Consider the following 65,312-nt stretch of genomic DNA (forward strand, 5'->3'; position numbering starts at 1 on the left):
AAGTAAACCAGGCATATCCTTGACAATGTGTCTCTCAGGCTGCGGAGAGGCTGTGGCGTGCACACAGGAGCACCCCACTTCTGGGGAGCAGAGCTCAGGGGTGTGTCCAGCCTGTGAGGAAGCTGCCGGAGTCCCGTGGAAATGCGTCCTGTCACACTGAGGCAGAGCATGGCCCTGGCTCCCGTCCACAGCACAGAGCCTGGAAAATAATGCCTTAAACAGCCACAGTGACGTGTGAGCAGGTGCGTGTGCACGTGTGTGTGCACGTGTGTGCTGCATGTGCATGCATGCATGTGTGTGTGCAGCGTACATGCATGCCCATACATGCCTGTGTTGGGAAAGCACAGGACTCAGGCTCCTGGCTCTTGGGATGCTCAGGATGGAACTTCAGAAGGCTGTAAGCTTATTCCTCACCCACTTGAGAGAGACAAATACTGCTGTGCAAGCAGGGATATTCAAACGACTGCTAGCCGCAGGAGAGCGCAGGCCAAGGACACGGCAAGGCCTGGCCACCAGGTGGAAGGCATGCCAAGCCGCCTGATTTATGAGAATGTATAACTGTGATTTGGGAACAGCTTGCTCCTTTGCACTAAGTAAAATGAAAAGGCAGCGCAGGAGCGTGGTGTCTGTGAGCACCTCATGTATACAAATGACTGTCATGAATCTCCCAGCGACGGCTGTGCTCTATGCCTTATCTTTGGGGAGCTCTGCAAAAACACTGTGGTTGGAGAGACCGTGGGGAGGGAGGGGAGGGAGGCCTGGGGTTACCACACTGATGGGCAGGAGGACAGAGGCAGCCTGGCCTGGGAGGGCAGGGGACCTCTGCCCCATCCCGTGCTTTGCAGACTCCAACAGCTCCGACAGAGCGGAGCCTGCTGCCCATCCACGTGGCAGGCTGAGAGCCCCGGGAACTCTGGGAAGATCTTCTGCGATGCCTGGGGGGGCTCTCAGAAGAAACACCGCCTGACCTTCTGGACAGATTGGCTTTCGTGTTAGCAAGCTTGAATTTGTTAGCAAATAGCAGAGACCCAGCCCAAGCCAGCTTAATGAGAGAGGAAATATATTGATTTTTGCAAGTAGGAGTTGCATGAGGCACTGGAGGCTTTAGCAGAGCCAGATCTAGTCATTACAACCCTGGTATGTGATTGATCCTCATTATTCACAGCAGTGCCCTTCCCTGGTTCTGTGAGCAGTGCATTAGTGGATATAGACCATGGCTCCCGGAGTACACGGGTTCCTTCAGGCCTCTGGTGCAGCATTCCCATCCGCCATCATACATAACCACGGTCTACGTGTGCATCTCAAAGGCGCCTGCTTGGATGTGTATGGACACTGAGCTCATAGCACCAAGCCTGGCTGGGGATAGGGTGAGGGCTGCTGGGTGGGCATGGGAGTCTCTGTCTGGCAGCGAGGGCACAGCAGTGCTCTCCGGTCCTGGCTTGGCCAGTTCAGAGGTGGGAATGGTGTGTTGGTGGCTGAAACACTGGCTGAGAGGTAGCCTGCCCGGAGGTGGGGAGGCCCACTCTGTCCTTGAGGTAGAGCGGCCCAGCCTGCTCGCTCTGGCTTACAGAGGATCTGAAGAGGCCCCTGTACTGCCTGGCAGTGTCAGATGACGCACCTGACACAAGGACCTCGGGGGACAGATGTGAGGAGCCCAGCAGGCCTCACAGATTCCTGAGGGCTGAATGGTGACACCTGACCGTCAAACACAAGATGGGTGCAGTTACCACGAGGGACGGCAGAGGCAAAGGAGAGCCCAAGGGGGCTGACTCACCCAGACCCACCCTGACCGCTGGGGTGGTGGCCTTGGAAACAGATCGGATGGGAAGCCTGCTGCCTCAGACTTGAGCTGCAGAAGCAGAAATGTTTCAAGTCCACGATGTGACGCCTGGGTGAGGCCGTGGCCTCCAGGGAGGGCACCGTGCGGGCGCAGCGGGTGACCAGGGCGACTGCGAGGCGGGCAGGATGTCAGCACGCAGGCTTCTCTAACCCGACGCCAGTGTGGCCTTCCTGTGGCCTCCAGCCAGAGCAGGGCAGGGTGGGAGTCCGGACACCAAAGGGGCTTCAGTGCCCAGTGCATCCCAAACCTAGTTCGTGGTCAGCTCCCTGTTCCCAGTGCGTAACGTGGATAGGCAGCAACAGGCAAACTTGTGTCATCTAGACTCTAGTGTATGGAGTGAAGGCCGTTAGAGCAGGAAAGGCCAGGTGGAGGCCACTAGAGCTGCCTCTGTCTGGAAAAGTAGCAAATCAAAAGCACTGGGGCACCCTAGAGGGGTGAGAAATTAGGGCCACCATCAGGACTTGAAGGATGCAGGGGTGCAGGACCCCACACCATTCCCACGCCGCTCTCTGGCCGGCCCGCGCAGGGGACAGACGGGTCCTGGGGAATGGGGCTGGGGAATGGGGCTGGGGAATGGGTCCTGGAGAATGGAGCTGGTTACCAAACGCTTAAGTAGATGGTGACTCCAGGCGTAGCTCTGCCGCCGTGCCTTTGCTGCTTGAGCCCAGCCAGCCCCTGGTGCATCAGCCTCAGCTACCAACCTGGACAATGGCTTTATCTGTGTCTGTGTCTATGGGGCCTCCAGGGGCGGTGTGCGGCCCGCTGGTAGACGGCCCAGTGGACGGAGCTTTGCCTCCAGCCTTTCCAGATGTCCCTGAAGGACGGTGGTGAGGGCCACTTGGAGGGAGAAATGGCCAGACATGTGACCGTGTGTGATTCATGGGCCATAACCAATGGCTCGGCTGATAGAGGTCTGGAAGGCTCATGGTTAGACAATTAGAGACAAAGACACTGGGGACCATACATGTAGATGGATTTCTCCAGATGAATGAACGAGGATGTGCACCAAAAGGGGACCTCCATAGGGGAGGACATTAAAAATCAAGTGGCTCACGCCTTTTTGATGAGTAGATCGAGGTTCAAGTCCAGCCCATAAAAAATATTAGTGAGGGGCTGGGAAGGTGGCTCAGTGGTGGAGCGCTTGCCTTGCACGCATGAGGCCCGAGGTTGGATTCCTCAGCACCACATAAGCAGAAAAAGCCGTAAGTGGGTCTGAGGCTCAAGTGGTAGAGTGCTCGCCTTGAGCTGAAGAGCTGAGGGACAGCGGCTAGGCCCAGAGTTCAGGCCCCACGACCGGACCCCCCCTCCAAGAAAAAAAGAAACCACAAAAAATATTAGTGAGACCTAAATTCAACCAATTGAAAAGCCAGGCAAAGTGTCACACGCCTGCCATCTGAAGAATAAATAGGAGCATCACGGTCCAGGGTGGTCTGAGCATGAACTCAAGAACCTATCTGAAAAGTATTGAAAGCAAGAAGGGACTGGCAAAGTGGCTCAAGTGGCAGAGTGACTGTCCAGCAAACGGTCACCTAATGGCTGCTCTTCCTCTGACCATCACATCAAGTTCCAGTTCCAGAGTTCCAGAGAGGAAAAAGGAAAGAGCACAAGGGAAATTGGCTAGACCAGTGAACAAGCCTCATTTAGGGAGGATCTTCCTTATAAACTCTATTCTGTAGACTTCTGTCCACACCCCACTGGCCAAAACTCAACAAGTGACCATCCTTAGATAACCAATCCTGATTTGTATTTAGGTCTGGATTAGGTATTGGAGGTCCAGAGATTCTCAGAGAAGATGCAGAGTAGACAAGTGTCTGTGTCATGGCCCCCAGCCCAGGTCTGGGGGCTGACCTAACTCCAGGGGCATCAACAACACAACCGACATCAAGACTGAACCTATGTGAGACCTATGTGAGTCCCTCCAGGGCTGGTCCTTCTAGCAATGAACTTATGCTATATCCTCCATCTCTTTGAGGCCCTGTGGAAGAGCAGAGACCATGTGGTCAACTAGGCTACTTAAAAAGGAGGCCCAAGTTGAATGGTTCTAAAATGCACCCACAAATTATTTATGCCCGTAAGGAGTGCACATCTACAGTATGCCTTTAGACTGGGGCAGTGGTAGCTCTGTGTAGCCCCAGGGCCAGGCCACAGAAGGACCCCAGTTCCCTCCTGGCTGGCCTACTCAGAATGTCTGTCTGCCATGTTGTGAGGAAGCTCAAGCCTCGTCAGTGGCGTGACTTCCCAGCCCTAGCAGACACCAGCAGTGTCTGCCAGACTGGGGAGTGTGGACCAACTGCTGTTCCCACCCTGCCACCCCTGAGCTGCCAGGTCCAGAGTCAGGGAGCAGGCCCAAGACTTCCCAAGTCCTGCCCTGCTGTTGTTGAGTAACTGGTAGTGAGTCCTGTTCACTGTGGTTCAGTTGTGGATTAAGGATTCACCCCCACAGCAGGATTTCTGCTGAGGGATGAGAGTCCAGCACCACAGGTCAGCAGGGGACAGGAAGAGTCAATCTTGAAATGGTAACCAGAAGAACACCCTAGGATGACTCACTGGCAGCAGAAGCTGTGCACAGTGGCTCACAGAAGCTGAACCAGCTGCCAGCCTCCTGGGGTGGGGGTTCTGGCCAGTCTCCTGTGTCTGGGCGATGTTAGGCAAGTTATCAACCCTCTCCAGGCATCAGCCCCACACAGCCGTTAACATTCCAGCCTGCAGGACTTCAGAAGGGTCAGCTGCCTTAGGGAGGCCCTGACTGTCTAAGCTCTCCAAAGATGGACTGGGCTGGCACCATGGGGTGGTGGATGGTGGAGTAGGGGATGGGCACTGTGTGAACAGGTGTGTTCTCATGAGTCATGACAAGCAGTCAGTCCTACAGACGCCATGTCCCCGTGCTCAGCTGGCCCTCAGCTTCTCCTCCACAGTCCTACAGGCATCTCTGGTCCCTGTACTCCCATCGCCTCGGAATCAAACAAATACAGATCTGTTACACCCGGGGACCCGCTCTCCTCCCGCAGAGCTGTGCCATTTCCTGAACCCCACCGTGTTGCATTTTCAATGAAATTTAGCCGAATATTGATGCATACTTAGCATTATACTTCCTGCTAGGCTTTAGACTGCATAACAACGTATTTACATGAGCAAAATAATGTCTTCTTCTGCAAAATCACTTCCACAGCACTTTCAATAAACATGTAATGAAAAGTATTTGATATCTTTTCTCAAATGACAGTGGCTAATAAATTTGATTCTGGAGCCAAATTGTCTGGGCTTTAGTCCCAGATCTAGGCCTTGCCATCAGAGTGACCTTGAGTAAAGATTTATCCTCCTCAGAGCCTCAGTTTGCTCTTGTGGGGAATTAGGTAAAAACAGTTTGTGCCTCAGTGCAGTTGCAGTTAGAATAAGTCAATCGATAGCCACCCAGGCCTAGAATAGCACCAGCGCTGTATGCGTATTGGGCTCTGTCCTGTCACTCAAGGCTGTCCTTGAACACGTGGAAAACGACGAGCAATCCAGAATTCTATCAACAGAACAATACATTTCAAGTAGCATCCTGCAAAAGAAATTTATGAAAACCAGATTGGTGTCCACCAACTCCTTGTGCTGTGAGACTCTCTGGGCTCTGTCTCGGGTCACAGCATTTCTCCAGCAAACTGTGCTGAGCACCAGCTCAGTCCCAGTGGCTGGGTCCTTCCTGGCTGTGTCCTCTGCATTTCTTAAGACAATGTCCTGAGAAAGAAAAGAAAGGTTCCTCCAGGAAAGGACAAATGGGCCTTTCAGTGACTGTTAATCCGCCAAGAGGCAGAAAGTCTCCAGACTGGATAAGCTAGTGTGCCCTTGTTGGGAAGTATGTATGAAGAGAGCACTGGACTGGCAGCCAAGACAATGCAAGTCCCTACATCTGACACACACACACACACACATACATACACACACGTAGTTAACACTCATGCCCTAGACCTACAGCCAGAACCCCACCAAGTCCCTACATCTGACACACACACACACACACACACGTAGTTAACACTCATGCCCTAGACCTACAGCCAGAACCCCACCAAGTCCCTACATCTGACACACACACACACACACACACGTAGTTAATACTCATGCCCTAGACCTACAGCCAGGACCCCGCCAAGTCCCTATATCTGACACACACACACACACACACACACACACACACGTAGTTAACACTCATGCCCTAGACCTACAGCCAGGACCCCGCCAAGTCCCTACATCTGACACACACACACACACACACACGTAGTTAACACTCATGCCCTAGACCTACAGCCAGGACCCCGCCAAGTCCCTATATCTGACACACACACACACACACACCCTAGGCCTCCAGCCAGGATACCACCAAGTCCCTACATACACATGCAGTGAGCATCCATACACAGATACATATGCATGTCCTGATGAAAAGACACAAATAGACACACGGACACACACAGGGAAATACACAAACAAGAACAAAGATACATGAACGGGCATGAACATCCATAAATACAGGTAAACAGACACACCACATACACAACGCTCGTACACACAAACAGACTCATGCACGTTCGTGTACAGCCACACGCTTGCACGCCTGCCTGCCCACACACCTCTGCACACAGCACACACACAGCGACACAAGCATAATCTCAGACACACACACACATGAACAGAGGCCACACACAGACATAAGCATGAACACGTTCGTGTGCAGAGACACGCGCGGCCGAGTGGCGCTCCGGGCCTCCAGGTTTGCGCGGGTCACCGCTAGGTCCAGGCCCGGCTTGCGTGAGCGCTGACCCCGTCCTCCAGGTTTGCGCGGGTCACCGCTAGGTCCAGGCCCGGCTTGCGTGAGCGCTGACCCCGTCCTTGCTCACTCGGTGGCAGAGCCCGGCGCCGCGCATTCATGGGGACCAGGCCGGGCGCGGTGTGACCCCCGCCTGGCGCGGGTTCGGCTCCGCTGGGCCGGGCGGCTGGTCCTCGTCCGCGCGGGGTCCCGGCTCTGACCCTGAGCGGCCTCCCCGACGCCCGCGTGCCCGGGCTCCCGGGTGGGGTCGGCCTCGGGGGCGCGGGGCGCGGGGCATCAGGACCTTCGGGTGTGTGGGCACGGGGCGCGGTGGGTGCGCGGTGGGGGTGCGGGCGGGGCGGGGCGCGGGCGGGGCGGGGCGGGGCGCGGTGGGGGCGCGGGCGGGGCGGGGCGCGGGCGGGGCGGGGTGCGGTGGGGGCGCGGGCGGGGCGGGGCGCGGTGGGGGCGCGGTGGGGGCGCGGGCGGGGCGCGGTGGGGGCGCGGTGGGGGCGCGGGCGGGGCGGGGCGCGGTGGGGGCGCGGTGGGGGCGCGGGCGGGGCGCGGTGGGGGCGCGGTGGGGGCGCGGGCGGGGCGCGGTGGGGGCGCGGGCGGGGCGGGGCGGGGCGCGGTGGGGGCGCGGGCGGGGCGGGGCGCGGGCGGGGCGGGGGTGCGGTGGGGGCGCGGGCGGGGCGGGGCGCGGTGGGGGCGCGGGCGGGGCGCGGTGGGGGCGCGGGCGGGGCGCGGTGGGGGGCGCGGTGGGGGCGCGGGCGGGGCGCGGTGGGGGCGCGGTGGGGGCGCGGGCGGGGCGTGGTGGGGGCGCGGTGGGGGCGCGGTGGGGGCGCGGGCGGGGCGGGGCGCGGTGGGGGCGCGGTGGGGGCGCGGGCGGGGCGCGGTGGGGGCGCGGGCGGGGCGCGGTGGGGGCGCGGTGGGGGCGCGGGCGGGGCGCGGTGGGGGCGCGGGCGGGGCGGGGCGGGGCGCAGTGGGGGCGCGGGCGGGGCGGGGCGCGGGCGGGGCGGGGTGCGGTGGGGGCGCGGGCGGGGCGGGGCGCGGTGGGGGCGCGGTGGGGGCGCGGTGGGGGCGCGGTGGGGGCGCGGTGGGGGCGCGGGCGGGGCGCGGTGGGGGCGCGGTGGGGGCGCGGGCGGGGCGCGGTGGGGGCGCGGTGGGGGCGCGGGCGGGGCGCGGTGGGGGCGCGGTGGGGGCGCGGGCGGGGCGTGGTGGGGGCGCGGGCGGGGCGTGGTGGGGGCGCGGGCGGGCCCGGGCGGGGCGCGGTGGGTGGGCGGGGCGCGGTGGGGGCGCGGTGGGTGGGCGGGGCGCGGTGGGGGCGCGGACGGGGCGCGGGCGGGGCGCGGTGGGGGCGCGGTGGGGGCGCGGGCGGGGCGGGGCGCGGGCGGGGCGCGGTGGGGGCGCGGTGGGGGCGCGGGCGGGGCGCGGTGGGGGCGCGGTGGGGGCGCGGGCGGGCGCGGGCGGGGCGCGGTGGGTGGGCGGGGCGCGGTGGGGGGCGCGGTGGGGGCGCGGGCGGGCGCGGGCGGGGCGCGGTGGGGGCGCGGTGGGGGCGCGGGCGGGGCGCGGTGGGGGCGCGGGCGGGCGCGGGCGGGGCGCGGGCGGGGCGCGGTGGGGGCGCGGGCGGGCGCGGGCGGGGCGCGGGCGGGGCTCGGGCGGGGCGCGGTGGGTGGGCGGGGCGCGGGCATGGCGCGGGCGGCGCGGTGGGTGCCTGGGCATGGCGCGGGCGGGGCGCGGGCGGGGCGCGGGCGGGGCGCGGGCGGGGCGCGGGCGGGGCGCGGGCGGGGCGCGGTGGGGGTGCGGGCCGGCGCCGTGTGCATGCAGATGAGCGGGTCCGCGTCACCGCGCACCGGCGCCGTGGCCGCGGGGCGGGCGGGGCGGGCGCGCAGGAGCCGGGCCCCCGCGCCGCCTCCCGGCCCAGGCGGCTCCCGCGCCGGGCGGACCCCAGGACCATGCCCGCGGCGCCCCGGGCCCGCAGCCCCCGGCGGGCCGCGCGCGGAGAGCGGGCGGCGGCGGCGGCCGTGCGCGCCCGGTGCTGAAGGGACAGCGCCCCGCACGCGCCCCGCCCCGTCCGCCGCGCCCCGCCCGCGCCGCCGCCGCCGGCCCATGCTCCCCGCAGCCGCCCGCGCGCGCAGGCTCCCGCGGCCCGGCCCCGGGCATGCCCCGAGGGTGAGCCGCGCCCATGGCGCTGGCCCGGAGGGTCCGGACGCTGCTGACGGTGAACGTCCTGGTGTTCGTGGGCATCGTCCTCTTCTCCGCGTACTGCCGCCTGCAGGACCGCGCCGAGGCGCTGGCGCCGGGCGTGCGCGGCGGGCCGGGCCGGGCGGGCGCGCGCGCCGACCGCGAGGCCATCCTGCAGCGCCTGGACCAGCTGGAGGAGGTGGTGTACGGCCGGCTCAACGGTGAGCGCGCGGGCCGGGAGGGGCCGGGAGGGGGTGGGGAGGGGGTGGGGAGGGGGTGAGCGCGCGGGCCGGGGAGGGGCCGGGAGGGGCCGGGAGGGGCCGGGAGGGGCCGGGAGGGGGTGAGCGCGCGGGCCGGGGAGGGGCCGGGGAGGGGCCGGGAGGGGGTGGGGAGGGGGTGGGGAGGGAGTGGGGAGGGGGTGAGCGCGCGGGCCGGGAGGGGCCGGGAGGGGGTGGGGAGGGGGTGGGGAGGGGATCGGGAGGGGGCCGGGAGGGGGGGCCGGGAGAGGGTGGGGAGGGGATCGGGAGGGGGCGGGGAGGGGGTGGGGAGGGGATCGGGAGGGGGCGGGGAGGGGGGTGGGGAGGGGATCGGGAGGGGGCGGGGAGGGGGCCGGGGAGTGGGTGGGGAGGGGGCGGGGAGGGGGCGGGGAGTTGGCCGCTCGGGACCAGCTGGAGGAGGTGGTGTACGGCCTGCTCAAAGGCGCGGGAGGGGGAGGGGGCTGCCCCAGGCCACCCGGAGGAGGTGGTCTACAACCAGCTCAACGGTGAGGAAGGCGGATGCAGTGTCTGCCACCCCCAACCCAAGCCCCTTACCGGGGAAGCGGACAGACAGAGGGACGGGCTGCAAGGCCTCCCCTGGCCCAGGGCTTGACCTGGATGACCATCCATCCATCCATGCGGCACTTGGGAATGCCTCCTCCCGGCGACCATTCCAAACTCACTTCCCAGAGAACTTGGGGGAACTTCCGGAGGGGTCCTGTGTGAGGGGTCCTCCGGGCCCCCTTGCCCTCCCCGCCCCCCCAGTGCCCTCCACCCCCCGCAGGGCACTCGGGGTCTCCAGAGCCAGTCACTGGGGATGCACAGGGCTTGCACACAAGTTCCTTGAGGGAGAAGCAGAGGCCCTGGGCGGCTGTGTGACCAGCCCAGGGTCCAGTTGTGTGACCAGCCTAGGGTCCGGTGGGGCTGGCAAGACCCCGCTGCCCACATGACCTGAGGCTTGGAGTTGGCCCCTGTGGACTGTGCTTGGTGGAGTGCCAGGGCAGGGGACAGTGTCTGTGGTGGCAGGTCACGGCAGGTCGCGGCAGCTGGGAGCCAGCGCTCTTCAGAGGACGTGTGTGTGAGAGGCAGAGGCTGGGGCTCCAGGGCCGGCCCTGTGTGGGGAGCCCGGAAGGGGAAGGTGGGCACATGCCTCCATCCCCGGTGGTTTTCCCGTGGGGCTTGGTGGCCCTAGCAACCCCTTCCTGGAGTGCCAGGCACAGCTTTGGAGAACGTGGCTCTAGATCCGCACACCACGGCCTGGGAGGGGGGAAGGGGGGTGAACTCAGCCTGGGGAGCCCTGGTATCATGTGCGGGTACTGCCCACTCTGCAGTGTGCTTGCCCTTGGAGAGCAGGGCCCCCCGGACTTCCCGATACCCCAAGGGGCTCCGGACAAGCCCCGTGGCGGCTCTGGTCTTTGCTCTGGTTGAGGCCAGGAGAGGAGAGAAGTTTATCTCCAGCAGCTGCTTGGCACTCGGCAGTGTGACTCACCTCCTGGGCGGCGCGTGGCCCGGTGGTAGCACACGGCGTTACTGAAGTGGTTTGCCAGGGTGTCATGGTCTGTTTTATGGGGAGGACCAGAGGATTATATAAAAACATTGGCAGCACACAGGGGTTGTGCAACATCAAGTCGGCGAGCAGCCCTGAGCCCCCCAAGGGTGGAGCAGCCGATTTCTGGTGTGGGAAAAGCTGTTTCTGGATCAATGTCTGTCCGAGGACGCTGGCCGGGAGAGGACCGCGCTGGGAGTCGGCGAGCTGCCCTGGCCCTTCTGTCTCCCTGGTCCCCTTTGTCCTCTCTTGGCTTTTCCTCCCATCCTCCCTCTCTTCTCCTCTTCCTGTCTTTCCTTTTGAGTGTTCGCCCTCCCAACCACACCCCTTCCTCCCCCTGCATCCCCCTTCCTTCTCCCTGCCCCTTCCTGTTTCCCTCTTTCTCCGTTCTCAGTGCTCAGTGACCCATGTCCCTCACACAGTACTGGAGCCCAGTTGACGTCCAGTCTTTGTCTCAGAAAATAACAAGGGAAACCTGGCGTTCGCCCTGACCCCAGGCAGGCCTCGCAAGAGGGCAGTGCAGTGGAGGGCGGCCCCCACCCCAGTCTGAGGCAGGGTGTCTCTGGCAAGGGCATTGGAGGAAGCTGGGGAAACTTCCGGGAGGAGGCAGCCTTCTCTTCCTCACAGCGTGTCCTAGTTTAGATCCTAGAGGTGTGGCATCGCCTCTGGGAGGTTCCTCCGGATACCAACCCGACTGACTGAGTTTAGAAACAAGAGGAAGAAATCTGAACCAAAATTGATTTATTGCTTCCATTTTCTTGGCTTTGATGGCTCTACCGGAATTCTCTTCTGGCTGAAGGAGTTAGGTGACAAGGAAGTGTGGGGTGAGGAGCCAGGCTCCTTGGTATTGGAGGGGGCCGGCACCCTCCCCACTTCCTCCCACAGCTGCCCAGTGATCCTGCCAACCTGCCCTCCCCACGGGGGTGGGGGGGTGTAGCTTCAAACCCACAGGCTCCGGGGGGAAACGTGCGGTGAGGAAGCCCAGCCCCGCTCACGTCCATGTGTGCGTGAGAGAGTGCTTCTAACATCAGTGCTCAAGCAGAGGAAAATGTCTATGGACAAGGACGGTCTCTGAGCACCTTAACTTGCACGCATAATGCAGCTCCCACAGCTCTGTGTGTGCAAGTCTACGAGCAGCGAGTCTGAGAGCTCCCAGGCTTGATGAGGGAGGGAAGCCAATGCTCCATAGGGTGTTTGGCTACTCACGTCCGCTGCTTTCCGGGTTCACACCTCGGCCTCCACACAGGCATCTGCAGAGTGACAGAACTGCTCTGCTGTGGGAGGTGTTGTGCACGCCTCACCCCGAGTTCAGAGGGGGCCAGAGATGGCCAAAGCTCTGGGTGGTCTCCTGGTTTGGAGCGAGCTGGGAGTTGAGGATGAAGGATGACCTGCCCAGAGTTATCTGGAGAGGTGGTACTGGCAGGTGCCAAAAGTGGTTCTTGTTTCGGAAGCGCCTACGTCACCGTTAGTGAGAGAGCAGAGTCACTGGAGGCCAAGCACAGACGCCGCCCAGAGCGGGCGAGCGAGGCTGGCTGCACTGCATCTGCGCCCTCTGCAGATGCCAAAACCACCGCCCACCTGCCCTCTACCATGTTCCCTCCACTGCCCCAGCCTCCAGGAACTTGTCCGCACTCTAGCTGTCCACCACCCCAAACAGATCCACCCGACAGACCCCTCTGAGGTGAGGCTTCTGTCTCTTCTTCATGGGTCTTGGGCCCAAAGCCCAGGGCATGTAGCATGCAGGAGACTATCCCAAGTGACTGTATTCATTGTATTTTATTAGCTTATATTAGTTACATGGGGGAGAGTTTATTGTTACAGCTCCACACGTGTTTGTGTTCTATTCCAATTAACCTCACCCCCTCTATCACACTCCCTGCCAACAGATTTGGATTTTAAGCGGCAGCTTATGCTGTCACCATACCCATGAATAGCAGGTGCCTACACAGTCAACGCAAGCCAGGCACCACACAGTGGCTCACACTTGTAATCCCAGCTATCAGGAGCGGAGATCTGAAAATTGTGATTCAAAGCCCGCTCTGGCAGGAAAATCTTTTTCTCTAATTAACCACCAAAAAGCCAGGAGTGAAACTGTAGCTCAAGTGGTAGAATGCTAGCCTTGAGCAAAAGAGCTCGAGGAGAGAGCCCAGGTCCCGAGTTCAAGCTCTGGGACTGGTGCACACATACATGCACAGACGTGAGGGTGCATCTCCTGCAGGACATGCAGCTAGGAGAGGTCTGCTCTGTGTGTGTGGGAAGGAAGAGGAAGAGGGACCCAGGGACACAGAGCACGAGACCCAGGCCCCGCCGTGCCATGCGCTCGCACGATAACCCCGTCACTTAACTCTGTGCAGGTTTCCTTTGAAGACGTGTGCTTGGCAATCAGGTCTCCAGATGTCTGGGGAGCGGTGCGCTGTGCTGTGCGGTCGTGGGGCCTGTGGGAGCGTGGGTCCTCACTGGGGCTGGCATCCGGTGTTCAGGCAACACAGCAAGCCCCTGGCTGCACGAGTCCTGCCCGCTGCCCACTGCGAAGGCTGAGCCTTTGCAAGCCTGCCCAGGGTCCTCCCAAGGCCAGCTGTGAGTGCCAGGTGGGGCCGGGCAGATGCTGGCAGGTCAGCAGGTCACGGCGTGAGGCCCAGGTGGCCGGTGAGAGGCAGCAAGTCAGCCGGCTGCTGCGCAGTTTCTTGTGAACTCGTCCACGCTGCCCACCTGAGCGTCCATGTTGAAAAACACGGACTCATGTAGCTCTTCTACACACTCTGTGCTCCCCACACTCCACCTCAAGAAAGGCACACAGAGCCCCGGCTTCTGTCCTGGCTTTCCAGAGAAGGGCCGCAGGGCTGCCAGGGAAGATCATCTTTGTCCGGGGCCACAGGAGCAGAGGACCCCAGCATGGGGACCTCCAGCAGCACACGTCTGTTCTCTTGCTGTTTGGATTCAGAAGTCTGGCCTGGTCTCTGCCGTCCGGAGCAGGTGTGGGCAGGGCTGGTTCCCTGAAGCAGGGGTCCTGTCCCGAGAAGGCCCTTCCCAAGACGGGTGAGGAGGAGGCGGAGTGTGGTGAGCGCGCTGGGGCGGCCGGGGCTGGGAGTTGGAAGGCAGAGCAGAGGGCTCCCTCCTGCCAGGGTGAGAAGCCAGGTCCTCAGGGACAGCAGTGGTCAGCACCACGGACAGCTCCGTGGCTAGAGGGCCACGCCTTGGGGCTGTGTGAGCAGGAAGCCTTTCGGGATTTTCCATTTTCCTAGGCAACCAAGAAACAAGGTCAGGGGCTGAGATTGGGGATTGCAACGTGTGAGTGTGTGAGTGTGAGTGTGTGTGTGTGTGTGTGATTCCATACGTCCTTATTTCAGAAAACGGTATCGTGCGACGTGCTTCATCGCGTCTGACTGGCTGCCTCACTCTGTTACTCAGGGTGGGAAGCCACTGTTCTGGGGCTGTGATACCCTGCGTGGACAGAGTCCTGGGCTGTGTGGCGGCCCTCAGGGTGAGGCTTGGCCAGGCCTTTCGGGGGGGAGGAGAGGCGGGGACCCCAGGGAGGGCAGCTGCCTGGCCTGTTCTCGGACACAGCTGTTCCCCTCTCTCATCAGAGCTCCCTACGCGCTCTGGATGAGCCGGTGGGGACTGCTTACACAGCCTGGGAGGCATTCCCAGGCCGTTGATTCCGTGCGTGCCCTTGACGCTCATGGAGAGGCCTGGCTTGGCTTCCGAAAGCCAGGGGAGAACCACGGCAGCGCTGGTCAGGGTTGGGCAAGGAAGGACTGGCTTTATTTTCAACACAGCTGCCTATCAGATGGGCTCTGTGTACAGCCTCTGTCTGGAACTCAGCAAGCTCAGATTTCATTTCCAAGTAAGGAAATTGCAGGTGATATCTGAGTTAGGCAAGGGACGGTTTTCACACTATTTTGAGAAAACTGGAAATGTCTTCTAATATTCTTCTGCACCCTTGGCAGCTCATGGAGCCACACGCACAAGACTATCTCAGCCAGGAGGAGCAGAATGCTGGGGTTCTGGCAGGGCTGCCTCGTACCCCCGCCCCACAGCCGGCATCGTGCATGCACAGCCTCCGTCCGGTGCTTACGCTGCTGCTGCTGCGTGGTGCCTTCTGGGCAAAGCGGCAGCAGTGGTAAAGCCGTGAGGGAGCCGGCACGGCACTGGGAGCCATGCCTGTCACACACTCAGGCTTCGCAAGGGAGGGGCTGCGGGCTGTTTGCCGATGGCAGCGATGATTATTTCCTTAACCGTTCTTGTTTCTGTTTCCGCTGTCCACATACCCTTCCTATGCACCCCTCCAGGGCCAGCCCTGACAGCTTCTTGTTCTTTGCTTTTTATAGCTTTGGGCTCAGGGCCTCAAGCCTGCTAGGCAGGTGCCTGAGCCATATTTCCAACTCTTTTTTGCTCAGGTTGTTTTTGAGGCAGGGTCTTGCTTTTTTGGGTGGCCTGGACTCTGGTTCTCTTCCACCCACAGTTAGGAGGACAAGTCCATACCATCACACTCGGCTGTTTCTGTTGAGATGGGGCCTCACATTTATCTTTGCCTGACCTGGCCTGGTAGCTGGAATGACGGGTGTGTGCCACCATTCGGAGTGGGTCTGCCTGAGGCTCGGAGCATGCTGTCCCCAGAGAGTCTGGGGTCAGGTGCGAAGGAGGCAGCCGCTGATCGGTCTGTTCTGGGGGTGGCATGCTAGCAGGGACTCAGAAGTTCACAGGTGCTTTGGGGGAGCTGCCCTGACCACAAGTCAGATGGCCTCATAAAGGGGGTGTTTGCGCTGCACATCTGATATCAAATCCCAGCTGAGTGATACTGGGGAGGTCACTAGTGCTTTCTGAGCTGTGCTGCCACAGTTGAAAACGGTAAAAAGCTGTACCTCCGTGACAGGATTATTGAGGAAATGAGCATGGGGCAGCGTTTGTGGTAAGGTGCTTCACACATGGTCGGCCCTCAGAAACAGCTAGAATAAGGTAAGATCTGGGTGGATTGCGTGAGGGCCTCGATAAATCTGTATTGTTTGGTAGGTGAGTGGGTGGCTGGGTGGAAGATGTCACATGATACGAACTGTGCACTGCATCTGGCATGGCCAGGGCAGCTAGAGGCAGGTTGGGCCCTGTACACCCCACGGAGCTGACCCCCAAACCTCCACAGTGCAGGGCTCCAGGAAGTCCTCGCTGCCCCTGATATCGGGGAGTGGGTCACCTCTCCCTGTCAGGCTGCCGAAGCCATGCCGACTTCTTCCCTGGTTGCTCTGAGGTCTGATTCAGACCACACCCCTTCGCCACCCCCAGATCCTGCCAGGAGAGGTGGTCTCCACGATCTGGAGCCTGCACACACCCTGTTGGCCTAGTGCATGCGGCGGCCCTGGCTCTGCCTCTGCCCACCCTGGTCTCCGCCTTCTGCTCTAGGTCCTCACACTGAGGCATTTGGTGTGGGGCCACGCGCTCCTCTCTGTGGGCTGACTGGAGCGGGGGAGGCTGGCCAGGCAACGTGGACGGCTCTGTGGCCTCTTGTGCCACAGGAGGCACGGAACGCTCTGCCCCACAGTATGAGGCAGACTCCATCACCATCGGTGACAGCAGCCGGGAAGCGGAGGCACACGGGTTGGGAGATCGCCTCAAGCTGAGACGGGTGGAAGTGGGGCTTGAGTCTGGGCAGCCTGGCTCCAGCGTGGGGCGGGGCTGGCAGACTTAGACTCTTGGCGCCTGTATTTGGGGGAGGGAGAGGGCTGGTGCGGGGGCAGGAGGGAGAAAGAAGAGACCTGACACTGTCTTCTTTTCCGGCCTCAGTGGGAGACCCTGCCACACCGGAGGCCTGCCTCCCCCTCTCCCGGGGACAGAGCAAAAGCAGGGACCATGGGCAGAGGCTCTGGACAGCAGCCTGCTCTGCTCTGCTGCTGTCTGCTTCCACGGGAGCCCTGTGTATTCATTTGCTCATCCACCCATTTATCCATCGCTGTCCATCTATCATCCATCCATCTCTCTTCCTGTCTATGGTACACCCATCCGTCTACAGGACTGTCTGCGTAGCTAGGCAGCCCTCCCTGCGGTCGGAGGCCGCGGCAGGCGGAGGGGCGGCTTCCCAGCCAGCAGACGCGGGGCAGCCTCATCCTGTCTCAAAGTGTGGGTTGCAGGCCCCTCCTTGTGTGACCTCAGTGGCTGTGTGGTCTTGGGAGAGTGTCCAGCAGACAGCTGGCGAGCAGCCCCGGCGTGGGCTTGATACCACGGCAGCGGGTGGGGCAGTCCTCACTATTTCAACTGTCCCCTCCACGTGGCGTCCTTGTCCCCAGTGGCTCTGGCCACTGTACCAACGGGGCCATGGGCTGTCAGGCCCGTGTTTCAGGGAGGAGCCCGGAAGTCCTGTGTACCAGGCACGCCACTCACTTACCAACCCCTGGCTTTGGCCCCATAAATATTCCTTTCAGTTGAAGACAGTACTACATCTCAAGAGTTATCAAACCCGGTGCTGGTCTCGGGGAGGAGCTATTTTACAGATACTTCTATGTCCTGCAGAATATTCATGATCTCAGAGTTCCAGAAGGACTGCCAGTCTTTCCACTATTGACCATATGTCATTAGTTTGGGACCCCAGGGAGCCTTAAAAGACCTACTGAAAATAGAGAGAGAGATGGAATTGAAGCTGGGATAGGGAGAGGAGTTATCTACGGGGTGGCCGGGGCTCTCGTTTTTATCTCTATTTTGTGGTCATCAAAATGAATAGCCAGGCACATGAAGCCAGTCTGCGGTTTTATGGGAGGAGGGAGGAGCTGGGGGCTGGCGGGATGTTCGTTTGCCCCTTGTCTCCGAACCTCTCCCTTCACCCCACGTTGTGTGACGCGGGCAGCCAAGGGCAGAGGCCCTGGCTGGTAACGGTTGTCATTTCCCCTGTGAGAATGGCAGACTCCTGCTCGCGGGGCACGAGGTAGACACTGGGCTGCGGTACCTTGTGTATCCAAGGGCAGAGCAAGGACTGTGGTCGCAAGTCGCCTCTGCTCTGAAGCTGCCTTTGTTGCTCCCCTTGGTTCTCAGCGCTGTCTGCGTGTGTGTCTTGTGCTGGCGGCGAGCTGGCCGGGAGCCCTCGGGGCGGGCACATCGTGGGCCGGGGCAGAGCCCTTCCTCTGGAGATGACTGTCCATGTCTCTGGGCTCCTGGAGTCTGGTCCTACAGCCCTCAACCGAGTTCAAGACTCGGGGATCACCCGGCCAAAGCTGTGTCCACATGTGCTCACGTGTGTCTGGAGGTGCAGTTTCCAGTATTCAGAACGCCCCTTGGGGAGCAGGGAACTGGTATCCTCTCTCCAGAGTTCCCTTCGCTTCTGGCCTCTGTCAGATTGCCATTGCTTTTTAGAAGTAGCCGTGGTGGCGGCCTGCCCTGCCGCTAAGGGGCCCTCAACGTGGGGTTCTTCCTCGGGGTTCCCAGCAAGTGCGGGTCCTCAGGCAGGGTGCCAGGAAAGGCTGCAGTGCGGCTGGATGGACACATTACCCAAGGGCAGCCACACCGGGGGCTGGACGGTCACCCCCCACCGTGGGGACAGCGGTCACCCCCACCATGGGGGCAGCGGTCACCCCCCACCGTGGGGGCAGCGTCCCCCCTCTCAGAGGCGCCTCCCCTGGGCCTACGCCGCCGGATTACCCGGGACGGCAGCCTCCGCGTTCGGGCTGCTGCCTCCCGCAGAACATCGGCGTGTGTTGCTGTGACAGATGGAAGTCAGTGACTCAGAGACAAGCGGGGAGCTTGAGAGCCACGCTTCCTTCAAAGCTGGAAATCACAGCCGCCCACGGGCGCAGGCACGCTGTGTGGAGGCGGTGGGCCGCCGGGTGGTGTGCGTCTCCTGTGCGGGAGTTGGGAGGTCTTGGCATGGAGCCAGCCAGGCCTTTCCGGATGGGGCTGTTGGCTGGCAGAGGCAGCCTGGCTTTCCCCTCCAGCATGCAAACCCACATGTGCAGGAATCAGAACCTGATGCCTTTGGGATCCATTGCTCAGCCTGCAACCCCTCTGGACACGTGCTTGTTAACGTCTTCCAAATGTGAGTTTGAGGCTATTTAGAGATAAACATCTCCACCCTGAGCCGGGCGCTGGTGGCTCTCGCCTATAATCCTAGCTACTCAGGAGGTTGAGATCTGAGGATTGCGGTTCCAGTCTGGACAGGAAGGTCCGTGAGACCTGTTTTGTATTGTAAAGGTGCTGTGCAGAGGAGTTGCAGTTACATGAGTTAGGAAATGAGTATGTTTCTTGTCGAGCATTGTTACCCCCTCCTTTATTTTCCTCCTACTATCCCTGCCCTCTCCCACCTCCCCCACTCCTCCCCACCCTTGTAAGACACGTATTGCTAATTAACCACCAGAAAACTGGAAGTGGCGCTGTGGCTCAAGTAGTAGAGCACTTGCCTTGAGCTGAAGAGCTGAGGGATAGCGCCCAGGCCCAGAGTTCAAGTCCCATGACTGACAAAAAACCAACCAACCAAAAAACAAAACAAAACACCCAGTCTATATTGTCTTCCCTTGAAATCTTAGAAGACTTTGGCCCTGACTCGTAGGTGGTAATGGACAGTTTGATCTCCACAGCCGTGGGTATCTGTTAGCCCATTCCCCACTACCCCATATTGCCACCAGCACCACGCAGAAGGGCACATTCCTTCAGGAACTTCGACTGCCATTTCTGGCAGAGCGCAGCAGGAGGAAGTGTGTGGGAAACAGGCAAGTCCTCCTCGGCTCGGAGTCACCCTGGATGGGCAGGCAAGCTGTGCCGGCTCTGAGCATAAACAGGACCTCACCCCAGCCTCCACACCGCCATCCGCCCCAAATCATCTCTTGTAATTAGAAAAGCACTCTCCCGTGGGTCATGGGAATGGAACTTCAAATGATTATTCCATAAAAGTAGAATTACTGCGGCCATTAGCCAGCCTTGAGCATAAGTGAGCCATCGCTTCCAATAACAGCACGGATGTGGACTTCCGGGCAGCCTGTGCTCGGCCGACTTCCACACAGAAGCTGCTCTTGCTCTTAAAAGTCACATCACTGCCTCTGAATCCAAACCTTGTTCAGAGGTTTTGTGGTAGGAGAGAGATGTCAGCTGGTCTTAGGCTCACGCCTGTCATTCTAGCTACTCAGGAGGCTGAGGTCTGAGGATTGTGGTTTGAAGCCAGCCTGGGCAGGAAAGTCAGTGAGACTCATCTCCAATTGGCCACCAAAGCCAGAAATGGAGCTATAGCTCAAGTGGTAGAGCCGCTAGACTTGAGCACAAAAACTCAGAGACAGGAGCTTGGAAGGTGGCTCAGTGGTAGAGCGCTTGCCTTGCATGGGTGAGGCCCTGGGTTCGATTCCTCAGCACCATATAAGCAGAAAAAGCTGGGAGTGGCACTGTGGCTCAAGTGGTAGAGCGCTAGCCTTGAGCTGAAGAGCTGAGGAACAGTGCCCAGGTCGAGTTCAGGCTCAACAAAACAAAACCCAGAGACAGTGCCCAAGCCCCACATTCATGCCCCAGTACCAGCACATGCACGTGTGCATGCACATGCATGTGTGGGCACACACGCACACAGCCTGCCGCTTTAATGCCCGAGTGCTTGGATTTCCCTGTGCCTGGCTCTCCCCTGTGCTCTGCAGTAGACACCACGGTCCTGTCGGCACCGGAGAGGCCTCTCCTGCTGCCCGCTTCCTCGGCGTCCAGAGCCCTTGCCCCGTTTACTGCAGACTCATGGGATGTGGGACCTAACAGATGTTCTCTTTGCCCTGTCGGAGCTCAGACCCTCCCATGGCTCCATTTCCTGCAGGCTCAAAGCTCCCGCTCTGCTTGTCCCCGTGACTCAGTCCTTCCACACGATTCTCTAAGCTCAGGGCATCCTCTGCCTGCCAGACCCTCATCCTGACCATGGTGTGATGCCCGGCGTGGGGAAGCTGCCCACCCCTTGTCCTAGCCAGGCAGCTTCGGCCATGGCCAGGGTGGTCAGTCCTGTTGGAGGACAAGCTCCCGGGTTGACGGGGCCCTCCTGCCTAGACAGCACCTGGCATGTGGAGGTGCCCTGCCTGCTTTTATGGAGGCAAATGAATTAATGGTGCTGCTCAGGGCCAGCTCTTTGTGCTTTCAGCCATTGAAGAGATGAGTACGGGGATCTCCAGAGACATGGCGGGCAGCCCAGAGTGCAGGTGCATGAGCATCACCCATACTCACCGCCATGCAGTCCACACTGGACATTGGAGTTGGTTCCCGTGTGGATGGGACCCCGGGTGACCGCCATGCCTTCAGAGATTCCTACAATAAGCACGTATGACTTTTCCATCGGGGTAAACAGTCTCTCTAATTAAAGAAGTAAAAGCATACCTTGCTGGCAGCAAAATCAAACAAATCCAACCTCCCTGCAAAGGAATTTGACACCAAAATCCATAGAAATACCCGCGCCTTTGACCTGTGGCTCCGTTCCTGAAGTAAACAACCCTTTGTAGTTTATCAAATGATCGATGGACTGGTCAATCTGTAAGCATACAGGAATCACCAAGCAGGTGTTTGCACGTAGATAGATAGAATAGTCAGCAGTGAGTTAAAAGGTAATTATTCAAACCACCCTGAGCCTTGCCTGTAATGACAAGAGTTCTCTGTGGTGGCCAAAAACAAATGCAGGGGCTGGGAAGGTGGCTCAGTGGTAGAGTGCTTGCCTCGCCTGCATGAGGCCCTGGGTTCGATTCCTCAGCACCACATATGCAGAAAAAGCCAGAAGTAGTGCTGTGGCTCAGGCAGTAGAGCACTAGCCTCGAGCTGAAGAGCTGAGGGACAGAGCCCAGGCCCAGAGTTCAGGCCCCACGACCGACCAAAAAAAGAAAAAAAAGCAAATGCAGCTGCGGCACAGCGCGTCATGCCAGCCCAAGTCCCGTCTGCGTCCGCCTCCGTGCCAGCGCCTGACACACTGGGGGAGGGCCGGTCACACCCGCTCCACCCGCCCCCTCTGCTGGCCATCAACGGCCAGGCTCGGACCTTCACGTGGCCTGGGTGGTCTCACACCGCCCTTGTCCCCGTCCTGTAGGATTTCTCCGTACTTGAGCCTTGAAGGCGGGCATGGAAGACTCCTCCTGGAGGCCCACGTTCCATCAAAGTAGCGGCTCCGTGGGACCGATGGAGGTGTCTGGGGACACGGCCCCCAGGAAGCTGTGTGAGCGGGTCGCTCACCATGCCTTTGCCTGTCATGGTGACTCCTGGGTCTCGGAAGCTCTGGGAGATGGCTGTGGCTTGGCCTTGTGCCTCTTCCACTCCGTCGGGCCACACGTGCCCTGCCTGCAAGGGGGTCCTGCGATCTAGGGTGAAGGCAAGTGCTCTGTGGCCACACCATCCACAGAGCCCGCAGAAGAGGGCTGGAGACGTGGGCTCTGTCTCCCAGAATTCCATGGGGCAGATGTTTGAGAGCTGAGCTAAGGGGGGCAAATTTCCGGTTGTTCTCAGGATCCATCCTCTGCGGGAGGGAGGCTCTCAAACCTTCCTGCTAGGAGAAGCATCCGAGGCTGGAAACCAAGCAGCCCCTGCTCACCCCTGGGGGGTCTGGGTACTTTTGGACTTGGTTCTCCCACTGCACAGGATGTCAAGAAAAGCCCCTGTGCTCCTAGGAAGGAGCCCAGGCTGGGTGCCCCGGGCCCTGTGCTAAGTGGGCCATGGTTACCTCCTAATCATCCAATAAGATGGCACACCAGCATCTCCTGCCCCCTGGCAGAGCTGGTCCACACCAGCGCTCTACCACTTGAGCCACAGGGCCACTTCTGGCTTTTTCTGAGTGGTCTATTGGAAATAAGAGTGGTATGGACTTTCCTGCTGGGGTGGCTTTGAGCCACGATCCTCAGATCTCAGCCTCCTGAGTAGCTAGGATTACAGGTTTGAGCCACTGGCACCCAACTCACAGAGACCCCGTTCCAAGCCACGGTCATTGGTTCTGAGAGTTAGGTCCTGATTGTGTTTGGGGATGGGGGTAGAAACCAGCCTTTGCTCTTTCCTGGGTACAACAGAGCTTCCGCTCATCAGAGCTGCTTATCCTGAAGGCTGGGGCAGGACTGACCTGCACTGGGTCCTGCTCCGGGCTGGCAGTGAAGCCAGGGACACAGGTGGGAAGGAAGGAAGAAAGCAGTACAGTCTGGGCCTTCACCATTCAAAGGCCTGGGGATGCTGGCTGGGCGGCCTAGCTCGGTGTGGGTCCCAGCACATCGCGGGGCAGGGGTGGCTCACCGGCGGTCAGCACAGTCAGACGTGGGCTGGAAACCGGCCCCACATCCTCGCCGGCCTCCATTCCTGGTGGGATCAAGCAACTCTGCCTCTTTACAAGGAGTCTCTGTGAAACAGGATAGAAGCCAACGAGGGGTACGGGCAGCGGGGGAAGATGAGAGGCCGGAGCCTGCAGGGAGGTGCGGGCACAGACCTTCCTTACAAGCGAGATCTAATCGTGGGTTTTCAATCTGCAGCGCTGTTACCGCTCTTCCTGGTTCCAGAGAACCATGAGTGGGGAAACCCAGACTGAGGTGGCAGCTCTGCCCTCCGCCCCAGCTCCAGGCTGTTCTCTTCAATCTCCCCAGCCGGTGCACGGTCAGGCCTCATGGGGCCCCCAGGCAGACCTGTGTTCAGGCAAGAATGTGAGCCCTGACCCAAGAGTGGCAGTCGTGAGGCCTCATTCCAACACAGTGACCTCCAAGCAAGTCCCTGGACTGAGCCGGCCTCAGTTGCTCTGCAATGCCAGTTTTCCTTCCCCATGGACGTCCAGAGTCAGGCATTCAGGTGGACTCTAGGGTCAGGCATCCAGGAGGGGCTAGAGATCTAGGATCACAAATTTGGAATTGATGATCTCAGAGCAGCTGTGTGTGGAAGGAGACGTCACCTCCAGGTTCCAAAGGTGGGGTGGAGGGGTGCAGGCCTTGGTGCAGCATGGATGCAGGCCTTGGGGCAGGACAGAGGCATGCAGACCTGGGGCAGGACGGAGGCCTGACAAAGGCACGCAGACCTTCCTCCCTAACATCAGAACTCTGCCACCCCCCCCCCCCCCCTTGGTCTGGTTCAAGGGAGAGAAGATGCTGAGCTGCTGGAATTCTATACCCAGCAAAGTTATCCATCACTTGTGAAAAGCTATTTTCAATGAAAGAAGGGGTGATATTGACCAAGAAGCATTGTACTCATAACTGACTTACAGAATTGTAATCCCTTTGTACCACTACATAAGAAGGAGGAGGAGGAGGAGGAGGTGGTGGAGGAGGAGGAGGAGGAGGAGGAGGAGGAGGAGAAGGAGGAAGAGGAGGAGGAGGAGGAGGAGGAGGAGGAAGAAGAGGAGGAGGAGGAGAAGGAGGAGGAGGAGGAGGAGGAGGAGGAGGAGGAGGAGGAGGAGGAGGAGGAAAAAGAAGGAGCAGCAGCAGCAGCAGCAATTTTCAGACATCTCAGAAAGTTTGCTTTCCACACAGCCCTTTGGTTATGTCTTTGAGACTGTGCTTCAGTTAAGTGAAAAGGAAGCCCCAGACCTGAGAGGAGGGGGTTGGGAAGTGGAGCCGCCCAGCTGAGCATGGGGGTGAGGGGAAATCCAGGGCGGCGACCGGGCACTTTGGTTCAAACAGGGAAGCAGGGCGCCCCTGAGGTGAGTTCTGGGGAGTGGGCCACATTTGCCCTGAGAGCATCGGCTTCCGGCCAGGCAGCCTCGGGGAAGACCGGGATCCAGTGCTCAGGGACTGTGACCTGAACGTGTCGCCTGACCCTCTGTGCTGTAGTTCCTCCCCTGCCTCCACGAAATTCTTCACTCGGTGGCCGACGTTAGCTAGAGATGGACGCACAGGCCAGCCTTGTGGGCCCTCGGGCGGGCTGCACACAGCCACACGTGGCCCGGGCCGACTTGCTTCTCCTTCCGCTGGTTGGTGGTACTGGAGGTTGAATGGGGCCTCTGCTTGCCAGTCCTAGCACCGGGCCATGTTCCCAGCTCTACTTTTACTAGTTTAGTTTTGAAATGGGGTCTCATTTCCCAGGCGTGCCTGAGCCCCAGATCCATCCACCCGAGTCTTTCCCACCGAGGTGGGGTGACAGGTGTGCACTGGGCTTGCTCTGTGGAGATGGCGTTTTTGCCTGGGCTGGCCTGCGACCAGGACCCTCTTGTTCTCGGCTTCCTATGCTGCTGGGATTTGCAGGTCAGGTATGGGCTGCCACCCCGCGGCTGGGCTGTTCTTAGGTCAAGCGTGATGGAAGCCCAGCTGTAGTTACACGGCGAGCTGTGGCTGCCCTGGACAGCGTTGAAGAGCCGCGCCGGGCTGGAACTTCCACCCCTGTGCTGGCCTGGGGGTCCTCGGGACAGGTGCTAAGGCCCACCCTCCCAGAAGTAGAGCCTCCAGCATTCTTCCCAAGTCACCGCGGTAGCCACCAGAATATCTAAAAATAGAGCTGAGAAACATGGGGGAAGGGGAGCAGGGGTAGGGACGTAGGCAGAGGTGGAAGTGGACTGAACTCACTTTTCATGCCAGGAGCCAGGGACCTGTCTGCTTTGAGCAGACGCTGGTCTGCACACTCGTCAGACAAAAGAACACAAAGCAGCAAAACGGCCTTTCTTGGGGGGCGGAGCTGGAGGGGCAGGAGGGGGACAGGCAGAGGCTTTGGTTTCTGGACGGCGTGCATTTTTCAACATGTACCTGCTTTACCTGTTTTACTAGAGAAAAAGCAAGGCCCCAACCCCTGGCTGTGCACACTGGCTGCCGGCTGGTCTTCCAGCAGCCACACATCTTTCATGGCTGGACCCCCCCACACCTTTCTCTCTCTCTAGATGTGAGTGTGGCAGAGATGTTAAAAATAACAAGATTTTACAGACACGTTGCAATATTAAGATAAAAATGAGAATGATTGTGTCATCAGTTTTCAATTTTAAATGTGGAGCTTTCAATCCCACTTGAGTATCCATACTAGGTTTGTGCATTTTGAATGGAATATTCCAGAATCCCCCAGGTGTCCTGGAGGCTGAAGGGCCTGGCTGTGTGTAGTGGAGAAGCTCCCTGGCTGTGCAGAGGCCAGCTACTTCCCGCACGCCTGGGCTGGGACCCCAGCCTGTGAACCCCACCCAGGGCAGGGCAAGGCCCAGCTCACCACCCCACCCAGGGCAGGGCAAGGCCCAGCTCATGACCCCACCCAGGGCAGGGCAAGGCCCAGCTCACCACCCCACCCAGGGCAGGGCAAGGCCCAGCTCATGACCCCACCCAGGGCAGGGCAAGGCCCAGCTCACCAACCCACCCAGGGCAGGGCAAGGCCCAGCTCATGACCCCACCCAGGGCAGGGCCCAAGGCCCAGCTCACGACCCCACCCAGGGCAGGGCAAGGCCCAGCTCATGACCCCCACCCAGGGCAGGGCAAGGCCCAGCTCATGACCCCACCCAGGGCAGGGCAAGGCCCAGCTCATGACCCCACCCAGGGCAGGGCCCAAGGCCCAGCTCACGACCCCACCCAGGGCAGGGCAAGGCCCAGCTCATGACCCCCACCCAGGGCAGGGCAAGGCCCAGCTCATGACCCCCACCCAGGGCAGGGCCCAAGGCCCAGCTCACAACCCCACCCAGGGCAGGGCAAGGCCCAGCTCATGACCCCCACCCAGGGCAGGGCAAGGCCCAGCTCACGACCCCCACCCAGGGCAGAGCAAGGCCCAGCTCACGACCCCACCCAGGGCAGGGCAAGGCCCAGCTCATGACCCCCACACAGGGCAGGGAAAGGCCCAGCTCATGACCCCCACCCAGGGCAGGGCCCAAGGCCCAGCTCACGACCCCACCCAGGGCAGGGCAAGGCCCAGCTCATGACCCCCACCCAGGGCAGAGCAAGGCCCAGCTCATGACCCCCACCCAGGGCAGAGCAAGGCCCAGCTCACGACCCCACCCAGGGCAGGGCAAGGCCCAGCTCATGACCCCCACCCAGGGCAGGGCAAGGCCCAGCTCACGACCCCACCCAGGGCAGGGCAAGGCCCAGCTCACCACCCCCACCCAGGGCAGGGCAAGGCCCAGCTCACGACCCCACCCAGGGCAGGGCAAGGCCCAGCTCACCACCCCCACCCAGGGCAGGGCAAGGCCCAGCTCACGACCCCACCCAGGGCAGGGCAAGGCCCAGCTCACAACCCCACCCAGGGCAGGCAGGGCCCAAGGCCCAGCTCATGACCCCCACCCAGGGCAGGGCCCAAGGCCAAGCTCATGACCCCACCCAGGGCAGGGCAAGGCCTAGCTCATGACCCCACCCAGGGCAGGGCAAGGCCCAGCTCATGACCCCCACCCAGGGCAGGGCCCAAGGCCAAGCTCACGACCCCACCCAGGGCAGGGCAAGGCCAAGCTCACGACCCCACCCAGGGCAGGGCAAGGCCCAGCTCACGACCCCCACCCAGGGCAGGACCCAAGGCCCAGCTCACGACCCCACCCAGGGCAGGGCAAGGCCCAGCTCATGACCCCCACCCAGGGCAGGGCCCAAGGCCCAGCTCAAGACCCCCACCCAGGGCAGGGCAAGGCCCAGCTCATGACCCCCACCCAGGGCAGGGCAAGGCCCAGCTCACCACCCCACCCAGGGCAGGGCCCAAGGCCCAGCTCATGACCCCACCCAGGGCAGGGCAAGGCCCAGCTCACGACCCCCACCCAGGGCAGGGCAAGGCCCAGCTCATGACCCCCACCCAGGGCAGGGCAAGGCCCAGCTCACGACCCCACCCAGGGCAGGGCAAGGCCCAGCTCACGACCCCACCCAGGGCAGGGCAAGGCCCAGCTCACGACCCCACCCAGGGCAGGGCAAGGCCCAGCTCACGACCCCACCCAGGGCAGGGCAAGGCCCAGCTCACGACCCCACCCAGGGCAGGGCAAGGCCCAGCTCATGACCCCACCCAGGGCAGGGCAAGGCCCAGCTCACCAACCCACCCAGGGCAGGGCAAGGCCCAGCTCATGACCCCACCCAGGGCAGGGCAAGGCCCAGCTCATGACCCCGACCCAGGGCAGGGCAAGGCCCAGCTCACGACCCCCACCCAGGGCAGGGCAAGGCCCAGCTCACGACCCCACCCAGGGCAGGGCCAAGGCCAAGCTCATGACCCCCACCCAGGGCAGGGCAAGGCCCAGCTCACGACCCCACCCAGGGCAGGGCAAGGCCCAGCTCACGACCCCACCCAGGGCAGGGCCCAAGGCCCAGCTCATGACCCCCACCCAGGGCAGGGCCCAAGGCCAAGCTCATGACCCCACCCAGGGCAGGGCAAGGCCCAGCTCATGACCCCCACCCAGGGCAGGGCCCAAGGCCAAGCTCACGACCCCACCCAGGGCAGGGCAAGGCCAAGCTCACGACCCCACCCAGGGCAGGGCAAGGCCCAGCTCACGACCCCCACCCAGGGCAGGGCCCAAGGCCCAGCTCACGACCCCACCCAGGGCAGGGCAAGGCCCAGCTCACGACCCCCACCCAGGGCAGGGCAAGGCCCAGCTCATGACCCCACCCAGGGCAGGGCAAGGCCCAGCTCACGACCCCCACCCAGGGCAGGGCCCAAGGCCCAGCTCAAGACCCCCACCCAGGGCAGGGCCCAAGGCCCAGCTCATGACCCCCACCCAGGGCAGGGCAAGGCCCAGCTCACGACGCCACCCAGGGCAGGGCAAGGCCCAGCTCACGACCCCACCCAGGGCAGGGCAAGGCCCAGCTCACGACCCCACCCAGGGCAGGGCTAGGCCAAGCTCATGACCCCACCCAGGGCAGGGCAAGGCCCAGCTCACGACCCCACCCAGGGCAGGGCAAGGCCCAGCTCACGACCCCCACCCAGGGCAGGGCCCAAGGCCCAGCTCAAGACCCCCACCCAGGGCAGGGCCCAAGGCCCAGCTCATGACCCCCACCCAGGGCAGGGCAAGGCCCAGCTCACCACGCCACCCAGGGCAGGGCAAGGCCCAGCTCACGACCCCACCCAGGGCAGGGCAAGGCCAAGCTCATGACCCCACCCAGGGCAGGGCAAGGCCCAGCTCACGACCCCACCCAGGGCAGGGCAAGGCCCAGCTCACGACCCCACCCAGGGCAGGGCAAGGCCCAGCTCATGACCCCACCCAGGGCAGGGCAAGGCCCAGCTCAAGACCCCACCCAGGGCAGGGCAAGGCCCAGCTCACGACCCCACCCAGGGCAGGGCAAGGCCCAGCTCACGACCCCACCCAGGGCAGGGCAAGGCCCAGCTCACCACCCCACCCAGGGCAGGGCAAGGCCCAGCTCACGACCCCCACCCAGGGCAGGGCAAGGCCCAGCTCACGACCCCCACCCAGGGCAGGGCAAGGCCCAGCTCACGACCCCCACCCAGGGCAGGGCAAGGCCCAGCTCACGACCCCCACCCAGGGCAGGGCAAGGCCCAGCTCATGACCCCCACCCAGGGCAGGGCAAGGCCCAGCTCATGACCCCACCCAGGGCAGGGCAAGGCCCAGCTCACGACCCCACCCAGGGCAGGGCAAGGCCCTGCTCATGACCCCCACCCAGGGCAGGGCAAGGCCCAGCTCAAGACCCCCACCCAGGGCAGGGCAAGGCCCAGCTCACGACCCCACCCAGGGCAGGGCAAGGCCCAGCTCATGACCCCCACCCAGGGCAGGGCCCAAGGCCCAGCTCATGACCCCACCCAGGGCAGGGCCCACGGCCCAGCTCATGACCCCCACCCAGGGCAGGGCCCAAGGCCCAGCTCATGACCCCACCCAGGGCAGGGCCCAAGGCCCAGCTCATGACCCCCACCCAGGGCAGGGCAAGGCCCAGCTCACGACCCCACCCAGGGCAGGGCAAGGCCCAGCTCACGACCCCACCCAGGGCAGGGCCAAGGCCCAGCTCACGACCCCCACCCAGGGCAGGGCCCAACGGTGCGGTACCCCCCACCTGCCCTGTACCCCACACCTGCCCACACCTGCCTAGGATGCCCAGGCTCAGGCACCTGTGAGTCCCCACCCAGCTGCCCCAGAGGGCCAGGGCTAGAGGCCTGCCTGGTTGTCTAGACAGAAGGGCTAGAGGCCTGCCTGGTTGTCTAGACAGAAGGGCTAGAGGCCTGCCTGGTTGTCTAGACAGAGGGCCAGGGCTAGAGGCCTGCCTGGTTGTCTAGACAGAGGGCCGGGTTTTCTCTAGGCCTGGCTTCTTCCTAGCACCCCGGAGCTGTGGTTCCCCCATGGCTGCAGTTTCCACTCAAAGCCTTCCCTGCTCAGATTGAAAGGGTTTCAATGATTCAGGCAGAAAGAGTGGACCCGGAGCCCCCTTCCTGCCCCTCCGACGGCCACCCAATGACCAGCAGTCCCGGGCTGTTCTTGGAGACGGATGTGCAGGGCCGGACGCCTCCTGTGGTGGGCGATGTCGGGTGACCTGCCCTGTCAGTGTCCCTGAGCCCCAGGCGCGGCCCGCTGCCCTCCGCCAGCTCCACTGTGCGCTTTCCAGTCAGTGTTGGATCCTGCAAGCGTGTGCTGGGGGTCAGGGGTCCTCTGTGGCCAGCTCCTTGGATCCTGTGACCTGAGCCTCCTTGTCCCTCCAGGCCTTGCGAAGCCCATCGGGCTGGTGGAGGGCCCGGGCGGCCTGGGCCAGGGGGGTCTGGCGGCCACCCTGCGGGATGACAGCCAGGAGACCGAAAGCAAGTTCGAGGAGTTCGGGTACAACGCGCAGCTCAGCGACCGCATCTCCCTCGACAGGTCCATCCCCGACTACAGGCCCAAGAGGTGAGCGGGGCCGGGGCCTCTGGGGCCGCAGCCCGGGGCTGGGATGCGGCGGGGGGGGGGGGGGGGGGGGTTCAGTGAGTCTGTGAGTCTGAAAGGCACTGCTCTTCCGTCAGGATCTGTCAAGGCCTTGTTCTCCCCCCTCCCATTGTGGCAGGAGGTTCAGACAAGCCACTGCGCCCGCTGCCCTGGCCCCGCTGCCCTGGCCCCGCTGCCCTGGCCCCGCTGCCCTGGCCCCACTGGCCTAGCCCTGCTCACACCATGAAAGACCGAGTCCCAGGCCCCGGCCACTGTGCTCTGCTCTGAAACCTTTTGAGAGGCCTGACAGCTGGACTTGAACAAGGGCCCCATTAAGGGACCAGTCAGGGCAGACACCCACAGCCTCTGGGCCTGGAGTCCCCCTGCCGTGGCTCCTCTCCTGTCTGGAGCCCAGCAGGGCAGGAGTCCGGAGAGGGCAGGCCTGGGCAGCAGCCGCACGGACGCTTGTGCTGGGCTGGGTAGTCGGGGCCAGGGCCGCGGCAGTGTGGCACCTCCTTGTCCAGAAGGAAGGCTGAGGGGAGGGGAGGCGGGCCGCTGCCCCGTCTCTGGGGTGAGGACTCCTGGGGCGGGCAGGGAGGCCGAGGGAGCTGCCGCCTGCCACCCTCCCTGTCCCCGAGCCTCGCCCCTTGGAGGTGAGCTGTGGCGGGTCAGCCCTCCTCTGCCTGGCCTGTACGTGGATGAGGGTGGAAGACAGGCTGAATCTCGGGGTCCCCTGTGGCAGTGGGCAGGTGAGGCCCCACTGTGCGTGCCCCCAGCCTGTGTCTCCCAGCGGTGCCGTCCTGGGCTCCTCCAGCCCTATTCTGGTGGCTGCACTATGTTTAAGTCCCCAAATGTCTTTGTATATTTGGTGCTTGGTTCTTTTATTGTAGGCATTTTTCAAACTCTGAAGAAATCTGCATTATTTGTATCCTGAGCCGGCCAGGGAGCTGGACACTGCCTTCAAATTCTGGGTCAGAAGAAGGTTCAGGGTGTGTGCTGTGAGCCCTGAGCCCTGTCTGTCGGGCAGCGGTCCCTGCACTTGGAAGGGAGGGCTGGGGGAGCCCTTCCTGGGAACACTACGGAGGGGAAGGCCTCCCAGAGCAAGTGTGGCCAGAGGTCGTGGTTTGGTTTTCGGGCTGCTTTCCTCTCCCGAGGGGCAGCTCCTGTCCGTGAGGGAGGCACACGCCCAGAGCCGGCCAGAGGAGACTGAGCTACGCTGCGGGAGCTGCTGGGAAATAAAAGGCCAGCCATGGGCAGCCGGCCCCCACAGCCCTGCGGTGTTGCTTGAAGGTGGTGAGTTTATCTCACCGTGTTTGAGGCTGGATGTTAGCTACCAGGGCGAGGCCTGCGGTGCTCCAGCGTCCGCACGTGAGGGGTAACAGACTCCTTTATGACAAGCCCGCGTATGTCCAGCATGACCCCCACTCACCTGTGGCACAGCACCAGCGCTCCAGCTGCGTCTAAGCTGGCGTGGAGGAAGCTGGCGAAGCCGTGGGAGCCTGGGGCTGCAGTCCTCCGAACTGTAACCACGTGGCAGGTTTCATTTTCCAAACACCAAGGCAGAGATCTCGCTTCTGGTCTTACCCCGTCCATCAGCAGTCTGTCTGTTTCTCCTCTTGAAAACAAGTGGGCTTGGTGGCTGTCTGTCCATCAAGGACAGCAGAGAGGAGCGGTATGAACTCCAAGGCTGAGCGGAGCGTACAGTCTGACCGTCTCCAAGCGGCCGGCTGCAAGGAAGCCCCTCTGTGGGGAAGTGGCCGCTCACAGGTGACCTCCAGCCTCCCAGACGCGCAGCCTTGGCCCACATCTGACTTCAACCGCATGGCGGTCTCAGCCTCCCAACCAAGGCTCCCACATGCCCGACCCTCAGGGGCCATGGCAGAAATGAGATGTGCAGCAAGCAGAGCCCCTGGTTGGAGGCTGTTGGGACCGAGACAGCGGTGGCTGAGAGGGTGGGACACCGGCCGTGTGGCAGGAGCTGACACACGGCAGCGGCTGCTGGTCAGGCTTCCCTGTCCCAAGGCCTCGGCCAAACAGACCAGAAATGCAAACCCACGGCAGGCCCACTTCATGCTCTGGGGCTCTGAGCCCCGGCTAACCCCACTGAAGCCACCCACCCAGCCGGAACCTGCCTACATCCAGGGCTGACCAGTGCAGGCGTCGGTGCATGGGTCTGCACATGCGTGTGTGCACGTGCGTGTGCGTGCGTGTGTGCACGCGTGTGTGCCCGTGTGCGTGCGTGTGTGCACGTGTGTGTGCCCGTGCGTGTGTGCCCGCCCGCACCCTCACATGCTCCATCTCACAGGCAGCTCCATCCACGCAAACAGAAGTTCTCAAGCGTCTTCCCATCAGATACATCATTGATTTCCCTTTGTCTGGAGGTGGATAGCTTTTCTAATTAAGCAGAGGCTTTAATCATGCCACAGAGCACACAACGTAGAGCTTGATTATTAAGACCTGCCCATGGGATGAGAAAAGGGAGCCAGCAAATCCAAATTAAACAGTACCGTAAAGCGGATGGCCTTCCCCAAGAAGCCCCCCGATCTGGCGTGGTGATGCGGCCCCTTCGTGCTGCAGTCTCCCTGCGAAAAGTAAGCTGCCAACTCTCATAGAGCGGATTTAGTGGATGGTGAATTGACGGCACCTCACGCCCAATCCGGTGGATGCTAGCTTCCAGTCTGTGTGGCCAGGACAGGCAGAGTTGGGAAATGTGGGCCTCTGGAGGCAGGCATGTCTGTGCCTGACTGCCTGCTTGCCTGGGCAGGTACCCCAGCTTGCTCCTTCCCTCTCTCCCTCCTTCCTTCCTTCCCTCCCTCCTTCCTTCCCTCTCTCCCTCCTTCCTTCCTTCCCTCCCTCCTTCCTTCCTTCCCTCCTTCCTTCCTTCCTTCCTTGCTTCCTTCCTTCCTTCCCTCCCTCCTTCCTTCCTTTCCTTACTCCTTCCCTCCCTCACTCTTCCCTTCTTCCTTCCTTCCTTCCCTCCTTCCTTCCCTCCTTTCTTCTGTCCTTCCTTCCCTCCTTCCTTCCCTCCTTCTCTCCCTTCTTCCTTCCCTCCTTCCTTCTTTCCCTCCTTCCTTCCTTTTCTCCCTCCCTCCTTCCCTCCCTCCCTTCCCTCACTGAGTACCAGTTTTCCCTCCCCTCCCCACCCACACAGTGTAGTTTATTTTCAAATGTCTAGTGAGTACCACTACTGCATTTGTTCGCCTTTTGTCCCTCCTTTTCTGTGCCCCCTTGACCCTCCCAAAGACAGGTAAGTGAGCAAACAAGACAAAAAGAAAAGAAAACGAAAACAACAAAGAATGGCCCTCTTGTTTCCATTCCCTGGAGTTTGGGTAAACAGTATCTTCTATCGCTAGAGACCGTAGGCATTGCACCTTTGTGCTCCTCCCGAGAACCCTCCTTTGGTCTCTGTGTGTGACACCCAGAGTCCTGTGTAATGGATCATGTCCTGGTAATTTTGGACCTTGCTTCGGCTTATGAGAGAAGACGTGCCGTTTGTCCGGGTTTCCCTCTTTGCCAGGGCTGGAGCTGCGGCCAGCCAGCCCGAGGCCTGGCCGTGGGCCTGTCCTGTCCGGTTGCCCTGTGCCTGGTTGGGACCTCCCTTCTGGCTGTTGATCGGGGGGCCTGAAGGGAGCACTCAGGACCACGCTCATTCCTGCGGTGGACAAGCCGAGTCTGCAGCCACGGGCCGGTGCGGTGCCAGTCTTCCCCCTCAGACAGGGGTGGGGAATCTGCCGGATTCAGAGCCTGACAACGAGGCTGGTCCTGGCCCTTCAGTGAAAGTGGACACAGACTCGGTGTTAGCCATGAAATGCCTGCGGACCCAGGGCTGAGCTGCTTCCCTCTTCCCAGGAGCTGGCGACGTGATGGCGTTTCCTGCTCAGCTGCGTGGCTGGCGGCAGGCGGATGGCATGGCAGGGCCGCCTCGCTATGGATTCTGGGCTCACACATTCTCCCAGGGCGGAGCAGGCGGGAAGCGGGAAGATGTCTGCACAGAACGAGCTCCCTGACCCGCCTCCTGAGAACCTCCCCCACCTGGATTCCCAGGAACACCGGCAGGGCTCCTGGGCCCTTGGCTTCCTGTCCGCTGGGGCTGAGCGCGGTCCCTGGCAGGAGACAGGTGCCGCTGTCCGGACTGAGGCTGTGCCCCTAGGAGACACTTGCTCCCAGGACCCCGAGGGCAGCCCGTGAACCCCGATTCGATTGTGGCCAAGCCCCCAGAGGAGCTCCGGAGCCCGGTAGCGCGCTGCCTCTGTGTTTTCCACGGCCTGGGACAGGTCTGAAGGAATGGAGCCCCGCCGCTCAGCTGCCATCCAGAGCCTCTGTAGCATCTGTCTCCTGGTGCTCAGACCCAGCCCCAGCCCCACCCGCTCTGCCCACCATGAGCACCCACCAGTCCGCAGAAGAACTCTGCGCCGGCTGGGGTGGGGACAGGGTATCCACAGAAAAGCCCAGAGCCAGCGCCATCCCCTCTTCAGCCCGGGGAGACCCTGGGCTCTGAGCTGGAACACGAGATCAGAAGGACACATGGCCAGGCACGGGGCATCGGCCCCATCTCAGCCCGAGGAGGAATGGATGTGGATGGAGGGGCTGACACGTGGGCTGCCCCGCACAGTCCCAGGGGAAACGAGGAAGGGCTGCCCTGGACCTGGGCCGACAGTGGGGCAGGGCGGGCCCTGCTGGGAGGTGTCTGACATGGGAAAGGCAGCGGCGGCTGACCTCAGCCCCGCAGCCCCCAGTCTGCAGTCTTGCCTGCGGGGCCCTGGGCAGCTGAGCGGCCCCTCGTGGAACCCGCTCTCTGCTGTGTCCATCACCCCGACCTGGACAAACCTTGGGTGACAAACTGTGGCTGGTGCAGGACTCCCCTGGAGTCTGTGACCTGCTCAGAGACCAGGGGCATTGCTCTGACCTCGTGGGTGGTGCCCTGACCCCAGGGTGCTGCCTTGACCCCAGGGGTGCTGCCCTGACCCCAGGGGTGTGGCCCTGACCCCACGGGTGCTGCCCTGACCCCGCGGGTGTGGCCCTGACCCCAGGGGTGCTGCTCTGACCCCGCGGGTGTGGCCCTGACCCCAGGGGTGCGGCCCTGACCCCGAGGATGCTGCCCTGACCCCAGGGTGCTGCCTTGACCCCAGGGGTGTGGCCCTGACCCCACAGGTGCTGCTCTGACCCCAGGGGTGCTGCCCTGACCCCGAGGATGCTGCCCTGACCCCGCGGGTGCTGCCTTGACCCCGCGGGTGCTGCCCTGACCCCAGGGGTGCAGCTCTGACCCCGCGGGTGCTGCCTTGACCCCGCGGGTGCTGCCCTGACCCCGTGGGTGCTGCCCTGACCCCAGGGGTGCTGCTCTGACCCCAGGGGTGCTGCCCTGACCCCAGGGGTGCTGCTCTGACCCCAGGGGTGCTGCCCTGACCCCGCAGGTGCTGCCCTGACCCCGCGGGTGCTGCCCTGACCCCGCGGGTGCTGCCCTGACCCCAGGGGTGCTGCCCTGACCCCAGGGGTGCTGCCCTGACCCCAGGGGTGCTGCCCTGACCCCGCGGGTGCTGCCCTGACCCCGCGGGTGCTGCCCTGACCCCGCGGGTGCTGCCCTGACCCCAGGGGTGCTGCCCTGACCCCAGGGGTGCTGCCCTGACCCCAGGGGTGCTGCCCTGACCCCGCGGGTGCTGCCCTGACCCCAGGGGTGCTGCCCTGACCCCAGGGGTGCTGCTCTGACCCCGCGGGTGCTGCCCTGACCCCGCGGGTGCTGCCCTGACCCCGCGGGTGCTGCCCTGACCCCGCGGGTGCTGCCCTGACCCCAGGGGTGCTGCCCTGACCCCAGGGGTGCTGCTCTGACCCCGCGGGTGCTGCCCTGACCCCAGGGGTGCTGCTCTGACCCCGTGGGTGCTGCCCTGACCCCAGGGGTGCTGCCCTGACCCCAGGGGTGCTGCTCTGACCCCGCGGGTGCTGCTCTGACCCCGCGGGTGCTGCTCTGACCCCGCGGGTGCTGCCCTGACCCCGCGGGTGCTGCTCTGACCCCGCGGGTGCTGCCCTGACCCCGCGGGTGCTGCCCTGACCCCAGGGGTGCTGCCCTGACCCCAGGGGTGCAGCCCTGACCCCGCGGGTGCTGCCCTGACCCCGCGGGTGCTGCCCTGACCCCAGGGGTGCTGCCCTGACCCCGCGGGTGCTGCCCTGACCCTGCTGCTCTGGCCCCTCAACCTCTGCTGACTTCGCAGGTCCTCTTGCTGCACAGTGAGGGGAGAGGCCCCACATGGGGCCGGCAGGACGTGACCACCGGGCTCCAGCCTCGAGCCCGTCCCGAAGGCTCAGTGTGAGGCCGCAGCTGCTGCAGGACTGTGATCCTGCCCTGCACACGCCCCGGGCCTGGTCCGGCGGGGCCTCCGGCAGCCCCTGCTCCCCAGCGGCCATCACGGCCTCCACTGAGCACGGTGCCTCCCGCAGGTGCAGACAGATGACCTACGCCAAAGACCTGCCCCAGGTGTCGGTGGTCTTCATCTTTGTCAACGAGGCCCTCTCGGTCATCCTGCGCTCCGTGCACAGCGTGGTCAACCACACGCCCTCCCAGCTCCTGAAGGAGGTCATCCTAGTGGATGACAACAGTGATAACGGTGAGTGCCACCACCAGGGGGGGGGAGGGCACAGGCTCGTCCGGGGGTGCTGGGGAGGGGAGGGGGCACTGGGGAGGGCCAGCTCCACGGCACTCTGTAGGCTGGGGAGGGGAGGGGGCACTGGGGAGGGCCAGCTCCACGGCGCTCTGTAGGCTGGGGAGGGGAGGGGGCACTGGGGAGGGCCAGCTCCACGGCGCTCTGTAGGCTGGGGAGGGGAGGGGGCACTGGGGAGGGCCAGCTCCACGGCGCTCTGTAGGCTGGGGAGGGGAGGGGGCACTGGGGAGGGCCTGCTCTGGTCAGGCCAGCTCCATGGCCCTCTGTAGGCTCTGGGTGCAGTGCTGTCTCCCAAACATAGAGCAAAACCTGGGACTTGAAGTGACAGGGACTTGGCTGGAGGCCAGAAGGCATGATCAGGTGAGAACAGGGCCAGTCCCAAACCTCCTGGGGCAGGGGGAGCCCCTGTCCCCCCCACCCGCCGGGGAGAGTCCTCTGGCCCTTGGGCTGTGTGCAGCCCTGGCTCAAGCCACTGCTCCTGTTCGCACGATGTGCCTCAGTCCCCGCTGCGTCCCGGTCCTGGGAGGAACTGTTACTGATTGTGGGGGTGTCAGGGATTCAGGGATTCTTCCTTTTTTTTCAAAGTTGGGCTAAAATGTACACAATTTACTGTGCTAGCTGTTCTTAGTGTGCCAGCACCGTGTTGAGGACATGTATGGCGCTGTCCCATCGCCTCCCACCTAGGAGGCCGCTGGGGCCCTGCCAGCCAAAGCTCTGCTCCAGCCCCCTCCCCAGCCCCCAGCCCCTCCCCAGCCCCTCCCCAGCCCCCATCCTGCTGTCTGCCCCAGCCCCTCCCCAGCCCCCAGCCCCTCCCCAGCCCCTCCCCAGCCCCCATCCTGCTGTCTGCCCCAGCCCCTCCCCAGCCCCCAGCCCCTCCCCAGCCCCTCCCCAGCCCCTCCCCAGCCCCCAGCCCCTCCCCAGCCCCTCCCCAGCCCCTCCCCAGCCCCTCCCCAGCCCCCAGCCCCTCCCCAGCCCCCATCCTGCTGTCTGCCCCAGCCCCTCCCCAGCCCCTCCCCTGTCCCTCCCCTCCCCTGCCCCTCCCCTCCCCCTCCCCAGCCCCCATCTTGCTGTCTGACCCCGAGTTGGACTGCTCCAGGGGCCACTCCGGTGGCCAGACTGCACTGTCCTTGGACTGGCTTGTCCATCCAGGTTGTGGCCTGTGTCTGACTTCCCATCCCATTCTGCTCATCTCCCGGTGGCCGCAGCTGGTCCCGTTTTCTCTTGCTCTGGTGCTGACCTCTCTCTACATGACCAGTTTTCTCTTTCACTGTCCCTGTGGCCCAGCCCCGTGGGGCTTTGAACGATACTCAGGGATTGTGGACGTAGGGCTGAGGCCCGAGCATCGCAGCGTGGGCCCCCGGCGCGTGCTGAGCCCTCCCTCTCCCCACAGCGGAGCTCAAGCTCAGCCTGGACCAGTACGTGCACAAGCGGTACCCGGGCCTGGTGAAGGTGGTGCGCAACAGCCGGCGTGAGGGTCTCATCCGGGCGCGGCTGCAGGGCTGGAAGGCGGCCACGGCGCCCGTGGTGGGCTTCTTCGACGCCCACGTGGAGTTCAACACAGGCTGGTAAGGGCCGGGACCCGCTCCACCCCAGGGGAGGCTGGGAGCCAGCCCCCGCGGTCCTGCAGGGACAGGGTGCACAGGGCAGGGACACACAGGCCGGGCCGGCCAGGGCAGTGCCGAACCATTGCCCACTTCCCTCCCACCCCTCCCTCGAATCTCTCCCCCTCTGTCTCTGCCTCCCTCTCCCTCCCTCCATCCCTCCCTCTTTCCCTTTCCCTCCCCCTTCTCCTCCCCCACCCTTCTCCCTCTCCCTCCCTCCCTCCATCCCTCCCTCTCCCTTTCCTCTCCCTCCCCTCTTCCTCTTCCCCCTCCCTCCCTCTCTCCCCCCCTCCACTCCCCCTCTCCTTCCCCCTTTCCCTCTCTCTCCCTCTCTCTTTCTTCCCTCTCCCTGCCGTGCTGGGCGTACATCCCTGGCTTTACACACATCAGGTGAGCACTGTACCAGGGAGCTGCCCTCCCGGTCCCCTTCTGACCCATTTTCAAGAGACGCTGGACCTCAGGGGTTTGGCATCAATCTCCCGACTGGAGAACCTCGCTGTGTGGACGGTGAAGGCGTGGCCCCTGAGGTCTGTCTGTGCTGGCATGAGGTCCGCCATGTGGGTCCCCAGGGGAGCAGACTCCCGTCTCTCAGCTCCTGCTGGTTGGCTCCGTTTGGCCTTTAGTGGGTGCAGCAGGGACAAGGCTGTCCCAGGGCTGTGGCGTTTCTGAGTTGGGCCATCCCAGCAGGTGGCAAACAGATGCAGCTCCTCCTCCCAGGAGGCCCCTCACTGCCCCCACGCCTCTCCCCTGCCACGCTGGGAGGTGATTTCCTTCCTCACTGACACTCTAGCGGCCTCACCACTACTCCGCGTGGGCCAGGCCTAGATGCCTTTCCGTTGCTCACCATGTGCGTGGTCAGCTCTCCGAGGTGCAGCCAGTGCCAGAGGAAGCCAGGGCTGCCGCACCCACAGCTAGTTTTAAGTGGGTGTAACTTTCATTCCCACAAGGAAAGCCAGCCCCCCAGCTCTCCATCTGAGATAGCACCTCCCCAAGTCGCTCTGATTAGTGATTTGTCTTCCATTCCTGCGGCCCTTTGCTAACTAATGCCCTGCCCTCCCCGCCAGCAGAGAGGGGGGTCAACAAATGCAGGGCCTCCAGCCTCCTGAGCGGAGGAGACTCTGGCGGGGCAGGACCAGCCCCCCCCCCCCCCCCCCGCCCAGAGCACTGGGGCTTCCCGTCCACCGGACAGGTGGAGCCCAGCCGAGGTTCCAGGAACCCACCTGGCCCTGCCACACCTGCCGCCCCTGCCGCCCCAGATCCCAGCCAAGGACGCTGTGATGTTACCCTGCCCCGGTCACCTTTGTACCTGACTCTCTCCACCTGCTCAGGACACAGGCTGGGGGCAGTGCAGCCCCCACCTGCCCACAGACCCCCTCCACGCTGGACAGCTGACCTGCCCAGCACCCCAGACCCCCTCCACACTGGACAGCTGACCTGCCCAGCCCCCCAGACCCCCTCCACACTGGACAGCTCACACTGCCCAGCCCCCCAGGCCCCCTCCACACTGGACAGCTGACCTGCCCAGCCCCCCAGACCCCCTCCACTCTGGACAGCTGACCTGCCCAGCACCCCAGACCCCCTCCACGCTGGACAGCTGACCTGCCCAGCACCCCAGACCCCCTCCACGCTGGACAGCTCACCCTGCCCAGCCCCCCAGACCCCCTCCATGCTGGACAGCTGACCTGCCCAGCCCCCCAGACCCCCTCCACGCTGGACAGCTCTCCCTGCCCAGCGCTCTAGATCACCTCCACGCTGGACAGGTCACTGGGAAGGGTGGTCACCTCACCCCTCACCCTGCCTGCTCCCACAGGGCCTGCCTGTCACCTCCCCCCTCCCTCCTGCTCCCTCCCCCTCCTCCCCTGCCCCCCCTTCCCCCCTGTTCCCCCCACCGACACACACCAGGCTGACCTGAATGCTGCACAGCACACATTGCACCATGAGCTCCCTGAGACTTGGGCTTTTTTCAGTTTGTGGTTCATGGATGAATTCCACCATTAGGACAGAGTGAGAATGACAGGCCTTCAGTGAATGCTGACCCCTGGCACCACCTCCCCTGGTGCCGAGGGAGAACAGGGGATGGTGTCAGGCCGAGGCTGTGCTGGGAGCCTAAGTCCCCAGCTGACCCCAAGTGACCCTCCAGGGCAAGGTGAGCAGGTTGAGCAGCCTGCAGCCTAGACCACCCTGGCCCTTAGTGCCTGATGCAGCTGGACCGGGTGCTGCAGAGGGCCCAGGAGGAGGAAGCCAGGCCCCGGCGAAGCCTCTGGGCGCTGCCCGGTGGGGCTCCTGCCCCCACCCTCAGGAGAGTGCTCTGCGGGCTCCCTCACCGTCCGCGCGTCTCCCACAGGGCTGAGCCTGCCCTCACGCGGATTCGAGAGGACCGGAGGCGCATCATCCTGCCTGCCATCGACAACATCAAGTACAACACGTTCGAGGTGCAGCAGTACGCCAACGCCGCCCATGGCTACAACTGGGGCCTGTGGTGCATGTACATCATCCCACCGCAGGACTGGCTGGACCGAGGGGATGAGTCCGCGCCCATCAGGTGAGGGGTGAGGAGACAGCAGGCCTGGGCAGGCCTGAGGCCAGGGGGCTGGGGGCCAGGCAAGCGGAAGAGAGGGAGCCGGGGACAGACAGTGGTAGAGACACAGAGCAAGGAGCCGGTGGTGGCACACAAATCCCGTGGCCCAGGCAGAGAGAGGAAAGTAGGGCCTGAGGATGGATGGTTTGTTTTTTGGTTGGTCCTGGGGCTTGAACTCAGGGCCTGGGCGCTGTCCCTGAGCTCTTCAGCTCAAGGCGAGCGCTCTACCACTTTGAGCCACAGCGCCACTTCCCGTTTTCTGGTGGTTCGTTGGAGATGGGAGTCTCATGACTTTTCCTGCCCAGGCTGGCTTTGAACTACGATCCTCAGATCTCAGCCTCCTGAGTAGCTAGGATTATAGGAGCCCAGCTGGGTTTTTTAAAATTTACTTTATTGTTATTTTAACGAGTCAGGTAATGAGCGCATTTCCTTTCTACTGTCTCTTCCTTTTCCTCCCTCCCTCCCTCCCTCCCATCTCCACCCATGACATATAGTTCACTTTCATCGCACTGTCCAGTGATGGGAATGCTTTTTGCTGTGGACAGAGACCCACGATTATTTAATCAGATCCCCACAGACTATCCTGCCAAGACTTTATTTTTTGAATTAGTTCCTTTAAAGAGAGGGATTGTACATGTTTGGAATGCACATGTCTTGGAGGCCAGGGCCACTCGCCTTGGTGGACTGCGGGCCTGTGCCCAGCGGCACGGGAGCTCCGCTCAGCCCAGACCCAGCTGCTCCCTGACGATGTCTCTCTGACGCCTGATTCCTGCACAGCTAAATCACCTAAGTTGCTGTGTCAGTCCCACCAACCCCCAAGCTCCTGTAGTTTGAGACCTTTCCCCAGTTCTCTCCACCCCTGTCCAATAAACTCCTGGGGAGCCTGTGCCTCAAATTCCAGAGGCTCCCCTTGTCCCGGGGAGGCTAGGCTCCGGCACTGTCCCAGAAGTGAATTGCACCTCAGGCCCTGACAGGCCTCCAGGGCAGGGGCAGGGCAGGGGCTGGCGGAGGCCACCATGCCCACGGGCATGCCCAAGGGCCTAAGAGCACCTCGCAGCACCTGGGCCGGCACCTCTTGCAGGAGGGTCTTGCAGACTCTGCCCGACAGACTGTGAAAACTGAACATCAGCACAGCCGGGCCGGGCACCCTCAGGCCTGGCGTGGCCCTGCTCTGCTGGCGGAACATGTCCGTGATAATGAAGTCCCAGGGCAGCCTGAGGCCGGGCAGGGCTGTGGGCGCGGTGAAGTGGAATCACTGGGCTCCGGCCACACCCCTCTGATTTCCACCACCGAGGATGTTGACCGTGAGACTGACAGCCTGCCAAGGCAGCCCGGCCCCTGGGGCTTCTGTTGGGAGCTGGGCTGGGTGTCGACGCCGCCCGGCAGGGCCTGGGCTCCAGCTCCATCGCAGTGCCCAGTGCCGTGCCACAGATGGGTCCCGGAGCCAGCCGGTCAGGGAGCAGGGGTTGAAATGGCCTCAAGGATCTCAACTAGTGGCAAAACAAATGCCTTGTGTGTGACAGTTTATCAGTCAGTGAAATTCAGGAAGCCCAGGGGAGGCCTGGGAGCCATTAACACCTGGTCCTGAAAGCTAGCTAACCACGCTGCCGCCGCCGCCGCCGCCCCGCCGGGAGCCAGCCAGGAGGCTGGAGGGAGCAGCCCCACCGCTCTTCAACCAAGGAGACCTTGTCCTGTGCAGCTTCCACAAGCGCCCCCTGGAGGACCTTTATCAGACTGCTTGCGGTTTGGAGCCCGGCCTTGGGCAGACACTGCCTCCCGGCCAGGGACTTGACAGCACCTCCCGCAGACCGGGGGCCCCAAGGCCCTGGTCCCGGCCTGTCACCCCCGGCCCCCACCACCCCGGTCCTGCCTGTCACCCCTGGGTCCCTGCCTGTCACCCCAGGTCCCCAGCGCCCCGGTCCCAAGCACCCCGATCCCCGCCTTTCACCCCCAGCCCCCAGTCACTGCAGTGGTTTCCAAATTTAAGTAAACTATGACATTGGCATCTACGCTCCCCCATGGTCAGAGCCACCAAGTGCAGGACTGAGGAAGAGGAGGGGCCGGAGGGAAGCCGAGATGGTGGCGGGGGTCTGACTGGGCTGGGCCAGGCAGATTCAGAGCCGGACATCAGGAAGGTGATGACCTGTGGTGCGTAGTGCCTGAAGGAGCCCAGTCAGTGTGGGCCTGGTCCGTGTGGGCCCGTGTGGACCCCGTGTAGACCAGTGTGGATCAGTGTGGGCCCTGTGTGGGCCAGTGTGGGCCCCGTGTGGACCAGTGTGGGCCCATGTGGACCTGTGTGGGCCCCATGTGGACCTGTGTGGGCCCCGTGTGGACCTGTGTGGGCCCCGTGTGGACCTGTGTGGGCCCCGTGTGGACCCCGTGTGGGCCCCGTGTGGACCCCGTGTGGCCCCAGGTGGACCCAATGTGGGTCCCGGGTGGACCCGTGTGGACCCGTGTGGGCCCCGTGTGGGCCTGTGTGGGCCCTGTGTGGACCCCGTGTGGCCCCAGGTAGACCCAATGTGGGTCCCGGGTGGACCCGTGTGGAGCAGTGTGGGCCCTGTGTGGGCCAGTGTGGGCCCCGTGTGGGCCAGTGTGGGCCCCGTGTGGACCTGTGTGGCCCCGTGTGGACCTGTGTGGGCCTGTGTGGGCCCCGTGTGGACCTGTGTGGCCCCATGTGGACCTGTGTGGGCCCGTGTGGACCTGTGTGGGCCTGTGTGGGCCAGTGTGGGCCCCGTGTGGGCCTGTGTGGGCCTGTGTGGACCTGTGTGGGCCCCGTGTGGACCTGTGTGGGCCTGTGTGGGCCTGTGTGGGCCCCGTGTGGACCTCTGTGGGCCCCGTGTGGACCTGTGTGGGCCCCGTGTGGGCCTGTGTGGACCTGTGTGGGCCTGTGTGGGCCTGTGTGGGCCTGTGTGGGCCCTGTGTGGGCCTGTGTGGACCTGTGTGGACCTGTGTGGGCCTGTGTGGACCTGTGTGGGCCCCGTGTGGGCCTGTGTGGGCCAGTGTGGGCCTGTGTGGGCCCCGTGTGGCCCCGTGTGGACCCCGTGTGGGCCCCGTGTGGACCTGTGTGGGCCTGTGTGGGCCTGTGTGGACCTGTGTGGCCCTGTGTGGGCCCCGTGTGGGCCTGTGTGGGCCAGTGTGGGCCCCGTGTGGGCCCCGTGTGGCCCCGTGTGGACCCCGTGTGGGCCCCGTGTGGACCTGTGTGGGCCTGTGTGGGCCTGTGTGGACCTGTGTGGCCCTGTGTGGGCCCCGTGTGGCCCTGTGTGGGCCCCGTGTGGGCCTGTGTGGGCCAGTGTGGGCCTGTGTGGGCCCCGTGTGGGCCCCGTGTGGACCTGTGTGGGCCTGTGTGGGCCCTGTGTGGACCTGTGTGGGCCCTGTGTGGACCTGTGTGGGCCTGTGTGGGCCTGTGTGGGCCCTGTGTGGGCCTGTGTGGGCCCCGTGTGGACCCGTGTGGGCCTGTGTGGCCCCATGTGGGCCCCGTGTGGGCCCCATGTGGGCCTGTGTGGGCCTGTGTGGGCCCTGTGTGGACCTGTGTGGGCCTGTGTGGGCCCCGTGTGGGCCCCGTGTGGGCCTGTGTGGGCCTGTGTGGGCCTGTGTGGGCCCTGTGTGGGCCTGTGTGGCCCCGTGTGGACCCGTGTGGGCCCGTGTGGCCCCGTGTGGGCCCCGTGTGGGCCCCGTGTGGACCCCGTGTGGGCCTGTGTGGGCCTGTGTGGGCCCTGTGTGGACCCCGTGTGGGCCCCGTGTGGGCCCCGTGTGGGCCCCGTGTGGGCCCTGTGTGGGCCTGTGTGGCCCCGTGTGGACCTGTGTGGGCCTGTGTGGCCCCGTGTGGGCCTGTGTGGGCCTGTGTGGGCCTGTGTGGGCCCGTGTGGCCCCGTGTGGCCCCGTGTGGCCCCGTGTGGGCCCGTGTGGGCCTGTGTGGCCCCGTGTGGACCCGTGTGGACCTGTGTGGGCCTGTGTGGCCCCATGTGGACCTGTGTGGGCCTGTGTGGACCCGTGTGGGCCTGTGTGGGCCTGTGTGGGCCTGTGTGGGCCCAGGTGGACCCAATGTGGGTCCCGGGTGGACCCGTGTGGACCTGTGTGGACCCGTGTGTGCCCCAGGTAGACCCTGTGTGGACCTGTGTAGATCTGTGTGGACCTGTGTTGGCCCCATGTGGGCCTTATGTAGACCCATGTGGACCCCGTGTATACCCATGCGGGCCCCGTGTGGACCCCGTGTGGACCTGTGTGGGCCCCGTGTGGACCTGTGTGGACTCGTCTGTGTGGACCTGTCTGTATGGACCTGTGTAGACCCATCCGTGTGGACCTGTGTGGGCCTGTGTGGACCCATCCGTGTGGACCTGTGTGGGCTCATGTGGACCTGTCTGTGTGGACCTGTCTGTGTGGACCCCTGTGGGCCCCCTGCGGGCCCCGGGTGGACAGTGTTCCAGAACCAGCACTGCCAGCACAGCAGGTCCTTCCACATAAGGACGGAGGAGGCTCACCACCTGACCTCACCGACCTCAGCCCTCCGGAAATGAAGGTGGGCTAGCTGTGCTTCCCCATCCTAGGCTGGCCCTGCCTCCTCCCCGGACCACCAGCGCCCCCTGGAGGCCTCGGCATGCCAGTCTCCCCGAGGCCAGTTCCTCCTGGGAGGCGGATGGCCGGGCCTTTCTCAGCCCTGTGTGGAAAGCCCACCATTTACCTCCCCAGCTCACCGAGGCTGTGTGGGTTGCTCCCTCTTTCAACATTTCGAGGGGATTTGTTGGAACCTAAATACTCAGAAGACAGGAGGTAAAGGCAGAGGGTGCCAGGAGAGGCAGGGCCTGGCCGCACCGGGGAAGGGAAAGCTCAGGTCCCCCGTGTCCCCGCAGGCTGTAAGACAGCCAGAGTGGAGACAGCACCGCAAGAACCTCCAGTGTACCCCCAACTCGAGAGCACCCCAGACCTGAGGCCCTTCCAGCAAGGTGCCCCTTAGCTTTCCTGTTTTCTGTTATCACAGCAAGGTTTTCTCCCACAAATAAATTCAGAGCAAGCTGACTCTGCTGCGATCGCCTTAGGGTTCGAGTTTACTTTGGAACTGAGTAATAATAATAATAGATCATTACCAGCGTTAACAGGCTCAATGGGAAACGGTGTCTGTCCACCAGACATCACGGTCATGGTGGTGGTGGCTGAGGAAGGAAAAGCCACCCTGATGTAACGTGGCCTGTCTGGGGCCGGTGGTTAAAATCAGTGTTGAACTTCGCTATGGTTGGCTTTGCGGCCAAAATCGAGTGCAGAGTGAGCTGGGCCTTTGCTGGGCTGTCCTCTGGCGTCTGTGGGCTGTCGGCCCTGCAGGCCCTGCAGGTGGGCTCAGCCCCGCAGGGGCAGGTGTGGCCCCACAGGTCCCGCAGGTGTCGCCCTCCCCCCCCCCCCCCCCCCCGCCCCTCAGGTGACGCCCGCTGCCCTCTGTCTCCGCAGGACACCCGCCATGATCGGCTGCTCATTTGTGGTGGACCGCGAATACTTTGGGGACATCGGCCTGCTGGACCCGGGCATGGAGGTGTACGGCGCGGAGAACATCGAGCTGGGGATGAGGGTGAGCAGGCCAGCGAGGGCCAGCGAGGGCCAACGAGGCCCCGGCCCGTGGGGCAGCCGGTCACCCGACACCAGCAAGGGCGGGGGGGGGGGGCACGAAGCCTGGTGCTCTGACCTTTCAGGCCCTCTCTCCTGCTGCTGCCTGGTGGGGGGGGGGAGGCACTGGGGACCAATTAGCTGTGTGGAGGGGGAGGGGTGGGAGCTGGTTAGCGGTGTGGAGGGGGAGGGGTGGGAGCTGGTTAGCTGTGTGGAGGGGGAGGGGTGGGAGCTGGTTAGCTGTGTGGAGGGGGAGGGGTGGGAGCTGGTTAGCTGTGTGGAGGGGGAGGGGTGGGAGCTGGTTAGCTGTGTGGAGGGGGAGGGAGGGGTGGGAGCTGGTTAGCTGTGTGGAGGGGGAGGGGTGGGAGCTGGTTAGCTGTGTGGAGGGGGAGGGGTGGGAGCTGGTTAGCTGTGTGGAGGGGGAGGGAGGGGTGGGAGCTGGTTAGCTGTGTGGAGGGGGAGGGGTGGGAGCTGGTTAGCTGTGTGGAGGGGGAGGGGTGGGAGCTGGTTAGCTGTGTGGAGGGGGAGGGGTGGGAGCTGGTTAGCTGTGTGGAGGGGGAGGGGTGGGAGCTGGTTAGCTGTGTGGAGGGGGAGGGGTGGGAGCTGGTTAGCTGTGTGGAGGGGGAGGGAGGGGTGGGAGCTGGTTAGCTGTGTGGAGGGGGAGGGAGAGGGCTGGGGACCTGTCAGCTGGTGAGCCTGAGGACCTGAATAAGCCACGGAGTGGGGACCCGGTTGGAAGGCGAAGGGAGGGGTGGACAGGAGCAGAAGCTCTTTGACCACTTGGGATGCCCTGCAGCCCCAAGCAGGCGCCCTGCATGAAGCCCGCAGGAGGAGCTGGTCCTGAGGAGCGGCCGCTGGGCGGACACCGGGCCAGGGTGTGCTGACCCACAGCTGCCGAGGCCTGGACTTGGTCGGCTGCTGCAGCTGGCATTCCACCTGGGAAGTGGCAGCCTCTGACCACACACGGGCCTCATTCCCGTGTCTAGCAGTCAGCCCCGCCCAGCACGCCTCCCCCGGCCACCTGGCTGGCCCAGGACCTAGGTTGCCGTCCCCCGGAGCTCGGCTCTGTCCCCTCACCTCGAGCCCGCTGCCGTCCTGGTGTGCAGTCGGAGGTGGAGGCCAGTGACCCGAGCAGCGCAGCTCTGCCCTCCCAGGAGCGCATGGAGCTTCCCGCCACTCCAGCCCGTCTGTGCTCTGTGTCGCCTGCCTCTGCTCCCGCTTCGGATCCGTGGTTAACACGGCGGCCCACACGGCCTTTCAGATCTATTTGGCCCAATTAGAGAAAATCCGTGGTCTTGGGGCCAATTTACATTCCTGTGCTTGTAGAAATGCCAGCTGCGCGTCTCCTAATGAGGAAAGTCCTCATGCCGATTAGGGGAAGTGAATTCATCGTGTCCATTCAGTTTAATAAAGGTCAGGACAAAAAGCAAGCACCAGAGTCTGGTCAGGAAATCCGTCGGCAGAGTGCCGCAAAGCTCCAGGCAGAGACGGGGGCTCCTGGGAGACGGGCTCACGTCTACCCTGTGGAGGGCTGGCACTGCCCAGGACATGACCCAAGGGGGTGGACAGACAAGGGAGCTGTGGACCCGTCCTGTGCTGTAGACCTGCTTCACGGGGCCTGTCCCAGTCAGCTGGGGTGGTGACTAGTACCAGGAGCCTCCCCCCCACCCCCCCAAGCGGTGCTCAGAGCAGGCAGTGACCACTGGCCCTTTGCACACTCTTGCTTCTTCCTGAGTCCAGGACAGTTCTCATGTGACGGGCTTCACCCGCTGTGATGCGTGTTTCTGGAGACGTGGGGTTGGGGTCTTCCTGCACCACATTGTGTAATTCCCCCTTCCCTTGGAAAAGTGGCTCCACCACGCACCAAGTGCACATCTGTGCCCACTTGGGGCCTTCAGCTTTCAGCCATTACCATGTTGCTTTATGGCCGACCAGTCCTTCCCGTGTCAGTGGCCCCTCCGTGTCAGTGGGGCCTCCAGTGCCTTCGGATGGGTGTGCTTGCCTCTCCTTCCGGCCTTTAGCACTCCTCACAACTGAGGCCAGCACCGCCCAGAGCCACGGCTGTGCTGCAGCATGCGCCTGCTGCCCTGGCTTGCTGACAAGCAAGCATCTGCCTTTCTCTCTCCAGAGGGAGGAACTAGAATGTGACCAGCCTGAAGCTCTGGGGGCGGGGCAGGGGAGGACAGGGATCCTGTAGAGGGTGATGCCCTGACCCCTGGAGGTAGAGCCCTTTGCAAAGCCAAAACCCCCTGGGCAAGTTGTTCCTGCAAGGCTGGTGTCTGGTGGCAGAAGGAAGAATCACCGTGGCCACAGGAAGGAGCCATCGGCCCCCGGCACCAGGCCTGGCTGGAGATGGAGCCTTGGCTTGCCGGGAGGCTGGCCTTGATGGTCACCGGTCAGCTCACACCAGGGGAGATCACCTGTGGGCAGGAGCCTGGCTTCTGGTAGCTCAAGAAGCCAACAGACAGGAGGCCACTGGGTGTACCCGGGGCCAGCCTCAGTCACCTTGGAGGAAACTGGACTCAAAGAAGACCCACCCAGCCACCCTCTTGGAGGATGGAGGAGGGACGTCTGTGTGGATGGACATCTGCGTGGACGGACATCTATGTGGACAGACATCTGCGTGGACAGCTGCGTGGATGGATGGCTTCTTGCAGCCTCCATCAGCCAAGATGGTGACCAGGAACGGCATCCTTTCCAGTCCCATTGCATCGAAGGAACCCAATGAGCATGCGGTACGCTTGCTCTGACCCAGAAGCCAAGGTGCCCAGCCACAGGGCAGCAGCGGCCAGGTTTGCCGCTTGTCCTCGGAGCCACACTTGCCACCAGGAGAATGGGAATGAGCCAGAGCCTTAGTCCTTCCTGGAAAAATGGCCAGGTGCCCACCTAACTCACCATAAGTGGCACCGGCTCTGCTGCCACTTGTCTGGAGGAGGATCAGGTCATCTGGGGGAGGATCAGGTCGTCTGGGGGAGGATCAGGTCGTCTGGGGGAGGATCAGGTCGTCTGGGGAGGATCAGGTCGTCTGGGGAGGATCAGGTCATCTGAGGGAGGATCAGGTCATCTGGGGAGGATCAGGGTGTCTGGGGGAGGATCAGGTCATCTGGGGAGGATCAGGTCATCTGGGGGAGGATCAGGTCGTCTGGGGGAGGATCAGGGTGTCTGGGGGAGGATGAGGTCGTCTGGGGGAGGATGAGGTCGTCTGGGGGAGGATGAGGTCGTCTGAGGGAGGATCAGGTCGTCTGGGGGAGGATCAGGTCGTCTGAGGGAGGATCAGGTCGTCTGGGGGAGGATCAGGTCGTCTGGGGGAGGATGAGGTCGTCTGAGGGAGGATCAGGTCGTCTGGGGGAGGATCAGGTCGTCTGAGGGAGGATCAGGTCGTCTGGGGGAGGATCAGGTCGTCTGGGGGAGGATCAGGTCGTCTGGGGGAGGATCAGGTCGTCTGGGGGAGGATCAGGTCGTCTGGGGGAGGATCAGGTTGTCTGGGGGAGGATCAGGTTGTCTGGGGATCAGGTCGTCTGGGGGAGGATCAGGTCGTCTGGGGGAGGATCAGGGGGAGGATCAGGTCGTCTGGGGAAGGATCAGGTCGTCTGGGGGAGGATCAGGTTGTCTGGGGATCAGGTCGTCTGGGGGAGGATGAGGTCGTCTGGGGGAGGATCAGGTCGTCTGGGGGAGGATGAGGTCGTCTGGGGGAGGATCAGGTCGTCTGAGGGAGGATCAGGTCGTCTGGGGGAGGATGAGGTCGTCTGGGGGAGGATCAGGTCGTCTGGTGGAGGATCAGGTTGTCTGTGGGAGGCTGAGGTTGTCTGGGGGAGGCTGAGGTTGTCTGGGGGAGGATCAGGGTGTCTGGGGGAGGATCAGGTGGTCTGGGGGAGGATCAGGTCATCTAGGGGAGGATCAGGTCGTCTGGGGGAGGATCAGGGTGTCTGGGGGAGGATCAGGTCGTCTGGGGGAGGATCAGGTCGTCTGGGGGAGGATCAGGTCGTCTGGGGGAGGATCAGGTCTTCTGGGGGAGGATGAGGTTGTCTGGGGGAGGATGAGGTTGTCTGGGGGAGGATGAGGTTGTCTGGGGGAGGATGAGGTTGTCTGGGGGAGGCTCAGGTTGTCTGGGGGAGGATCAGGTTGTCTGGGGGAGGATCAGGTCGTCTGCGGGAGGATCAGGTTTTCTGGGGGAGGATGAGGTTGTCTGGGGGAGGATGAGGTTGTCTGGGGGAGGATGAGGTTGTCTGGGGGAGGCTCAGGTTGTCTGGGGGAGGATCAGGTCGTCTGGGGGAGGATGAGGTTGTCTGGGGGAGGATCAGGTTGTCTGGGGGAGGCTCAGGTTGTCTGGGGGAGGATGAGGTTGTCTGGGGGAGGCTGAGGTTGTCTGGGGGAGGATCAGGTTGTCTGGGGGAGGCTCAGGTTGTCTGGGGGAGGATCAGGTTGTCTGGGGGAGGATCAGGTTGTCTGGGGGAGGCTCAGGTTGTCTGGGGGAGGATCAGGTTTTCTGGGGGAGGCTGAGGTGGTCTGGAAGAGGATGAGGCTGCTCTCCTTCGAGATCCAGGGCTGGGCCCAGCACACTATGAGGGGTTTGCTGTCTCTGCCAGCCACAGGGAAGACCCTGTTGCCAGTATTCATCTGGAATTGACAGAGGTTTGGCCGGTTCTGAGACAGCAGAGCCTCTGATGCATAGAAGCATCCCAGAGAGTCCTATATACAGCCTCCTATCCAAATATGCAAGAAATCCTAGGGCCTCGGGCTCCAACAAGAGGAGAGGTGTCCGTCCTGCTCCCAGGCCCTTCCTGGGAGATTTGTCCACCTTTGCAATGCCTGCACAGGGAGACATCCGACCACCAGAGGCCTGGCACTCACCACCAGCAAGTGACCAGGAGGTTCGCAATCCTCCAAGACACACACCACCTCCAGCCTAGATGCAGTGGGATGTCACAGCTTGTGTGCGGTCCCTTTGCAATACCGCGGCCGCAGGAAGGAACCTGAGCGAGTGCAAAGCCCTCAGTTCACAGCTCAGTGCTGCCAAGCCTCTCCCAAACCAATAAGGCCAGTCTTACCAAACAGCTCCCAAACTCCTGCCTGCCAGACACCCCTGGCATGAGCCAGGGCAGGAGGCATGAAATGAGCTGTGGGCTCCAGGCCCTTGGTCCGGCAGCAGGGAGAGGGAGGGCTATGGATGGGCAAGGATCAGCTGGAGCTGGTGTGGGACACCAGGCCGTGAGGCCCAGGTCTGTGCGGGGTCCGGCAGGGAGGGGTGCGGTGGTTGGCGCAGATTCTCCTTAGGCCTGGCTGTTGGATGGGATCTGGGGACGGGGCACGTGCAGACAGTGGCCCTGCTGTCACGGGGGCCGTGGTCCTGGGGCAGAGGCAGCTGCACAGACCCCTGAGGCTGGAGGGGACGTAGCCATGGGGTGGGTGGAGGCAAAGGATCCATGGTCACAAAACACGCAAGAGAAATCAGTCTTGGCAGGGAACCCCAAAGGGGAGAAGGCTCGCACGCAGCCTGTGCCCCCCCCAGGGCATCGTCCCTGAGGAAGGCACGGGCGTCCCCCGACCCCCACCTCCACCCCCTGACCGAGGCAGGGCTGTCTGGGCCTCACCGGGTCCCGCCCCCAGGTGTGGCAGTGCGGCGGCAGCATGGAAGTGCTGCCCTGCTCTCGCGTGGCACACATCGAGCGCAGCAAGAAGCCCTACAACAACGACATCGACTACTACGCCAAGCGCAACGCCCTGCGGGCCGCAGAGGTGTGGATGGACGACTTCAAGTCCCACGTGTATATGGCCTGGAACATCCCCATGACCGTAAGCCGGTGCCCAGCGGGGAGGGGCGGAGGCATGGGGAGTCAACGCCAGGGCCTCTGGGCCAGGAGGATGGGGCAGGAAAGGGCGGCCACCTCCACGCTCAGAGAAGCTGAGGGCAGCCGTGGCTGGCCATGGCCGCAGAGCCTCTCCTCGGCACCCTGCAGGCAGCTATGCTGGGCCTGGGGCCTCAGCCACAGGGAAGGCCGTACAGCCTGACCCAGTGCGTGCACGCGCGTGTGGTTTGTTTGTTTTTTTGTTTTGTTTTGTTGTTGTTGGTTGTGGGGCCTGAACTCTGGGCCTGGGCGCTGTCCCTCAGCTCTTAAGCTCAAGGCTAGCACTCTACCACCTGAGCCACAGCACCACTTCCAGTTTTCTGGTGGTTCATTGGAGATAAGAGTCTCATGGACTTTCCTGCCTGGACTGGCCTTGAACCGAGATCTCAGCTTCTTGTGTAGCTGGGATTACAGGTGTGAACCACTGGCCTGGTTTGGTTTTTGAAACAGACTTACTTTGGGAGCCCAGGCTTAAGTGCCACCCCTGTCCCCAGGCTGTAAGAAACCTGAGCCCGGGGAGAGGGGACGGGGCCTCTCTGCAGGCCTCCTCACCCTTAGGTCCCATGATTCACCAGGAAGACGGAGCACTCAGCAAGGCCAGCTCGGGGCTCCTAGGACTGATTAAAATAGCCAAGGGCAAGGCGGTAGCAGGCAGGCTCCCGGAGCGGCCAAGTGTGAGCTCCCAAGGCCCTCCCTCCTGGGATCTGACCACTCAGCTCTCCCAGGACTCTGCCCAGCCCCAGGGTCTGGAGTCCGCACTGGGACTCTGTGTGGGCGCATTGATTGCCCATGAGATTGGTTCTCGGCCCCTCAAGATCAACCCAAGGAACACAGGCCAGGAAGGAGAAGCCAGCACCCAGGGCCCCTCAGGAGGGCAGCGTGTGCACACACATAAGATGGGATCAGGATGCAGTCTCGGCACCCCAGGCGGCCGGGGGCTGCTGTAGGGAGGAGACCTGAGCTGCGATGCGCAGCACTCCACCTGTCCCTGCTTCTACCCCACAGAACCCCGGGGTGGACTTTGGGGACGTGTCTGAGAGGCTGGCCCTGCGCCAGAGGCTGAAGTGCCGCAGCTTCAAGTGGTACCTAGAGAACGTGTACCCCGAGATGAGGATCTACAACAACACCCTCACGTACGGAGAGGTACCGCCTGCACCAGAGATCCTGCTGGGGTGGGTGGGCTTTCCTCCAAGAGGCAGACATCTGCACCCTTCAGACACGCACACTTGAACACCTGCACTCCAACACCCATCCCCCAAACCAACACCCACCCCAGCACCACATCCCCACACCCCAGCACCCACACCTACACCTCAGTACCCACCAGAACCCACACCCCAGCACCCACACCCCACCACACCCATACAACACCCAGCACCACATCCCCACCACACCCATACAACACCCACCAGAACCCACACCCCAGCACCACACCCCACCACACCCATACAACACCCACCAAAACCCACACCCCAGCACCACACCCCACCACACCCATACAACACCCAGCACCACATCCCCACCACACCCATACAACACCCACCAGAACCCACACCCCAGCACCACACCCCACCACACCCATACAACACCCAGCACCACATCCCCACCACACCCATACAACACCCACCAGAACCCACACCCCAGCACCACACCCCACCACACCCATACAACACCCACCAGAACCCACACCCCAGCGCCACACCCCACCACACCCATACAACACCCACCAAAACCCACACCCCAGCACCACACCCATACAACACCCAGCACCACATCCCCACCACACCCATACAACACCCACCAGAACCCACACCCCAGCACCACATCCCCACACCTGCATCCCCACACCTATACCCCAACACTCGTACCCCAACACCCACACCCCAATACCCACCTCAACACCACACCAAGATGCGTATACATACATACATATATATATATATATATATACACACACACACGCACAAATACAGGATTGTGTATAGACATGCATTCAGATATGCATGTCCATACACATGCACTCATCCTGAGTGCCAATCAAAGCATCTCCTGGCTGGGCACAAGGCCTCATCCCTGTAATCCCAGCTACACAGAGGAACAGGTCATGGCATGTGAGCATGTGTGCACACAATCATGCACTGTGTAGCCATGATTGTGTACCACAATACATGTAACCCATGTGCCCTCAGAAGCACATACATGGACACCTGTGACACACAGGAGGGCAGACACACCAGCTATACAGACCCACCTGCACAGCTTCACAGGGCTCCCTCCAAAGCCAGGGGGTGGCTACTGCTTTCCTGCACCCCTCAGGTCTATGCTGGTGCAAGGAGCCCCCCAATGGCAGTGGGCTGCGCCTCCTCTCCCCAGCGCCCCTCTGCTCTGTCTCTGGGTAAGAGGTGCGCTCTGCCCTGGCCAGCACTAGGGACGGCCAGAAGGAAGGAAGCCTGGAGGGCAGTGCTCACAGATGCTCCCTGGGGCTCCTGGCCAACGCATCCACTCCTGTTCCCTCCATACAGGGCTTCCCCAGGAACCACCAAACGTGGTCTGGAGCCAGGCTCTGTGCCAGCTCTGCCTGCCAAACCCCCAGCCTGAACTGTGAGCTGACTGCACAGTGCACAGGCATACACGCAGACTACACAAGCCACACACACGCATGCAGACTACACAAGTCTACATGCATGCAGATTGCACAAGTCCACATGCACACAGACCACACAAGTCCACTCACATGCATATAGATTACACCAGCCACACACATGCACACACACCACACAAGTCCACACACATGCACACAGACTACACAAGTCCACACACATGCACACATACCACACAGGTCCACACACATGCACACATACCACACAGGTCCACGCACATGCACACAGACTACACAAGTCCACATGCATGTACGCAGACTACACAAGTCCACACACATGCACGCAGACTACACAAGTCCACACACAAGTATGTAGATTACACAAGCCACACACATGCACCCAGATTACACAAGTCCACATGCATGCACACAGACTACACAAGCCCACACACATGTATGTAGATGACACAAGTCCACATGCATGCATGCAGACTACACAAGTCCACATAGATGTAGACTGCACATGTATGTAGATTACACAAGCAACACACATGTACACAGACTACACAATTCCACATGCATGCACACAGACTACACAACTCCACACACAGGTATGTAGATTACACAATTCCACATACATGCACACAGACTACACAATTACACATGCATGCACACAGGCTACACAAGTCCACACACATGTATGTAGATTACACATGCCACACAATGCATGTAGAGTATACAAGTCCACATGCATGTAGAGTACACAAGTCCACATGCATGTAGAGTACACAAGGACAACACAATGCATGTAGAGTACACAAGTCCACATACATGTAGAGTACACAAGTCCACATGCATGTAGAGTATACAAGTCCACATGTATGTAGAGTACACAAGTCCACATGCATGTAGAGTACACAAGTCCACATGCATGTAGAGTACACAAGTCCACACATGGGTATGTAGATTACACACACCACACACATTCATGTAGAGTACACAAGTCCACACATGGGTATGTAGATTACACACACCACACACATGCATGTAGAGTACACAAGTCCACACATTCATGTACAGTATACAAGTCCACATGCATGTAGAGTACACAAGTCCCCATGCATGTAGAGTATACAAGTCCACATGCATGTAGAGTACACAAGTCCACATGCATGTAGAGTACACAAGTCCACATGCATGTAGAGTATACAAGTCCACACGCATGTAGAGTATACAAGTCCACATGCATGTAGAGTACACAAGTCCACACATGCATGTAGAGTACACAAGTCCACACGCATGTAGAGTACACAAGTCCACATGCATGTAGAGTACACAAGTCCACACATGCATGTAGGGTATACAGGTCCACATGCATGTAGAGTATACAAGTCCACACATGCATGTAGAGTACACAAGTCCACATGCATGTAGAGTATACAAGTCCACATTCATGTAGAGTACACAAGTCCACACATGCATGTAGAGTACACAAGTCCACATGCATGCAGAGTATACACAAGTCCACACATGCATGTAGAGTATACAAGTCCACATGCATGTAGAGTACACAAGTCCACATGCATGTAGGGTACACAGGTCCACATGCATGTAGGGTACACAAGTCCACATGCATGTAGAGTACACAAGTCCACATGCATGTAGAGTATACAAGTCCACACATGCATGTAGAGTACACAAGTCCACATGCATGTAGAGTACACAAGTCCACACTTGCATGTAGAGTATACAAGTCCACACATGCATGCAGAGTACACAAGTCCACATGCATGTAGAGTACACAAGTCCACATGCATGTAGAGTACACAAGTCCACATGCATGTAGAGTACACAAGTCCACATGCATGTAGAGTACACAAGTCCACACTTGCATGTGGAGTATACAAGTCCACACATGCATGCAGAGTACGCAAGTCCACATGCATGCAGAGTACGCAAGTCCACATGCATGTAGAGTACACAAGTCCACACTTGCATGTAGAGTATACAAGTCCACACATGCATGCAGAGTACACAAGTCCACATGCATGTAGAGTACACAAGTCCACATGCATGTAGAGTACACAAGTCCACATGCATGCAGAGTACACAAGTCCACATGCATGTAGAGTATACACAAGTCCACACTTGCATGTAGAGTACACAAGTCCACATGCATGTAGAGTATACAAGTCCACACATGCATGTAGAGTACACAAGTCCACATGCATGTAGAGTACACAAGTCCACACATGCATGTAGAGTACACAAGTCCACATGCATGTAGAGTATACACAAGTCCACACATGCATGTAGGGTATACAAGTCCACATGCATGTAGAGTATACAAGTCCACATGCATATAGAGTACACAAGTCCACATGCATGTAGAGTACACAAGTCCACATGCATGTAGAGTACACAAGTCCACATGCATGTAGAGTACACAAGTCCACATGCATGTAGAGTATACACAAGTCCACACATGCATGTAGGGTATACAAGTCCACATGCATGTAGAGTATACAAGTCCACATGCATATAGAGTACACAAGTCCACATGCATGTAGAGTACACAAGTCCACATGCATGTAGAGTACACAAGTCCACATGCATGTAGAGTATACAAGTCCACATGCATGTAGAGTATACAAGTCCACACTTGCATGTAGAGTACACAAGTCCACACATGCATGTAGAGTACACAAGTCCACATGCATGTAGAGTATACAAGTCCACATGCATGTAGAGTATACAAGTCCACATGCATGTAGAGTATACAAGTCCACACATGCATGTAGAGTACACAAGTCCACATGCATGTAGAGTACACAAGTCCACATGCATGTAGAGTACACAAGTCCACATGCATGTAGAGTATACAAGTCCACATGCATGTAGAGTACACAAGTCCACATGCATGTAGAGCACACAAGTCCACATTCATGTAGAGTACACAAGTCCACACGCATGTAGAGTACACAAGTCCACACATGGGTATGTAGATTACACACACCACACACATGCATGTAGATTACACACACCACACACATGCATGTAGAGTACACAAGTCCACACATGCATGTAGAGTACACAAGTCCACATGCATGTAGAGTACACAAGTCCACATGCATGTAGAGTATACAAGTCCACATGCATGTAGGGTATACAAGTCCACATGCATGTAAACAAGTTCACATGCATGTAGAGTACACAAGTCCACATGCATGTAGAGTATACAAGTCCACATGCATGTAGAGTACACAAGTCCACACGCACACTACACAAGTGCGCCTCATCTCTTCCCCTCTCTATGGCAACCGCTCTTCCCCCACCCCATTCCACTCCCTCCCCGTCCCTCACTCCTCCCCTCCCCTGGGCAGACCCCCCCCAGGGTGGCCTGTCCCTCAGGACAGCACCAGGCAGGCACAGCGCAGGTCCCCCACCCAAGGCAGGGATCCCGAAGGCCCACACCAAGTGACCCGAGGCTTCTCCTGTTTGCAGGTGAGAAACAGCAAGGCCACGGGCTACTGCCTGGACCAGGGGGCAGAAGACGATGACCGGGCCATCCTCTACCCCTGTCACGGCATGTCCTCCCAGGTGGGCACCTCCCTGCGCCACCCCCGCTGGGCTCCGGCAGGCACACAGGGAGGCGTGGGACGCTGCCGACCGTGCTCAGGAGTGGGAGCCGTCCACCGTGGTCTAGAGCAAGGCTCCTTCTTATTCCGGAACTTTCTGAGGCTGGGGCTGGGGTGTTCCCTGCCATTCCAGCATCTCGAGCCCTAGGCTGAGTCAGGGGTAGGTGGCCTGGGCTCCTGTGCCCTGCCAGGTCTCCCTGTGTGTAGTAGCTCCATTTCCCAACAGCTGAGGGCCGGCCGGCATCCCGAGCCTGGGCAGTGCCCATCCTGTCCCTCAGCCCCGCCACCCTGGTGGTCCGCTACGGCATCCCCAGGTAAAGCCTCCAACACACACCAGGGTCCCATGCGAGCGCCTTTCTTCACCCTGGGTCAGCCAGGCCTGGTGGGTGGCCACTCACCGCTCCCGCTGCCCCTCAGCTGGTGCGGTACAGCGCGGACGGCCTCCTCCAGCTGGGACCCCTGGGCTCCACCGCCTTTCTGCCCGACTCCAAGTGTCTGGTGGATGACGGCAGGGGCCGCACGCCCACCCTGAAGAGATGTGAGGATGTAGCCAGGCCCAGCCAGCGGCTGTGGGACTTCACCCAGGTCAGTGGGTGGGGTGCTGAGGCAGGAGGCACCGCTGCCCTGGGGGCTAGCTGGTGGAGTGGCAGCAGGGCAGCGTGGAGGGGGCGGGGGGTGGGGGGCAGGGCGCAGGGCGCAGGGCAGCGCCCACATCAGCCCCATGGCTGTTTAAAGCTGGAGATTTTGGTCTGTCTTGGCAAGGAGGGTGTGGTGGAATGCAATTGAGGAGAGTGGGAGGAAGGAGAGAGGGAGGGGGAGAGAGGGAGGGGGAGAGACTGCTGGCAGGCTGCCCTCCTCCCTTCCCTCCATGGCTGGGCTACGCACTGCCTTGCCATACTCAGGACCAGTCTTGCCCATCTTTCTCCATCCAGTCAGGCTGGCAGAATGAGGGCAGCCAGGTGTGTCCTCTGAGTGTCCCCGTCCCCTGCCCGACTTCCCTGGGGCAGTATTTGGCAGTCAGGAGTGGGTCCACTGTCCTGGAGGGCAGCATGCTCCTCAGCTGTGGCGTGAGCCGCCACTTTGCTTGCTTGGGTTTCTGGAGTTCCACCTCCATTGCCGCTGGGGTCCCCAGGGGCCTGGGCCAGGCCGTTGGTGACCAAAGGTGCTGAGGAGCCCCAGGGGGAAGGCCGGTCTCCAGGCCTGGGCCACTCTGGAGTGTCTGTGGACCAGAGAACGGGGAGCAGGGCAGGCTTGCAGCAGGGCCTGACTAGACAGACCAGAGGACAGGGTCCCTAGGATGCTGTGATGGCAGCGCGGGGCCGGGCGGGGCTGGCACGGTGGCCTCTTGTCCGGAAGGTGAGCTTCCGTGCCAGCTCAGCTTCTCCGCAGAGCGGTCCCATTGTGAGTCGTGACACTGGCCGGTGCCTGGAGGTGGAAATGTCCAAGGACGCCAACTTCGGGCTGCGGCTGGTGGTGCAGAGGTGCTCAGGACAGAAGTGGATGATCAGAAACTGGATCAAGCATGGACGGCACTGACCCTTCCTTCTCCACCCAGCGCAGAGCCCTGTGGACCTGGGCGGGGGCATGGGTGGGCACCTGTCTCTGCAGACCCTACAGACCAAGAGCGGGGCTGGGCCCTGTCTCCCAGGACCGTGGAAGCCAAGCAGCCGGTGGCATCGGCCCCAGGCCGGGAGCAGCGTCTCCTGGGACAGGAGATCTGAGACAGAGCACGCCAATGCCGAACCACGTGCCTTTTCTATGGTGTTCCCAGACAGGCCACCGGACAGCCGCCTCCCGCATGTGCCAGTTCCCTGTACATACCCCCACAGTGCCATCCCTGCTGCCCAGAGCCGAGGCCAGGCAGCGTCTTTGCACCAGACGCCCCTTCCACCCAGCCGGCCAACACCTCCCGACTGGCAGTCCCTTCCTGGCCCACTTACCATCGCCGGACCAGAGCGGCCCTGTGGTCTGGTTAGAGGTGAGGAGACCATGTCTGCCCTGGTCACACATTTAGGAATGGCTAGTGGGGGACAGATGGCAGCAGTTAAGCGGCAGACAGTCATACCTGTCTTCGTGGGGGTCAAGGCTGGCCACTGCCAGGCAAGCCCACCCCATCCTAGGCCCTGGCTCTCTTGTTGCTCTGCTGTCCCTGCAGCAGGGGTCAGCAAGCAATGCCCCCAGCACCTCGCCTGTTTTTATAAATAAAGTTTTATTGGCAAACAGCCACTCCCACTGTTGGCATGGTGTCTGTGGCTGCAGAGTTGAGATGTTGCTGGCAAAGCTAAAAGCTTTTCTATGGCCTTCCAGGAAAACGCTCACCGATGTCTGCTGGGCCAGGAGGGCTGACCTTGCCAGGCGTTGGCTGGCTGGGGGTGAGCGGTCTGGGGGCCGCAGCCTGGGTGCTGGCCACCCTGGCTCTTGTGCCTCCAGAAGTTCCCTGGCCCTGGGCTCCATGGCAACCATCCTCGTAGCTCAGGGCCCTTCCAGAACTTTTCAGTCATGTGTGCTCAAGCTGCGGGTCAGGTACCACAGCACGAACCTTAAGAGACGAGGCTGGTGCAGCAGCATGGGGCCAGAAGCGTGTGCCCCACTGGGAGAACAGGCCTGGGGCTGCTGGGCTCACGGGCCCAGCAAGAGCAGGAGGAGGATGGAAACAAGGCCCTGGCCGGCTTCAGGCGCATGCTTGGCTCATTCTCATCCTGGGGGGAGGGAGATGTAGGACGCACATCCAGGAGCATGAGCCACAGCCAGCCTCTGAGCGTCTCCTGGGACCCTGTGCCCGCTTCCTGCCCCAGCATCCCCATGCCATGTCTCAGAAATGCCTTCTTCTGGTCTAACTGTCCCCAATTCTGCCTCCTGAGACCTGCTCACAGGTGCTCCTGACTTTCTACCCAACCCGACAGCCCTCACCTGCTTGTTTGTGGGTACTCAGCCCTGGCAATTTCCCAAGAATCCTGAGGAGCCTCAGCCAGCAGCTGGGGAGAGGGAGGTGGGCTTGGGTGGGCTCCTCACAGCCACAGGGTCTGCACAGTGCGGTGCCGGGCAGGCCCGTGGCCAGCAGGATGCCCCCACGGGTTCTGACTCCGGGGACACACCCCACTGGGGCCAGCCTACAAGCACAAGGCCCTGAACTCAAACCCCAGTACCACAGAAATAGAAAACAATTAAACAATACAGTCAGATGTGCTCTGTATCGAAGCCAACCTGGGGAGAAAAAAAAGGAAAGCAAGAGATGGAGAGGATAAAAGAGGAGAAACACAGAAGAAACAGCACTGGCAACACTGGAGATGCAGAACAGTCCACAGGCCTCACTCAGAGCTGCCAAACGGGGCTGTGGCTCCAGTGGTAGAGCACTAGCCTTGAGCAAAAAAACGCTAAGGGGTAGTGCCCAGGCCTGGGATGGCAGCACAAAGGAGATACAGACAATGGGAAGGAGGAAAAGGGAGAGGGGAGAAGAAAGAATCTACCATCTCTCCAAGCTCAGAAACTGGGATTCTAAGTCAAGGTACGGACAGGGCAGGGCCCTGTGACCCCCGACCCTCCCAGCTCTGGCGTGGCTCGCTTTGGCTGGTGCTGCAGTACCTGAGCCTCCGTCCTCTGTGGCTTCTGTGTCCCCCACCCTTTCAAGGACGTCATTGATAGGACCAGAGCCCCTGCTCCAACTTACCCTCTTGCTCACACGAACTCTGCCCTGTCTGGGGCGCTGTAGGAGTTTGGGGAGACAGCAATGTGGCACCCTCTTTCTGCAGAAGCATCTGGCTCTGCAGTGGAGCAGAGCCAAGCTCAGACCCAGGGAGTTCTCCTGCCTCCTCCCAGACAGGGCCTGGGGAGTCCCATTTCCCCAACCCCCAGAAGCTGCCTGCACCCCTCCAGACACACAGAAGCTGCCTGAGCCACTCCCCACAGACAGACACACAGAAGCTGCCTGAGCCCCTCCCCACAGACACACAGAAGCTGCCTGCGGCCCTCTGCACTCAGCTGCAGGGCTCCAGGCCTGAGGGTCCAGCAGCTTCAGGCTGTCTCTCAAGCTGATGAGAACAGCATCCCCAAATGACCAAAGCTAATTAAGCTGACAACCTTGACAAGTAGCCTGGTTAACAGCCCAGGGGAAAATAAGTGGAGAAACCTCGTTCGTTATTTCTTCTTGCTTTTTAAGGCATCTGATAATCATGTTAAAAATTAAATTAAATGGCTTATCTGTGCTAGTACAAATCAGCTAAAGTGAGATTTCTTCCTGGCTGAGCCTCCAGCCAGCCAGGCCCCAGGCCAACTGCTCACTCCAGATGGATTTGCTCTTGTGTATCCAGGGCCCTGAGGTGATAAATGCAAAGCTGAGTCCTCCTCTCCAGAGGCTGAAGTTCAGTGGGGTCCAGCTCTCTCCTCTCCTCCGCTTCTGAGTCCCTATAGCAGATGTCCTTCCTGATAGCCATGGAAATGGCAGAGGCAGGGACGCCGGAGGAGAGGGCAGCTGGGAGGGAAAGGAAGTGCTCACAAAGACAGAGGACGAGGGCCGGGGCGTCAGTGGCTCACGCCTAACCCGAGCTACTCAGCTGAGATCTGAGGATCATGGTTCAAAGCCAGCCTGGGCAGGAAAGGTGAGACTCTTATCTCCAATAAACCACTCAGAAAACCAGAACTGGCACTGTGGCTCAAGTGGTAGAGTGCTGATCTTGAGCTGAAGAGCTGAGGGATAATGCTCAGGCCCAGAGTTCAAGTCTCATGACCAAAAAAAAAAAAAAGACAGGAAGAATCACCCTAAGAAAACCACCTGCAGAAGCCAGACTCAGAACCTGACAGGCAGAATTATGATCAGCTTAGCACAGAAGTGTCAAGACTGAAGGATGAGAGGAAAACTGATACAAAGAAAGATAAAACACCAGGCAGGCGTGGAGAGGTAACCAGGGGGAGAGGGAAATGGCTGGCACTGGGAAGGGTGTGAACTTAGATCTCGGTCATGATTAATGTGGACACAGCCACAGTGAAAACAGGCAGGACATCCTGGAGAGGGTCAGATGGGGTCACGCTGGGATGGCAGCAGTGTCCTGAGCAGAGGGTCTCTGCTCTGCCGGACTTAGTGCTGGAAGCCAATGTCTGTTAAGAGAACAGACATCGTATTCCAGGCCCTGCTCCTGCTCTGGACAGCTCAGTAACGCCTGGCTAATGGAATGCACAAGGCACAGGGTCAAAACCAGGAACAAATAAGCCTGATATGCCTCCATCTGCCAGGATGGCACGTCAGGAAGCCCCTGGCTAAGAAAGCAGGCTGGGGAGAGAAAAGGGACAGAGGAGGGACAATGGAGAGGTGAACAGGATGATGCAGCCTGCGCTAGGCACTCATGCGTGAACATTTCAGAGCTGCAGCTCATGGGCCAGAAGTATTAGGGCATCCACACAGGTGCAGAAACAACCACCTAACAGCCTAGGGCATCCATGCAGGTGGAGAACTGATCACCTGCCCAGCTTGGGGCAGAGCTGTGCTGTCAGAGGTCAAAGCCACTACCTTCACACAGGCGCCAGCCCAGAGGTGAGGCCCGTGCGGTGCAGAAGGGCAGGGGGGCGTGGCGCTCCTCCGCCAAGCGTGTGACTCGGTCAGCGGGGTGCGCTGCAGCTCTCAACACAGGCTGCATGCTGCAAAGACGCCACTGACATCTCATTTTCTACCGTTAATTTGCTAAATGTCAACTAAGTGCTCGAGTGCTCCTTATTACCGGGCGGTCTTCTCCACATCTCTCTAGGTGTATTCTCCACTCCTAAGTATGACCCACATTCGCCTCCTGTGGGAGAAGTGGAGGGAGGCGAGAGCATGAGGAGAGCCGTTTGCATGGCTTTGTCCTTTTCCATACCAAGGTACAAGAGACACCCTCCCAGGCGCATAACAGGTGCTCAGTAAGTCCTGTCCTAATCAAGCCAGATGTGGTATGATCCCATCATTTGAGAGGCTGAGACAGAAGAATTGCTAGTTTGAACCCAACCTGGACTACTTAATAAGATCCTGTCCTCCTCCATAGCCCCCCCCCCACCCTGCACCCCCCAAAAAGAACCGGTCTAGTAAGAGAACTAAGCTGTGGAATGGAAAGCTTCTTGATCTGCTGTCTGCTATAGCTGAATGCCAGAGGCTCAGCTGTTTACAGACAACAGCAGTTTACCTTCTTTCGGGACCCTCTGCCATGGCTAGTGTTTGGTGAGGGAAAGAGGGCAAGTCACAGATCTGCTGAAGCCCAAATTCCACCAACAAAGGGGCACCTCGGGGCCTTGCAGAACACACCAACACACTGGCAGTGCCTGGAATTGAGTTAGTTAGGACTGGGCACTTCCCAGGCTGGGCTCAAGTGATCCTCTAGGGCCTGCCTCCCTGCCTGCACCAGGCCATGCGAAAGCCGAAGACCCGTGCAGCCCTTTCCTGCCTCACAGGGCTACAGACTGGCTTGCGAAAACCAGACCCTCCCAAGGCCCTCTCTCTCCACGACACTCTTCTATAGAAGCCATTTATTTGGGTGGGGATGGAGTGGTGGCTGGGGTCAGCTGAGCGTGAAGAGCTGGGCACAGAGGTCGTCCTGCCGGCCTAGCAGGC

The 65,312-nt window shown here is 61.4% G+C and overlaps 2 protein-coding genes across 3 annotated transcripts in view; one reads left to right on the forward strand and one right to left on the reverse strand.

Moving 5' to 3' along the window:
- Positions 1 to 8,808: 8,808 nt before the first annotated feature.
- Positions 8,809 to 60,313, forward strand: Galnt9 (polypeptide N-acetylgalactosaminyltransferase 9). 2 transcript variants are annotated; one of them, XM_042672557.1, is made up of 11 exons: positions 8,809 to 9,028; positions 30,045 to 30,225; positions 36,670 to 36,836; positions 38,281 to 38,455; positions 40,836 to 41,033; positions 46,506 to 46,623; positions 52,266 to 52,451; positions 53,510 to 53,647; positions 58,608 to 58,703; positions 59,159 to 59,326; positions 60,131 to 60,313. In XM_042672557.1, the coding sequence occupies exons 1-11, from the start codon at positions 8,809 to 8,811 to the stop codon at positions 60,275 to 60,277; spliced, it is 1,794 nt and encodes a 597-aa protein (XP_042528491.1). In that variant the 3' UTR covers positions 60,278 to 60,313. The 2 variants fall into 2 exon arrangements, with proteins under 2 accessions (XP_042528491.1, XP_042528492.1); XM_042672558.1 differs by lacking the exon at positions 8,809 to 9,028 and adding an exon at positions 9,549 to 9,570.
- A 4,899-nt stretch (positions 60,314 to 65,212) lies between these two features.
- Noc4l (nucleolar complex associated 4 homolog) overlaps positions 65,213 to 65,312 on the reverse strand; it is a 7,968-nt gene continuing 7,868 nt past the window's right edge. The window contains exon 15 of the mRNA XM_042672559.1: positions 65,213 to 65,312. This exon is cut by the window's right edge and continues 67 nt beyond it. Coding sequence (XP_042528493.1) covers positions 65,260 to 65,312 — 53 coding nt within the window. The 3' untranslated portion in view covers positions 65,213 to 65,259.

Source organism: Dipodomys spectabilis, unplaced genomic scaffold (assembly GCF_019054845.1).
Source record: "Dipodomys spectabilis isolate Male_0828 unplaced genomic scaffold, ASM1905484v1 ptg000725l, whole genome shotgun sequence".
Taxonomy (NCBI): Eukaryota; Metazoa; Chordata; class Mammalia; order Rodentia; family Heteromyidae; genus Dipodomys; species Dipodomys spectabilis.

What these genes read in the sequence shown, in the direction of transcription:
- Galnt9 (XM_042672557.1), top strand. Translation starts at nt 8,809, where the DNA reads ATGGCGCTGGCCCGGAGGGTCCGGACGCTGCTGACGGTGAACGTCCTG. An exon ending in CCCGACTACAGGCCCAAGAG is followed by an intron (nt 30,226 to 36,669) that starts GTGAGCGGGGCC and finishes TGCCTCCCGCAG; the next exon opens with GTGCAGACAGATGACCTACG. An exon ending in ACATCGAGCTGGGGATGAGG is followed by an intron (nt 46,624 to 52,265) that starts GTGAGCAGGCCA and finishes TCCCGCCCCCAG; the next exon opens with GTGTGGCAGTGCGGCGGCAG.